This window comes from Perca fluviatilis, chromosome 23, assembly GCF_010015445.1.
Source record: "Perca fluviatilis chromosome 23, GENO_Pfluv_1.0, whole genome shotgun sequence".
NCBI lineage: Eukaryota > Metazoa > Chordata > Actinopteri > Perciformes > Percidae > Perca > Perca fluviatilis.
Genome location: NC_053134.1, coordinates 17,084,629 through 17,144,567, shown reverse-complemented (window position 1 = coordinate 17,144,567; position 59,939 = coordinate 17,084,629). Strand labels below are relative to the sequence as shown.

At 40.5% G+C, this 59,939-nt stretch overlaps 3 protein-coding genes and 1 long non-coding RNA gene across 4 annotated transcripts; 3 read left to right on the top strand and 1 right to left on the bottom strand.

Annotated features, from left to right (window-relative positions):
• The first annotated feature begins 9,437 nt into the window (after window positions 1–9,437).
• pparaa (peroxisome proliferator-activated receptor alpha a) lies at window positions 9,438–27,815 on the top strand. The gene is made up of 8 exons (XM_039791719.1): window positions 9,438–9,602; window positions 16,472–16,703; window positions 20,248–20,402; window positions 23,557–23,695; window positions 25,082–25,281; window positions 25,375–25,641; window positions 25,860–26,103; window positions 26,189–27,815. The coding sequence occupies exons 2-8, from the start codon at window positions 16,520–16,522 to the stop codon at window positions 26,431–26,433; spliced, it is 1,434 nt and encodes a 477-aa protein (XP_039647653.1). The 5' UTR covers window positions 9,438–9,602; window positions 16,472–16,519; the 3' UTR covers window positions 26,434–27,815.
• LOC120553376 lies at window positions 23,984–25,469 on the bottom strand. The gene is made up of 2 exons (XR_005638158.1): window positions 25,341–25,469; window positions 23,984–24,444 (listed from the first exon to the last, which is right to left on the bottom strand). It is a non-coding gene; the product is annotated as an uncharacterized LOC120553376 (long non-coding RNA).
• A 299-nt stretch (window positions 27,816–28,114) lies between the features above and the next one.
• cdpf1 (cysteine rich DPF motif domain containing 1) lies at window positions 28,115–30,560 on the top strand. Its single transcript, XM_039791082.1, has 3 exons — window positions 28,115–28,460; window positions 28,711–28,822; window positions 29,225–30,560. The coding sequence occupies exons 1-3, from the start codon at window positions 28,348–28,350 to the stop codon at window positions 29,351–29,353; spliced, it is 354 nt and encodes a 117-aa protein (XP_039647016.1). The 5' UTR covers window positions 28,115–28,347; the 3' UTR covers window positions 29,354–30,560.
• A 1,564-nt stretch (window positions 30,561–32,124) lies between these two features.
• On the top strand, window positions 32,125–35,031 carry LOC120553682 (cyclin-dependent kinase inhibitor 1B-like). The gene is made up of 3 exons (XM_039792344.1): window positions 32,125–32,835; window positions 33,242–33,400; window positions 33,802–35,031. The coding sequence occupies exons 1-2, from the start codon at window positions 32,286–32,288 to the stop codon at window positions 33,385–33,387; spliced, it is 696 nt and encodes a 231-aa protein (XP_039648278.1). The 5' UTR covers window positions 32,125–32,285; the 3' UTR covers window positions 33,388–33,400; window positions 33,802–35,031.
• The last annotated feature ends 24,908 nt before the right edge of the window (window positions 35,032–59,939 follow it).

The following is a 59,939-nucleotide window of genomic DNA, read 5'->3' as shown; positions in this document are numbered from 1 at the left end:
GACAGCCACTCTCGTACTACAGGACCTGGCGCGCCTGGCGCGAGCTCCGCCATCACTGTAAAGCCAGCAGGAAACCCTGACTTCGCTTGCCGCATTCAGTGCATTCCGAACCCTTCTTCTGAGACCTTCGGCCCGGGAAATTATGAGCTAGTACGTCAGCATTTGGAGAAGGAGCACTTCACTGCTGAACCCCATCGGCTCACAAGGTGCAGCAGTAAAAACTGCAGCAGAATCCAATGAATATTTTTCCTGCTCTTTTTTTCTATTTCTTTCCTTTCTACTTTATTCCTCTAGCTAACACACATACTTAGAAATTAAAAGGTAATATTTGCGAGTTGTGCTGCTCTTCACAATCAAACGCCCTGGAGGGAAAAGGGGAGAGACACGCTTTAATACGCTATTCATAACTTGGAACCTGTCAGTCGTTTAATTAACTGTTGAAAAACATTGAAAATGTTTTAAAGTTCCTTCTGACATGGACATGTTTCAAAGTGTCCTCTGCATTCTTACAATCTCTGATCTGTCAGGTCTATTTATGTCATACAGGAAAGACATACAGTTTATTTTCTCAAAATATTGGCAGTCTTAAAAAGAATATTCCCCTCCTGAGAAGACACAAAAACACAAACCTGGTTTGACAAAATATATATTTTTACACAAAACTGGCAGTAAGTCACAGTTTATTGCGAGATTTTAAACAACTATTTTTTTTAAACGATTTACTGTGCTTAAAAGGGCCTCACTTTTAAATTGAAAATAATAAACCACTGAGGACCACTGCATTGTATTTTAAATGAAAAAAAGTGATGTAGCAATTGCAGATTTTGCCTCAATATTTAATCAGCGAGACAGATTTATAAAGGAATTTATATTGGTTGTTATAGAATGTTAGAGAACAGCAAAACTGAAGGGAATGTGAAAGCTAACATAAAGACCATCACACTACATCTTGAATAAGACACACAGGACGCGTTTATGTACAATTGCGCGCACACACACACACACACACACACACACACACACAGACACACACACACACACACAGACAGGCAGGCAAACCCCCAGACACATTTGATGCTATGTACCCCACAATGAACCCTGGCTCCTAAGATGAATGGGGTTCCCACGCCTCTCCCAAGGAGTGCAGGGCACAGTCTCCTCCTCTGAGCATTCACACACACACACACACACACACACTGCACACACTACAGATGGCCACACAGTCTCACTCAAACACACATAGGTGCATTTGAGTATAATACAGAGGCACACACACTTGCAGTGAAAAGGACACATTTTAAAAGGCACACAGACAAATATAGATTATTATTCAGAGCACTCACAGCCACGATGAGCATGTCCATTTTTAAGATGGATTGAGACACAGCTATCTTTATTGCTAGCGCTTCAGTAATTTGGCATAGAAAGCAGCTTTTAATTTGTTAAGCAGCAAACAGGAAGGTAAGTGAGGAATGAGACTTTTTTTTTTTTCTTTAGGGTTTTGCTTTGGTTAAATTTCAGTTACACCTCCTGTGTGTGTGTGTGTGTGTGTGTGTGTGTCTGTGTGTGTGTGTGTCTGTGTGTGTGTGTGTGTGTGTGTCAGTCATCGGGTTTTGCTTTGCAGGGAGAACTTAAATGAAGCAGAAACAAAAGTTTGTGGGAAAATCTAACATTTCAATATCTAAGGGTTCAGCAACACAAAGTCCTTGAATGCGTGTGTGTGTGTGTGTGTGTGTGTGTGTTGTTAAATTAAATAAGGGATCTATTTTAATATTTATTTTTATATCATTGTATAATACACTACGCTGTTAGATTAGTTGTTTTTTTTCATGGAAAAATAGGTGCGTAATATATACAATATATATTTATTTTTATAAAATGACATTCGCTTTAACATTGCATTGTGTGTGTGTTTGTGAGTGAGATGCATAGTATAGTTAAATTATTTATAACTATAAAAAATATTTTATTTGTAGCTTAATTGGATGCTTGTTTATTCCTTCCATTATTGCCTCTTTTATTTTTTTTTATATTAAGCACTTTTGAAAATTTCAGCATTTTATTTTTAGAAACTACAATTGGATTACAAAAAAAGGAATGGCTAATTACAGCAAGTCTAAATACATGCTTTATTTGTAATAAACAGCATGCAGTAATATAATTCCCACTGGTAATTTTCTGGAGCGTATGCTTCTCTGAGAGATTAAACTTAAGCTTCTTCAACACTGGCCAGTATATGGTAATAAAGTTTTCCAGTCTAAATTCAGCAGCAGTATTCTGAGCCATGATCACTCTAACATATGTCACATCAGCCTTAATGATACAGTCAAGTAGCTGCTTGGCAGGTTTATGACCTGAGGGCTACATGGACACCTTGTTGTGTGTGTGTGTGTGTGTGTGTGTGTGTGTGTGTGTGTGTGTGTGTGTGTGTGTGTGTGTGTGTGTGTGTGTGTGTTGTGAATATATCTGCACAGTATTTTGCATGTGTGTGTGTGTGTGTGTTAATTTGGATGTGTGTAAGTATAACTATATTTACGTCTGTTTTTCTCTTTCAATTGCAGGCTCATTATCTGGGAATTACTTTATTTTCCTGGTCAGACCTCAATGTCAAGGTTAGTTTCAATGTTTTTTTCACTTTCTATATTTTTAAATACATTATAGTATATATATATATATATATATATATATATATATATATATATATATATATATATATAGATTTACTTCACACTCAATGGTGCGTATATAACTGTGTGTGTGTGTGTGTGTGTGTGTGTGTGTGTCAGTCGTAAGGTTTTGCTTTGCAGGGAGAATTTAGAAAATCTCAATATCTAAGGGTTCAGCAACACTAAGCACAAAGTCCTTGAATGTGTGTGTGTGTGTGTGTGTGTGTGTGTGTGTGTGTGTGTGTGTGTGTGTGTGTGTGTGTGTGTGTGTGTGTGTGTGTGCCACCACACTACTGAATTTTCAAAGTCCAAATCATTTCGTTCAGGTCTGGAGCTGGGATCATGCATCCTGCAGGCACTCAACACAATTAACAGTTTGTTGTTAGTTTATTGAACGCAATCCGACTCACATTGTTCCCAGCACACAACAGCGACTGTGGCAGCGATTGACGCGTCCCATCAAAACCTGCTCCGTTGCGTTGTGTGTGTCATGTCATTTGGATCAGTAAGTCTCTGGTGCAGTTCAAAGATAATCTCCTCAAAGGAAATTAGTCGGGGAAAAATAGGAAAGAAAAGCCGTCAGCCTAAAGGTCAAATGAAGATTAGAGAGAAACAGTACACGAGGGCACACCGGCTGGCACCCGGAACTGCACAAAGGCCTCATTGTCACGGGAGCCCTCGGCTCTGCACACACTCCTCTTGGGTACTTGGGGAGACATGACACCTGTTGGTGGTTCTGGTCAACTGCAGGCAGAGGACAGGACCCCTCCACAGGGAGAGAGCAGCTCAAATGTATTTATTGTTTTACTTTTTTCGTTTTGAGAACAGTAAAATAAGATGTTCTTCCAAACGCACATAAATGTGCTGATTAATTTGTCCCGTGACATGGCAGAATGCGCCATTAAAAAACAAAAAAAAACAATTTCTTTTGATTTATATTTGTTGATTTGACAGTTTTATGCCAATCCTCCAGGCAAACAGGGTTCACTCACTTCAAAGAGCTGAGTGCTTAATCTCAAATGATTTGAAGGATCATTCTTGACAGTTTAACACAGTTTTACAGTTTATGCCGCCATGTATACAAGGTCAAAGGTTTGTTAATATTTTAATAGATGTTTGTGGGTTGTTGTGTTTGGGTTTTTTTTTTTTTTACCCCTATTTTTTTTTTTTTGTTTTTTTTTGTGTTTTTTTTTTTTTTTAAAATCCACCGCAAAATATACAGAAATTAAATTTAATTTAACACTGTTAGTGTGTAAGTGCACAGGAGCTATAAAAAAAAACCCACTTAGAAATGACAAGAAACATAATTTCTGGCTTATCTCTAGTAGTTTCTAGCCATACAGACACCCCAGTACAATGTAGGAGTACGGAATAGACCTTTTTCACAGAACACATTTTGACTTGTTGCAGTTGGAAAAGCCACAGGTGTAAATAATAATATTAATGATGGCTGACTTCTATTTAGCTGCTTTGATTTCATCATTCGAAATTAGTAACACCTGTGCATTTCCTACGATGACGAGTCAAAATGTCGACTGGGAGAAAAGCCTTTTTAGTTTGTAGTGCTCACAGCAGTGAAACCTGTAACATATGTTACTCTTAATAATCCACATAACAAGCTGTCGATTTTTTTTTTTTGGGACTATTTCTTTGGGAGAAAGACGTTCCAGTTAAAGCAGTTCACAGTGAGGTCAGTGGATTATTCAGAGAAACAGTGACACAAAAAAAAAGATATGTGTTGCTGTCAAATTTTTTTAACATGTTATTTTTCAAATGCTTTGTGCACCAAAAATTAAATACAGTTCACCTCCATTGTGTTAGGATAGAGGTAGAAATCCCAAATATTTCAAAATCTGCACAAATAACCCAGAGGTGGACGAGAAAATATGTTTTCTGTAATTTGCATGAATCAACGTGCTTGCCCGATGTAAACCTGAGACCTTGCACTGCACTGCACACGTTAGCAGTGCAAGTGGAGCAGGTGATGCCGGTCTGTTGTATACTTTACAGGCTTTGACATTTTGTAGCTTGTGTAGAGATGTGTGTGGCATTTATGGGATAACCGACCTGCAATAAAACAGCCACAAACTGGTGCGTGCATGTGAGGAGGTAAGGGAGTGACTCACTTTTATAAGTTCGACCCCACCTTGCTTCCTCACGTCTCCCCCGTCGCTCTCCAGCTCGAGGGGAAACCGCAGCAGAGCCGCGGCCTCACTCAGGAAACTCCCTGAAATAAGCACAACGGGTCTGTTTGACCTTTCAGCCAAACACAGACAGACGTACGGATTTATGCTCATGTGATTTCCTGTGACATACACAGATGACGCGTGGTAGATTTATCTGACCAGTTTCACGTAAGTTAGTGGTGTAGTTTATTCACTGTCTGCACTCCTCAGGAGAGGCGTGGGAACCCCATTCATCTGAGGAGCCAGGGTTCATTGTGGGGTACATAGCATCAAATATGTCTGGGGGTTTGCCTGTGTGTGTGTGTGTGTGTGTGTGTGTGTGTGTGTGTGTGTGTGTGTGTGTGTGTGTGTGTGTGTGTGTGTGTGTGTGTGTGTGTGCGTGTGCACGTGTGTGTGTCAAACAGGTACAGATACGGCTTTCCATGTTTGTTGTGTATTACGTGTGTGACTGTGCAGGTTCACATGCACAGCGGAGCGCTGTTGTTAAGTGATTGTCATGTGTAAGACAGCAGCAGCAGCTCACTCTCTCCTCTCATTTGTCTCCATCAGGCCGAGGAAACCTGAGAGGCGGCGAGCCGACAAACCGCGCAGACCTGAAGCTGCAGAGAGGAGCTGACCTGTCAAGCATAAGTGACATTCAGGAAGTATGCTGAAAGCATTCTTTTGATTCACAACAATTAAGGCACAAAGAAATGATGTCAGGTTTAGACACACGGTTAGTTGCACATAGAAAGCAATAATACTAAATACAAAAAAAAAATATATTTTGTATATAGATTATCCAATGAAAAAAAGTCTTCAATGGTTTTTAAAACAACTGAACATTTAAAAAGAAGTTTTACATTAAAATGTACTTCAGCACTTTAATTCATTCTAATCTTCATGCCAGCAGGGACACATCACATTCTCACAAAATCATTGTGATAGAGATTTGTGTTGATAAAGCCTTAGTGTTAAGCTAAAAAGAAAGACAATGGTTTTATTAAAAAAATCAAATGTATTATTATTTTATTTCTTCAGTTACTTTGAAAGTTATTACAACTCTCCTGAGTCCCATGTGTGTTTAAAATGAATAACGTATCTACTTACAAAATATATCATACAATAATACAGTTATAATGCATAAGCATGTAGGTTTATTCTTGACAAGATGATCTCAACTCAAAGACCCACGTATTAGCTTTCTCTGAGCTCTCAACTGCAGCAGATATTTCATATTTCAGCCCTCAAAACAGAGTAGGTATTTTTTTCATTACATTAACTTGTGTTCGAAGGGCCTTTTGTCGTTGTGAGTTTGTGTTTCCACAGGTCGACCATCAACCGTGTGACATGAGAGACACCTGCAGAGACAAACTGTCCTTTGGGGTGAGGTAGTAGGTTGTATAGTTTTAGGGTCATTCCCAAGCTGTCAGATGACTATACAACTTACTGTCTTTCCTGAAGCGACTGTGATGGCGGCATCATCATTATCATCATCGGCGTTGTCACAAAGGAAAATACAACTTCACCACTGCAAATTATTTTATATATATATATATATATATGTAATGTTAGAGAAGGAACATTAGAGAGAGATGCTGTTAAATTAGAGAGCAATGTTGGAGATGTTAGATAATATAAGTGGGATATAGGTATAAAATAGGTACTGCAACTTGTTGTGTGGAAGATTTTCCTCATATCTTGTAGTGTACAGTCAGTGTGTATCTGTTTTGATTACCTGACATTCATTAGAGTGTTTTTCTGAAATAAAGATATCTGAAATTTTTGTAGGTTTTTTTGGTTATTAAAATGCAAGTTTAGGAGTCTGTTACTTCAAGTATGCTTATTATAATTGCAAATGCTTTAACAAAATGCCTCCGTTAGCTGATATTTGAGTAATGGTTTTACTCTTATCTAACTGTATCATTTTAACTCTAATGTTATCATCACTTACCTTGCTGTATTGACGTAATAGCAACACAGTAGTTGTGTCTTCATTTACACAGTGACCAGACGTGTACACAACTTCAGATCCAGATGTTCTTCCTGCCCACCTAGGTGATAAGTGATCAATGGTGTTCGTACAGGGTGAGGTAGTAGGTTGTGTGGTTTCAGGGTTGTGATTTTACCCCATCAGGAGCTAACTATACAACCTACTGCCTTCCCTGGAGGGCAGCAATACGTCATAGGAGCACACACGTCTTTGTCACCTGACTGACAGACTCCCATTCACTGAGCACAACAAAGAGCTGTCATTTGATTTCAAATGGGTGAGTGGCGCCAAATCACATTATGCATTTCATAGCAACATTCCTTACTTTAACTGTGAAGTGTAACTCGTGCTGTGTAGATAACATGGAATGTGCAGTTGGCTTTAGAAACGTTGTGACTAGAAAAGACTTTGTACTTTGTAAACTTTGTACTGTTTCATTAATAAATAAAGACTGGAGACGAAGAATATAAGAACAAATGACTGCTGTCTGATCCTTTCAGTGTCTACTGAGGTGCACTAGTAAATACCTAGTTGATGGACTTGTTTCTTGAAATATTACCTTATTCTATATTGTGTGCATATTTTGAAATATTAATCTTAAACTCCTCTGTACCTTAGGCTTCAACATGTAGACATGTACTGTCTATCTATTTAGAAGAATGTTCAAAAGTTTGTCTTTGTCTTTATTGTTTGTACTTTAAAACAATTATTTGTTTATTTTTCATGGAATATGATGATTTACTGGATCAAAGAGAAAATAAATATCCCAGAAATGATTTGAATCAACTAAATTCAAAGCATACAGTCCATTTTATTTTAGCTAAACACTGTCTAACAAATGTTCAGCATTCTGTTAAACACTTCAGAGTAGTCATAGGTTGTGAGTTTTCATGTTGCATCCCAGAAGTTGATATCTGGTTCACACAGCGTATTTCACTTAATTGAGCTTTTGGAGTGTGGAGACTTCTCTAATTCAGAGAACATTAGGATGTGTGTGTTTCCCTCACAGATCAGGTGCAGATCTACCCGCAAGAAATCATAAGTTATCACCCACCCACTTGTCTGTGTGAAAACACACTGAGCATCCTCAGAAGACTTTGGTTGTCTGGCTTAACTGTGGAAGTCAACAGGAGAAGATTATGGTTAAATACCCCCAGACAGTCTCTCAGCTCAGGGTGGACACATTCAAACATTTCAGAGGACCCACACACAGTAGATGGCGCTAGATATCCCACGTTGTGCTTAACTTGGGATGTTGGCAGTCCACACTTAATTTTAAAAAAGGCTAAAAACTATTGAGCAGAGAAAAATCAATCTGTACTAACTACTAACCTATACACAAAGGGGATGATACCTGCAATGCTCATTCAAAACGTGTCATATAATATACATTCATTGAGGTTACATGCTCATTTTGTAAAGAAAGCTACAGGCAAATGCCGTTATGATCCCATATTGATTTTGGTAAACTATACAAATAATAAATGTATATATAAAGAAGAGACACAAATGTGCCAGGGAAAGGTTTTTAAGATGTTGATTTTGCAAAACCTAGCTGAAAAGGAAAGTTAGGAAATGCACCTAATACTTAGTCTACTAATAGGATAACATGACTCATAGGCTATTGTATTGTGCAGAGCATGTCCATATTAATGTGCACATAATATTATCTTGTTGAATGCTGATGAAATAGGGAGTTACAGACAAAGTCCTGGACTACACCGTAACCTGACCAACTGACACTCTTCATTGCTGCACAATACAGTAACCTACTTTTCAATTTGACACTTATATTTAACCCATATGTGTTACAATTTACCTCTAGAACATTTACCATTAATGAAAACATCAGGAAGAAAAGAATTATGAATAATAGTTATTTCTATATTAATTATGATTATTTAACATATAGTAGATTATTATTATTATATACAATCAAAAATACTGTGCACCATATTTAATGAGCTCTGGTTTGTGAGTTAAATCTTAATCTGTAACAGAGATTAAATCAGTTAACTAATGTATTGTAGGGAAGTAAAAGTGCAATATTTAACCCCTGAAATGTTGGCATAAAATTGATTCACTCAAATAAAGTACAAGTACCTCAAATTTAAGTGCAGTAGCCTACTTGAGAGAATGTACTGCACCACTGCATATACAGTATTGTATAGTATATAGCCTACATATGTATATGTTTAATATTCAACAGGCAGCCCAACATGTTGTAATACTCTATAACCATTGATGGTGACGTGTATTGACACTGAGTGATTCGCAGTGGCTCCATTATACATGATTTAGGAGACATTGATTTTACTGCTGCTTCGAGATAGAGCCAATCAAGCCAGGGACTTGTGTTATATTGACATTTCTGTCTTTTATCGACTAGTTTAATGATGAGATCACGGACGCGAAAGCGCGTTCCACACCGTCCCCGGTTCCACACCACACCGACCCGTGACGTCCCGAGCCGAGCCACCGGGAAGTGATTGCATCCTGCCAAAAAAAATAAATAAAGCGAGGACGGTCCGTTTTCAAATCCACGCGTGCCCATTGGTTGAAACCATAGGTGTGTCAGGGGGGGTGTGCGCGTCGTGGCGCCGTCAGTCGCTACGTTATTTCCTGCAGAGGATGAGCGGAGGTTTGACAGCACGCAGGGAGACGACGCATCAAGTGGTTTTTAGCAGAGCCGAAGCGGGATCTGAACGTCCCGCGACCCGACCGAGGCGTCCATCCCGGCAGCAGCATCTGGAAATGCTTCGGATAGCAGCCGCTGAGGTAATCCATAAACTTCATTTAAAAACTGCTATGTAATTGTCATTCAGCCTAATTGCCTGTCGGAGATTTAACAAACTTTATTCTTCAGTAGGCTTTGCTACAGTTTGATGAGACCTGAGCAGAAAGAAGTGGTTGCATAAGTGGATTGGGCTTTCTTGTAAGACAACTGTCATATAATAGCTGCCGGCGTCCTGCTCCGGCATCCAGGGAAGAATGCCTGTAATTGTTCTGAGAGTCTTATTGTATGTTGCGAGTGAGCCCCATTTACACTTCCTGAAAGTACCGCACCTGCTTTTCTAATAAACCTCACACACACCCACATGGTGTAGAGAAATGCTTCATTCTAATGAAAGGAAAATATCCGAATGTTGGCCAAAAAAACTTCCCCTTTCAGCCCACCATAGATTTCCATTTCCCTGTCTGTCTGTGCAGCAAAGTGAGAAGTAAACCTGACCTTCTGTGAGTGCAGAACCTGTTTGGATCAAGATGTGGAAGTTTGTTTTGGGATTTCCTCTGTACCTGATTTTTGGTCAGTGTGGCACATGGATGACCTTGTTGCAGAGACATTAACGGTCTTAGTAACAGCTGATCCTGATTCAGGGGTACTGACCGAGGGTTTAAGGGGATATATGTTATGTTTTGATTGTGGGTCTGTTGTATCCTCCCTGTCAACTGTTGACATGCTTTAGTTGAGTGCTGAGAGCTGACTGCTCTCAGTACAGTTACTGTTTCCTCTTCTCCTGTGACCTAAAGATAGAGCTCTGCTGTCTGGGATTATAGTTCCTCTGGGAATTAAGACACAATGTCCTCTGAGGTGATTGGGGAAACATGGGCTGGGCCCGAGACATCTATGAAAGGGGGGGAAAAAAGTCAACAACTCAGTTAAGAGTTAGTTGTGGACCTGGTTGCAGCAAGACTATATTATATGAATGAAAAAGGCTCATGTTACAGACCGTTAGAAAGCTGTCACCGTCAACGTATTCACTTGATGCATCTTTTCAATAACTAAAGGGGAACAGAGGCAACAGAACTTACGTCAGCGCTAGTTTTGTCATTCAATTAAGGCCACAACTGATGATTATTTCCATTTGTTATTGTCTGTAATGTGAGGATTATTCTCTGGATTAATCCATTGATTGTTTGGTGTATAAAACATCAGAAAACAGTGGGAAAATGCCCAACAGTCTGACCAACAGTTCACAACACCCACATATTCAATTTACTGCAAGTAAACCAGCAAATTATCTTATTTGAGGCCCTGGAACAATGAAATGTTTGGCATTTTTACTTAAAAAAGTTACTTAAACGAGCATCAAAATAGTCGCTGATTAATTTTCTTTCAAAAAAACTAACTGATTAATGGACTAATCGTTACAGCTCCACATTCAGTCATGCCAGATTGCAGTTCTGGAAACACAAATTCACACAGAATTCACGCAAATAAAAATTGTCAAAATTTAGATCTGGGAATGGTGTGTTGGGATTAGATGCTACATTATTTTGGATCCAACCCAAATATTTTAAATAAATTATTCTATATGAGGTTCATAACAGCTATTTTATGCAGTTTTTATTACAGTGCACAATATACTGTAGGTAGGAGCCCTACATCTTTTTACACTCACTCACAGATTTCCCCTTTTACACAGCTTTGGCAAGCTGTCTGGACCCTTCCCCTGATGTGCTGCAACCCAAAGACTACACAAATAAACAAGAACAAGCACGCTCTGATCAGTCATGTCCTCACTGTGTGTTCTGTATGCAGAGATAAAGAGAACCTATTACCTAATTGTTGCGTTCAAACACGAGTCCAACCATTAGTTTCTGTAAAGTCCGAGTTCTCAACAGTGAAATTTAAAAGTTGCACAATATCGTATTAGCTGATGTTTTGTCCTTGCTGGGCTTACAGATGTATGCAGCTGTGTAAACTGAGATTTTACGTTGATCTCACATGAGCTCTGCAATGGGCCCAACTAGGGTACTAGGGATGGGGGAACAAGTCGATACAGCATAGTATCGCAATATTTTCTGTGGCAATACTGTGTCGATACACAGACGCCAAGTATTGATCTTTTATTTTATATGTGTTGGCCAGTTTGAAGTGAGATAAACAAACAGAGAAATGTATCTTTTGAGATAAAACAGATGTTGACAAAGTTTCCTTTTGGGGACATCATTTGAAATTGGGAAAAATTTGAAGTTGGAAAAAAGTTAATGAATTGCAAAATATCGCAGAATATTGTAATATGTTTAAAATCGCAATAATGTCGTATCGTGACATAAGTATCATGATGATATCGTATCGTAAGGCCTCTGGTGATTCCAACCCCTACTGGGTACCGTTCAAAGATTTTCGATACTAATCAGGAGAGACTTTGTTGCAGATATGCAAAGATTTATTGTACATATGCATAATATGAAATGTACAGAGGCTTTGGAGATTAGACTCCATCGTTATAAAATATTTTTTTAAAGGGGTAGAGAAGCCAAGACATAATCCTTTTTTTTCTTTTCAGCCCCTTTACATCTACGTGATGCACACCGTAGTCAAGCCTCTCAAAATACAACAAGACCCACGTGAGCCCCGTCTCTGTGCGTAATGTAGAGTTTTTCCTGAGAAAATCAGAGAAAATCAAATATCACGATATTTTTGACCAAATTCCTCGACATCAATACCGCAACGATATTGTAGTTTTGACTATTGGTGCTTTCACAAAATATTTACCCAATGAGATTTTTGATAAATAATCATCCGTAATATGGATATAATGACTAAGTGGGTAAAGGCAAATAATAGAACAATTACAACAGTCTGGTGAGTTCAGAAAATGACATCACTTTATTGTAATGCAGCCTTTAAAACCAGGAAAAGACACCACTTATGCCATATTACAATATCCAAAATCTAAGACGATATCTAGTCTCATATCACGATATCGATAGAATATCGATATATTGCCCAGCTCTAAGACAGCCAATCACCAGCATTGTTAGATCTTGGTAGAAGCATGCTTATTGGCTCACTGACATCCCTTTGGGGACAAATAAAGTTCTACTTGACTTGACACTGATGAGATTCATTTCTTAGGTATTGAAATTTGGTATTGAACGACAAGGCATTTTTCGATACTCGGTACTATGGAGGCAATTCAGTCTGGGAAGTTCGGTACCCAGCCCTAGGCCTAACAGCTAAATCTCTCCAAACTAGATAGAATCATGTCATCAGAACAGGATTCCTGCCTAGATGGTTTAACTGTGTTAATATTAGAACACAGATCAAATGTTATTGTAATAATGTAAGAAATTCCATCTTTTTTAAAAGCAGATCCCTGTTTCTCTGCCTTCATCCTACATGTTGTGTCACATCGTTACTAATACATGGAGGTTTTACAGGCGGAATGCTTTGTAAAGTTGTAATCTGTAGCCTGTAATCTATGGAACAACAACAGTAACATCTGGCATGATGAATTACTGGAAGTTTGCGGGAGCATTACAGAACATGAGCATTGTTGCTGTGATGTTGTGGGATGGCTCAAACAGATGTCCTTTACCCTGCTGGGAGCAGCTGGGAGCTCCACCAAACTCCCTCCCACACATACTTTAAAAGATCCACTCTGAGATCACTGGCAGGCAGCGGAATAGATAGACTGTTTTTTATTTTTAGTAATGGAACAGAGAGAAAGTGACTTAAAGCTGTGATGCACAGTATGTACTCGCTGAGTCTCGCTGAGACTTCGGATTTTTTTTTTTCTTTCTCCTTCAGTTAATTTATTAAAAGCATTTGACATAGACATTGACATGTTTTAATTATGTAAAGACATGGTCAAGGAGTTCAGATAGAGCCTGAATCAGGGCCATATTAAAGTGATGGTTCGGAGTAATTTCACCCTAGGGTCCTTTGCACCATGACCTCGAGCCAAACACCCCCCCCAGAAGCTTTTTTCACCTGGGTCTAACATTGGGAGAGTTAGCGTAGAGTAGCGTTATCAGCTGAATAGCTTAGCGCAGAGGCTAATGGACCCACGTTTGTATCTCGTAAAATGACCCCACTAATATTACTAATACTAATACTACTATTCTAGGGTCCTTTGCACCATGACCTCGAGCCAAACACCCCCCAAGAAGCTTTTTTCACCTGGGTCTAACGCTGGGAGTGTTAGTGTAGAGTAGCGTTATCAGCTGAATAGCTTAGCGCAGGGGCTAATGGACCCACGTTTGTATCTCATAAATGACCCCACTAATATGCCCAAAAGGATACCAAACGTCGCACTCATAAAAACGATGGATTGGAAAGTTTGTAAGTACACCAGAAGTTTATGTAAATAACACTTGCCTGCTGGCTTCTGCTCTCTGCTGTTGTTGCTGCTGTAAGACGAGTGCTTAGGGCCGTCTACAAATTACAACACCGAAAAGAGATGCAACAAAAATATTTTTTTTATTTAACTTTTTTTTTTAAGTAAGTGCTGTAGTATAACTAGCAGGAGACAATTAATAAATGAGGTCATTTTGGAGACATTACCTTATTTAATCATTAAATTAATAAATATTTTTGTTGTATCTCCTTTCGTTGTAGTAATTTGTAGACGGCCCTAAGCACTCATCTAACTGCAGGTAGCAGCAGCAGCAGCAGCAGCAACAACAACAGAGAGCAGAAGAGAGCAGGTAAGTGTTCATAAACTTCTGGTGTACTTACAAACTTTCCATTCCATCGTTTTATGAGTACATAACCTATTTGTACTAGTGTAGAAGTTTGGTATCATTTCGGGCATTATTAGTGGGGTCATTTTACGAGATACAAACGTGGGTCCATTAGCCTCTGCGCTAAGCTATTCAGCTGATAACGCTACTCTACGCTAACTCTCCCAATGTTAGACCCAGGTGAAAAAAGCTTCTGGGGGGGTGTTTGGCTCGAGGTCATGGTGCAAAGGACCCTAGGGTGAAATTACTCCGAACCATCACTTTTAGTTCAATGTGTTATATGTCACTATTTGTGGTAGCCTACTGTACTTAAAGGTCCCATGACATGGTGCTCTTTGGATGCTTTTATATAGACCTTTAATGGTCCCCTAATACTGTATCTGAAGTCTCTTTCCCGAAATTCAGCCTTGGTGCAGAATTACAGCCACTAGAGTCAGTCCCACAATGAGATTTCCTTAGGATGTGCCATTTCTGTGTCTGTAGCTATTGAGGAGGAGGGGGGGGGGGCAAGGTGGAGGGTGGGGTGTGGCCTTGACCAACTGCCATGCTTTGCTTGTTTGAAAGCCATGATGTCTTTCTCTCTCTCATGGGTTGGCCCAATTCTCTGGGCGGGCAAAGCAGAGAAAGAGGAGGTAACCTTGCTCCTTATGACCTCATAAGGAGCAAGATTCCAAATCGGCCCATCTGAGCTTTCATTTTCTCAAAGGCAGAGCAGGATACCCAGGGCTCGGTTTACACCTGTCGCCATTTCTAGCCACTGGGGGACCATGGGCAGGCTGGGGAAACTCATTAATGTTGAAAAACCTCATAAAGTGAATTTTTCATGCCATGGGACCTTTAAATGGCTAGTATGTACTTTATTTTCTTTATTCATTGAAGCCTCTATGTTTACAGGCTTGTGGTGATGCACAATGTGCTATAGGTGCCAAAACAAATCTATGTTTGGTACTGCCAATTTGTTTTGTTTTGTCATGGTTCATGTGTGCAATAAACATTACACTTCGTGAGAAAAATAAATCGTGGCAGAGAATCGTGATATCAATTCTAAGCTAAAAAATTGTGATTCATATTTTTCCCCGAATCGTGCAGGCCTATCGCCGTCACCATTGGCCAATAAATCAGAGGCAGAGCGTTATAACAAGCTGCAGAGTGTGTACTTTGGCTGGACAGGTTGGGAATTTAATCGGTGATTAAAGCACCACTGTTGACTCTCTGGGCATGGTTCACTTAATAAACAAGCACTTTCACGTCATAAACTTACATCTGGCATTAGTTATATCCGTCACGACTGTGTAACAAGATCTGGCTTTGTTGTTGTTGACATTTGAGGTTTGTTCACGTTTTATCTGAAACATGGTCGACCTACAACCAAAAAGATCAATCTTGGGATGCACCCACTCCTGGTGCTCTTGAAGAAAAAAAGGGTTTCAGATCTTTAAATGAGTGCAAAAGAGCAAACTTCAGGCATTCACACATTGAGAAGCAGGAGTATGTGGAGGTTTGATAAAAAGTATTTATTGGTTACATGGCTTGTTCACGAAAGAGTTTAAAAAAAACAATAACGATGATAAAGGCCGCATTTAACACTACTAGACACCAGCAGGGCTTTTTGTGTGTTTTTTTCCAAAAGTAAAATAAATTGACAAACTATTTAAAAAAAAAAAAAAAAAAAAAAAGAACAAGACATTAAATGAAATCCCTGAAAAAATATAGATAGTAGATAACATTGGTGCAAAAATCATAAATATGAAATCCAAAATCCAATATTGCCATAAAGCAGTATTCTCATTGATGTGAAACATTGCCCAAAATGGTCTACAGTCAGTGATATTCATGGGATTAATGGTAAGGCTAAATCAGATGACAAACTTAACCTGTCTGGCAGTATAAATCATCATATCCCCCCCCCTAATCCGTACTAAAATGTGAGGCTGGTATTTTCAGATTTATCCACACTGGAGACTGATTTTAAAAAGCTTAGTTTTCACATGTTTTGGCACAGGTTTTTGTAGTACTAAACTAACAAAAAAAGAAAAGAAAAAAAAAATCTACCCAATCTAAAAACTAACCAGAGCTTTTCCAGAGCTGGGCGTTTTGAAACTCTCAACCAATCCAAACTGTCTCAGGATTTCGAGTCTCATTATCACCCGTTGTCTCCCCTCTTATCCCAGTCTGGTGAGTAAGGGGTTGTTCCTCCCAGGTTCAGCTTGATCTCCACCATGGCAGGGGATCTCTTTAGCCCCCCGTCCCCACTTGGGGATTCCCTGCTGGACAGTCCGCTGTGTGGAGACCTGATGGCTGATCTTCACGACATCTCCCAGTCTATAGAAGATGACACGTTGGGATTTGATTTCCCGGTGTACCAGAGCACTGGCTCGGGGTCTGAGAGCTCCATCGCACTGGGTGAGTAGTGGAGTTATAATTATAATTATAATGTTTATTCCCCAGTGGGGAAATTACAATTTACACTCTGTTTGTAGAAATCACTACACACAGGCCTGACATACACACAGACATGCTCAGGACCTATTCATGCACAAATGGAGAGATGTCAGAGTGAGTGGGCTGCCATTGCTGGACCAGCGCCCTGAGCGGTTGGGGGGTACGGTGCTCAAGAGCACCTGGCAGTGCCCAGGAGGTGAACTGGCATCTCTCCAGCTACCAATCCACACTCTGTACTTTGGTCCGTACTGGGACTTGGTTCCCAACCCAAGTCCCTACGGACTGAGGTACTGCCACCCCCCGTGGTTGGAAGAAATGATCACTGGGTACATGAACAGTCATGTTGAAAAGGTACAACACACTGACCTTTTGGCTCCACTGTTCCACATGTACACTCACTAAAAAGGCCTGTGTAAAACACTGTGTGTCTGATAACAGAAGATTAGATACAATTCTCTGTCTCCTCCATGATGTGTCTATCTCAAAATTCCTGAGCAGCACTTGAAAATAAATTACCCATGCCTCCTGTAATGGAGACACATGAACTGAAATTATTTAAGTCTGCAGGAGTGTATGATGTGAACTTGAAGTTTCTGTCAATGAAAAACAGATGAATTCATTCAGATTTTTTTCACATGCTGTTGCAACAACTAGTAACGTTAGAAAACTACAACACCACACCGGATCTAGCTTGACCGGAAACAAAACAACAGGCACACCACACACACTTGTTTGGGCTTGCGAGCCGGCCAAAGAGTAGTAGGCTAACGTTACGTTTTGAGTGGATGGCGAGCGCGAGACGCCGAAATGGATGCCAATAAGATTCTGAATGGTAAGTTTACTTTTAAAAAGTTGGTGCCAAATGGTTCCATTGACAAGACCAAAGTGATCTGTGTGTTTTGTCGTTGTGAACTGAGCTATCATCGCAGCACGTCCAGTCTGAAATACCACTTGATTGAAGCACACGGCTGATGCCAATTCTCCGCCCCTTCGCCCCAGGCGACAAAAGCACAAAGCAAGCTGATCCACTTTTCCATGTTAAGAGCATTAAAATGAGAAAAAATAATGGGACAAAAAGAAATCAAGGGACATTTAGAATAGATAAAAATTTGTGATTAATTGCGAGTTAACTATGACATTAATGCGATTAATCACGATTAAATATTGTAATCATTTGACAGCACTTGTATACAGTACAGGCCAAAAGTTTGGACACACCTTCTCATTCAATGTGTTTTCTTTATTTTCATGACTATTTACATTGTAGATTCTCACTGAAGGCATCAAAACTATGAATGAACACATATGGAATTATGTACTTAACAAAAAAGTGTGAAATAACTGAAAACATGTCTTATATTTTAGATTCTTCAAAGTAGCCACCCTTTGCTTTTTTGATAGCGCTGCAAACCCTTGGTGTTCTCTCAATGAGCTTCATGAGGTAGTCACCTGAAATGGTTTTCACTTCACAGGTGGCCTTGTCAGGGTTAATTAGTGGAATTTTTCCCCTTATTAATGGGGTTGGGACCATCAGTTGTGTTGTGCAGAAGTCAGGTTGATACAGCCGACAGCCCTATTGGACAACTGTTAGAATTCATATTATGGCAAGAACCAATCAGCTAAGTAAAGCGAAACGAGTGGCCATCATTACTTTAACAAATGAAGGTCAGTCAGTCTGGAAAATTGCGAAGACTTTGAATGTGTCCCCAAGTGCAGTCGCAAAAACCATCAAGCGCTACAACGAAACTGGCTCACATGAGGACCGCCCCAGGAAAGGAAGACCAAGAGTCACCTCTGCTGCTGAGGATAAGTTCATCCGAGTCACCAGCCTTAGAAATCGCAAGTTAACAGCAGCTCAGATTAGAGACCAGATGAATGCCACACAGAGTTCTAGCAGCAGACACATCTGTAGAACAACTGGTAAAAGGAGACTGCGCAAATCAGGTCTTCATGGTCAAGTAGCCGCTAGGAAACCACTGCTAAGGAGAGGCAACAAGCAGGAGAGATTTGTTTGGGCCAAGAAACACAAGGAATGGACATTAGACCAGTGAGAATCTGTGCTTTGGTCTGATGAGTCCAAATTTGAGATCTTTGAACGGTTTTCAAAGAAAAGGTAACGGATGGATTCTACATGCCTGGTGGCCCCACCCTGAAAGCTGGAGGAGGAGGTGTGATGTTGTGGGGTGCTTTGCTGGTGACACTGTTGGGGATTTATTCAAAATCGAAGGCATACTGAACCAGCATGGCTACCACAGCATCCTGCAGCGACATGCCATCCCATCCGGTTTGCGTTTAGTTGGACCATCATTTATTTTTCAACAGGACAATGACCCCAAACACACCTCCAGGCTGTGTAAGGGCTATTTGACCAAGAAGGAGAGTGATGGAGTGCTGCGGCAGATGACCTGGCCTCCACAGTCACTGGACCTGAACCCAATCGAGATGGTTTGGGGTGAGCTGGACTGCAGAGTGTAGGCAAAAGGGCCAACAAGTGCTGAGCATCTCTGGGAACTCCTTCAAGACTGTTGGAAAACCATTTCAGGTGACTACCTCTTGAAGCTCATCAAGAGAATTGATTAGACTTTATTGTCCACCTTAGTGGAAATTTGTCTTCGACTTCTCCGACAGATATACATCAATGACACCAATATAAAATTACATTAAAATACACACCGTTAACAGTACAACACTAATACCATCAACATGCAACAACAGAATGGAAAACAGTGCAGACGATTAAGATAAGGTAAGTTTCGATCTACAATTAACACATTTAAAATTTTTAAATTAAGTTCATGTATGGCATGGGGAATAAAAGAGCTCTTATAAATGTCCCGACTCGCCCTTGGAACCCTGAATCTACGGCCAGATGGAAGCAACTCAAACTCTAAGTTTAGTGGGTTTAGGGTGTCTGCTGATATCTGTCTGGCCTTCCTGAGTACTGAATTATCAAATACATCCCCAAGCTGCCTTTGTGACTTGCCGATCACCTTCCCTGCAGTATTAACAATTTTGGAAAGCTTGTTTTTATCTTTCACATTCAGGTTACCATACCAGGCAGTTATATTAAACTGTAAAATACTTTCTACTAGGCCCCTATATGCCATCTCAAGAATGTATTGACTGACCCCGAAACTCCTCAATTTTCTAATTAAAAACAACCGTTGGTTAGCTCTCTTAAAAATACTCTCTGAGTTAACATTAAAACTTAAAGTGCAATCAATGATTGTACCCAAATACTTGAAATTTGAAAAGAGTGTGCAAAGCAGTAATCAGAGCAAAGGGTGGCTACTTTGAAGAAACTAGAATATAAGACATGTTTGTATATAGCAATTGTTACAGGTCATTATAGATAATTTTCCTAATACTAGTCTGTGTCTGTCATCTGACCAGCAAGCTTGGGTAAAACATGATGTCTGAATTTCGTTTTTTTCAAACAGTGGGTAGCCCAGTGAAATACTTTAACTCAATGTTGTCTCTTTTCTGCTTTGTTGTGTTGCTGCAGACACCTTGACCCCGGCCTCCAGCCCGTCGTCGGGGGTGTGTGGAGCAGCGCCGGGCCCAGAGGAGAGTTTCAGCCCCCTCAACCTGGAGTGCCGGGTGTGCTCAGACAAGGCCTCAGGCTTCCACTACGGGGTGCATGCCTGTGAGGGCTGCAAGGTGAGAGATGTGGGACTAAACGCAGGCGTAGTGCAGTTAAGAGTACATGTTGTATGTACTGACATACTGCTACATATCAAAGTAAGAAAGGACCAACAAAGATATTTAAACATAAAGACAGATACAATCCCAATCATCAAGATTGATGCCGTGTGCTGCAAAGGCAAAGTGTGTGTGTGTGTGTGTGTGTTGTGTGTGTGTGTGTTGTGTGTGTGTGTGTGTGTGTGTGTGTGTGTGTGTGTGTGTGTGTGTGTGTGTGTGTGTGGGGTGACGTGTACACATACATGCACCAATGCACGCACACCCAAACACACACAAAGCTCGGCATGCAGAGGCGCCTGACCTGGAGGCCAGTGGAAAGTTTCTGAGACACGTAGGCCGGGTCATGTGAGGTGGGGGACATGATGGCCTTCGTTGACTTACTCCTCACCTCTCCCCTGCTTGGCACCGAGCCCAACTGAGTGACGTTAATACACACACCCATACATATATACACACACACACACACACACACATACATGGAGCTGCAGCTGGCATTAATGCTAAACGTCACCTTCTTACGGAGTCATCTTTGGAATTTGATGATAAGAGTAATTTGGTTTGCATTTTGAAAAGGTCAAATAATCATTAAGGTAAATCAGTCAGGCCTGTATTATCTCTACGGGAGAGATTTTAGAGAGCACAATAATATTAGAAGACAGTGACAATGAGACAATGAGAACAGTTTGTAACTGAGACCACTGAGTGTATTAAAAGCATTAAGGATCATCACTGTATTGTTTGTCAAGTCACGTGAGCTTGTAGTCTCATACCTCTCTAAGACGACGTGTTGTTGCTGCATATCTTTTTTTTCTGTAATTAGTATTTTATTGAGTTTCTGTACAACATTGTTAAATTCTAGTCAACAGTTCAACTGACCTCTGTACATATATTCCCTGTTAATGATTTATATATATATATATATCTATATATATTAAACCAAAACAAATCACAATGGAAATCAGATAATGAAATGAAATAAAAAATAAATAAATAGAAAAACACTCATGGATCAAATGTATAGTCTTACAGTAATAGGCACCATGATCTCATCTTAATCTAGATCTGTCCACAGTAGCAATGCATTGTACGCAAGTAGTCTCTCCATTTCGCCACATATTTCTCAGTCCTATCCTTAGAGTTGAAAGAAATGTTCTCGTATGAAGCAACTTTTGCCAACTCCGTGGTCCATTCCTGGAAAGAGGTCTCCCCTGGCTTCCTCCAGTTTGTTGTTGCTGCTTATCTGAGGCTTTGTTTGGTATTAATGCATGACTTTTTTTTTTTTTTTTTTAAGATTATTTTTTGGGGGGCTTTTTCCCTTTTATTATGTAGTGACAGTCGAGAGACAGGAAATGGGGAGAGAGATGGGGGATGACACGCAGAAAAGGGTAGCAGGTCGGATTCGAACCCTGCACTTCTGCAGGACTCAGCCAACATGGGGCATACGCTCTTACTGGGTGAGCTAGAGGGCACCCCAATGCGTGACTTTTTTAACTTTTGACCTTGCCTGCTTTAAAGTTTTCTCCCATCAGCAACAGCTCCACCTCGAAATTGTGTTTGTCTCATGCAACAACAACTACACAAGGATCAAGAAATCCAGAGCGTTGTGGCACAGGTCTCTGGTTTATGACCCACATGTCTAAGGCTAATCATGTCAGCACTCTTGTCAGATGGCTGCTATTCTAAAGTAGGGACATGATGACTATGAAACTGTTGGACGCTGGACATGTGAGAGGTGTATTTTGACAGCACTCTGTTCTTTAATTCTCTGACTGATGATATTGCGCCATCATGGAAAGATGTGACTTGTGATATGTAGCAGTCACAGTTTACGGTTTGCATGCTCGACAGGCTCTGCATATCCCTTTCAACGCCTCGCTTTTAAAGAGAGGAGCGCTCAATAGTGGGAATGTGAATGGAATGTGCTGTGATGCTATGGCGCGAGGGATTAAGTCTGCGGTGATGATGGTATGTCATTTGTATGGGACGTTTAGAGCAGCAATGGTAAGGTTAATCACAACACCTCTACCTGCCCAATAGGTGGATGTTAGTTTGAATAAGTGTGCCACAAAGATGCTGATGATCAACTTTTCTTTTGGTTTCATTCAAAGACATTTGCTCTTAAGGAAGCATTGCACAATACATCTCTTTGCTTAAGTCTTTAGTCTTGTTACTCACCGCTAAATATCACCGCAAAGCACTGGTTGTGTCTGTACTCAGACATGCAAAGACATGCTTGCTGTTAACACACACATCTGTTTTTTCTTCTTTGTGCAGCTCTGTTGTTTTGTAATGTATTTTTGATGACTCTCATATGCCTGGAACTTCACATTTCTCCCCTCTGTGTTTTCATGAAGATTGCCCCCAGTTCTGCTCACAAAACTAGATCTCATTTTTTGGTTAAAAAATACCACAAAAAGTGATGCGTGACACATAATAACCCTTAATAACAATGTATCTTCGACATAAAGGCAGACAAGACCTTTTGTAAGATGATGGCTGACATATTGCGTGACCACATGGCTCTAGATATATCACCAGAAAATCCATATTCCGCTTTCGACCGTGAGGGATAAGGAATGTCCTGACTGAAATTTCAGTCATGCACATAGTTGTGTGTGAGTGTGCGTCAAAGGATCATATGTTTCGGCACATGTGTGACATCTGTTAGCATGCGTTGGCTCACTGCTCTGTATCTCAGTGTGTGTCGGAGGACTGCAGGATGTCTTCTTTAGAAAGAGCACCTTGAAGCACATCTCTCTTTAAATATAGATGTAGTTCCACTGTACAGTCTAATCCAAAATGTAATATAACACTGGTCCTACCAGGGCTTAAAATGAACAATGCATGTACAGTATTATAAGGTACTTCGCCAGATTCAAAGGTCTGGACCAAGGCAAATAGGTACTGCAGATATAGGTGTCTGACATATAGTGTGAACACAGCCTTGGCACTCATGCTTCTTAAAATAAGAGTTCAAGAAAGTTAACTGATTTTCATATGGGCTGAAGTACCCGGAAAGTATTTTTGTGGGCTTTTTGTGTACTCCAATCAGATCATATGATCTTCAAATCAAAATGATTGCTCTAGCAATGTGCCATTCTGTCTCAACCAGGGTTTCTTCAGAAGGACCATCCGGCTGAAGCTGGAGTATGATAAGTGTGAACGCAACTGCAAAATCCAAAAGAAGAACCGCAACAAGTGCCAGTACTGCCGATTTCACAAGTGCCTCTCTGTGGGCATGTCCCACAACGGTAAGGCCTGAAACCTCCAACATAGTTTAAAGCTTAAAGCTGCAACTTTTGCTAAATAACAGCCACTAGTGACAACTACAGGATAGTTGTCCAGCAGAGGACGGTGGTAAATGTAGTGTAACAGTAGTACAGGCAGAGAAGAGTCATAAAGACAGTAAACAGACTCGCTAAGATCAGTTACACAGCATTAGCACAGGTTAACGTTAGCTAGCATTAGCCACAATAAGCTAATGGTCATACCAGACCAGTAAAGCTGTAGCAGAAAAACTGCAGACTGTACCACAGTAATCTGAGCAAGAGTGCGTTTTATTGCTTTATAGCATGAATTCAACTTTTAATACATTTGTATGAGAGTCAAACGTGTGTTGCATCATCTTTCAAAACAGTCCAGCTAGCTCAATTACTGAAATCCTAGCATCCAATACAATACTGTAATAGCAATGACAGAACTTGAAAGTAAGCATCATGAATGCAGTTACATAAAACTCTGCTCACCACGTCCTCAGTCAACACCATGGTATGTGTTCTCAACAACAGCAGTTAATGTCCTAATGTGTTTTGGCTCCAAATCAACATGCTTTACACTGACTGGGTTTTTATAGAACAATGTCCTGCCGGAGCCTGCTTGACATTGAGAAAACACAGGCCCATATAGCTCCACATCTGGCCCGTCATCTGCACTGACTGCTGAGGGGGTCATTGGGTTTGTTACGATGGCCTCCCACTGCAGACAGAACCGTGTCAGTAACCTGAGAGGAGGACGACATGTCCTCAGAAGAGAGGAAAGAGAACATAACACACCAGATCTGTTGTGGGCGAATACTTGTGTGTGTCTGCACACACACGTTTTCTGTAGGAGCAGGATTTCCGCAGGGGATTTAAAGTCCAAAAAAGTCAAGTCAAGTAAAACTTTTAGGCCTCATAAAGTCTTAAATTTGCAAAAAGATTGTGTTGTAGGTCTTAAATAATTTTAAACAGGTCTTAAATGTTCCTACGTCCATGTAACGCTACCTCTAATGTTCATTGAACGTTTTTTTTTTTATTCTGTGGTGTTGTAGTTCTTTCTTTCGCTCATCCAAATATAATTTGCTGTATATGTACAGATTATTATTACTCTGTCGCTGTTATTCAATTTAAATAATTTTATTTACTTTGCAAGTACTTTTCTGACTCTGCATTTCGTTGTATTTTTATGTTGTGATATAGGTCTTAAATTTCATTCATAAAGGTCTTAAAAAGTCTTAAATTTTACTTGTTGAAACCTGCAGAAACCATGTGGAGGATATGTCTGATGTCTCTGTATGTAGTTTTTTATTGTAAAATAACACACCAACCGTTTGAATACGCGTCTAGTGGTTGCTCATGATAATTTTTTCTATGCACCAGCTATTCGGTTTGGTCGGATGCCTCAGGCGGAGAAGCTAAAGCTAAAGGCAGAAAGCAAGATGGTGGAGAAAGAGGTGGCAAGCCCCATGCTGGCCGACCACAAGATTCTGGTCAGACAGATCCACGAAGCCTACATGAAAAACTTCAACATGAACAAGGCGAAAGCTCGGCTCATACTCACCGGAAAGACCAGCAAGCCGGTAAAGAAAAACATTATATTCTTTATTCTGTATCTACAGAATAAAAAAAATATCCTCACCTACCAGCATCCTCTCCTCTGTCTTTCTCCGCAGCCTTTCATCATTCACGACATGGAGACGTTCCAGCTGGCAGAAAGGACGTTTGCGGCCCATATGGTAAACAATGACTGTCCGGAGCCCGAGAGTGGCCTTCAAGAAGGGGCGGTGGTTCCGGCTGCGGGGTGTAGGGAGCTCCAGCAGAGGGAGGCTGAAGCCAGGCTCTTCCACTGCTGCCAGAGCACCTCGGTGGAGACTGTCACCGAGCTGACGGAGTTCGCCAAGGCGGTGCCGGGTTTCCAGAGCCTGAATCTGAATGATCAAGTGGGTTTAGGGGTGCTGTATCTGTCATTTGTCTTCCTGTCAGTCCATGTGAAAAGTGGGGAAGAAAGATTTGGCCTAACTTGAATAAAAGAGGCTGTGTTTCTGTTGGGATTCTATGTTAGAAAAAAAAGAAGAAAAAAAATAGTTACAGGCACAAAAACACTGATGTTTAGAGGTACATCTGAGTAATGCTGTGGCCTTCTTACCTGCCCGTTTAGGTGACTCTCTTGAAGTACGGTGTTTACGAAGCCCTCTTCACGCTCCTGGCCTCCTGCATGAACAAAGACGGCCTCCTGGTGGCCCGCGGTGGAGGCTTCATCACCCGAGAGTTCCTCAAGAGCCTCCGGCGGCCATTTAGCGACATGATGGAGCCCAAATTCCAGTTTGCCGCACGCTTCAACTCCCTGGAGCTGGACGACAGTGACCTGGCCCTTTTTGTGGCAGCCATCATCTGCTGCGGAGGTAACTGACCATTCTATTTAATTACATTCAAAAGTGAACAAAGAGAGAAAATTCGCAAGAAACTGAATCCTCCCCCTCCCTCCAGATCGCCCTGGCCTGGTGGAGGTGCCTCTAGTGGAGCGGCTGCAGGAAAGCATCGTTCAGGCACTACGGCTCCACCTGCTGGCCAATCACCCGGACGACACCTTCCTCTTTCCCAGACTGCTACAGAAACTGGCCGACCTCCGAGAGCTGGTCACCGAGCACGCGCAGTTGGTTCAGGAAATCGAGACATCAGAGGACACGTCGCTGCACCCGCTCCTGCAAGAGATATACAGGGACATGTACTGAGAAGATGGCACACGATCAGGGACAGGGACATGTATTAGAATATGTATGTATGCCACTCTAAACTGGGTGTCCATACATATTTACTTAAACTATCAAGCATATCACTGTACTGTAATTTGCTTAATGTGCAGCTTCTATGGGTGCACACTGCTGTGATCTGCAGTGTTTGCATTAAGACTCTTAAGTCTTTTTACTGGAACAAAACCTAATGAAATTATTTGGGGGGGGAGGCAGCTATTGTAGGTGGCATGCCTGCTTCCATGAAAGGGGACACAGAGGGGAACAAAGTGTTTGATCTTACACCGTAGATGTGTCGAGATATATTTTTTTAAATGCATTGATTTTTAACTTGGAGCACCCAAATGCTATGGAGTGGGTTCTGGATGCCAGCTTTTACTCTACACACTGAACAAAAGGTGAATAGGGAGAAGGCTATGCAAATGTGCCTAGCATTTAAAATGGGTGCACACATCTAAAAGCTACCAGGATGTGACTGCTGCAGTTACTCAATATTAATTTTTTCCTGTGAACAAGTTGAATTGTGGTAAAAGAAGCATAGAAGTTATAACATTTTTAATCTTTGAGGCAACTGAAATGTTTGTTGTGCAATATAGGCACTACAACTAAATACCGGGCATATTCCTAATATTTTGGATATTTAGTGCATATGATATGTTAATTTAAGTCACTTGGATTTAGTTAATATAATTGTCATGTCCTTTCAGTGTCTACTAGCTGTGCCACATCTCCATTTTGAGCTTAGTGGTTGAAGAAACTTAGTATTCACCAAGTGCCATAACGTTTCAGTGCCTCAGCTCATATTTTAACCGCACCTTATACATTCACCTCATAAAAAATCTAGTTAGACTTTTTTTCCAAGTAGAAACAAGTTTAACTTTTTAGTGTTGGATCAGGGAATGTTCTCACATCATAAATCATGAACAATAGTGCATTTTTAACAGGCAATGACCTAAAAAAAATACCTTACTTCTTCTGTAAGCAGCCATCATTGTAATTTCATGTGTAATATATTAATTTTATTACTTTACCCTACTGATAAATACCAACACAACATGATAGCTGCCCAACCTATTTTTTCAGAATTTGTTTTGTACAAATCCTGTTGTTAAGATACATTATTGGCCAGTTAATATTTTGATCACAAACTCTGATGATAAGATGGTTTATGTTTTATTTTGTAAATATAACAGAAGAATGTGCTGACCACAGTGAAAGGGATGTATGTATCTGCATGCAGAAAAACAGGCATCAAAAAGAGGAGGTGATTGCCTCATTTGCTGTCTGTATTATTGAAACTGTTTATATTTTATCATGTACAGTAGTGTACAATTAAAAAAAATGCATTTGCTGTTTCAATAAAAGGATTTATGTATTGTGGAAGTTTAAAATAAACTAATATATTGAACTTTTATTTGTAATACCCTGACTTATTTACCTGCCTAATGATATCCGTTCTGATTTAGACCCCACTGTTGAAATGAATAAGCTAATAGCTTTTCGCTGCATAGGCCTATATTTTGAGTTGTCATTCAGGAAAAGCACAGGTGGAACTAATAATGTTAATGATAGCTTTGTTCCATGTAACATTAATTGTCCCAGCAAGCCATTACAGTAATTAATTACACCTGTGCTTACACGTTGAAGTAGCCTACCTGCTGTAAACGTTACCGAAGGATTAGTTTTCACTATGAAAATAAGCCATGTTTATAATTGTGGCTGCTTCACTTAACTACTTTCTATACAAATATATTTCCACATGCATTAGTTTGAAACGTCCTAATACTTCTGCATCCCCAGTCCAATAGGTGGCGCTAAAACTTCATGAAACAACATTGATGATTGGACTCGATATGAAAACCAGGAAGTAACTATTGTGCTCCTCTGCTTTGAAAGATGGAGAAAACTATGAGCGAGACCCGTCAAAAAACATTTACGTGCCAGTTGTGTGGTTTAAGCAGTCCCTTTACTTACGTCGGCCAGAAACCACCAAACACCAGAGCCATTGTGTAAGTGAACATTAAGCAAAGTGTTTCGGTTAGAGCTATGGAGCTAGCTATGCTAAAGCTCATGTTGTTAGCTGCTACGTTACGTGGCTGCATGTAAGGTTAATGCCGTCTCAACGTTAGACACAGCGGCATTAACAGTGGTGTGCACGTTACGTTTATAGCAAATAACGTTACTGTCTTTAAAAAAAAACACCTCTTTCTTATGTCCAGTTATATATCAATTTATGTGTGCATTTCTGTCGTCCACCAGGTTGCTTGAGGAGTGTTTTGTGACTCAGGACCCCTTTAGTCCGGACAAGGAAAAGTTCCTTGTTTTAGGCTCTACCTGCAGCGTGTGCAGCATGTGTGTCTGCGTTGGATCGGTAAGACGTCTTTAAATTGAACTGATTATGTAATTCAGGTTATCGAATCCATTAATGCCAGATGCACGGATATAAAGTAACTTAGCAGCGTGCTCATTAACTTGTCCATTGAAAACCAAGCTGTGCTCCTGTGACAGTTTCCCACTTGACAGGACTTGACCCTGTTGGTCACTGGCGATAAAACAAACATCTGTGGTTTGTATGTTTTCCTCAGATGACTTTGCCATCATGTGGCCTCTATATATGTGCTGAGTGGACTTTATGACTCTGATGTCCTTGGAATCAATGAGCCAGTTTCACAAACCGATAGTCTTTCCATCTTGGAATAATTGTGACAAAACGTATCCAGTACTTATGTAAAAATAGTGCATTGATGCTGAGCTCTGCTTTCTCTCCACGCAGGACTGCAGCCTTTTCTACACCAAGAGGTTTTGCATGCAGTGTGTGAGCAAGCACTTGGACCAGTTCCCCCGTCAAATCCAGGCTGAGCTGGCCAAGAAGAAGCAGAGCTCCAAGGCTGCCGTCTCGTGACATCTGACAAGAGGTCCATAGTATTCTCATCAATAGAAGAGAAATGTTTGATTGGTGATATAAAGCGTCCTAAATGTGCCAAGGTGCTTTACCGGCACTCTTTTATCCAAGTCCTACTGAACCAAACTCTATATGAAAAACTGGAACATCCTAGAAATGCCTTTTATTTAAGTGCAAAATGAACTCCACACATCAGTAAAGTACTAGGTTATGCTTAGTAAGGTTAGACTGTTGTATTAGCTTTCAGGGTGTTATTTGTTTTTGTTTCCAGAGAGTTTACTAGAAGCAAGCAACGGGTGTGACTAGTGTTGCTGGACCCTTGATGGATTGTGGTTACTGGCTACAGTGGTTTGCAGCAATTAAAAATGGCTCCCAATTAAAATTCTGAAGTCATGTACTGTATGTGCATAGTTGCCCTGCAGTTGCTCTGAATTTTAGGTTAAAAAAAACAAACTTATCTTATCACTTATTTTTTTAAGATTATTTTTGGGGCATTTTAGGCATTTATTTTGACAGGACAGCTGAAGACATGAAAGAGAAGAGAGAGGGGAGAATGACATGCAGCAAAGGCCCGCAGGTCTGAGTCGAACCCGGGCCTGCTGCGTTGAGGAGTAAACCTCTATATATGGGCGCCTGTTCTGCCAACTGAGCTATACGGGCACCCCACTTATTTCTAATTCTTAAACCATGATGGTCAATTTTTGCCCATTGCTTGTTCAGCCCAATTCAGCAACTATTCTGGGCTTTTTACCAACTGTTTTAACATTATCATTATTATTATTATTATTATTATTATTATTATTATTATTATTAGTATGTACGACTCAAAAGAAGATGTGGAGGTAATAGCGTTTCCCAAGACCAGTTGCTGGGCTGATTAAAAACCAGATTCATTTCTCCACTGCTCTTGCAATGTTAAGAAATTAATAAGTTACCTATAATGTATTCTTGCACTTGATAAATGATGCCTGTTGTACAGTGTTTTAATGACACCCCCCCTTTTTTTTTTTTTTATAAGAAAACATGACTTTTCAGTAACATATGTTAATGTTTACATTTATGACTAATTATCTCTAACTATAGACACGTTATTGTTGACATGACCATCACTGTTAGCCAGCTTATCTCTGCGTCTATGGTCAGAGGGGGCACTGTTGACTTCTGTGGAGTCACAAAGTTTTTCTGTTATCTTAAACTATTAAAAAACAACAACAAACAAACAAAAAAATGTACAGTGACCTTTCTTTGTTATTTTGTGACTGTTTAACTTGTTTAAACTAACTTTTGTTTTAGTGACAGAATCTGCAGCAGTTGCATCATCCCACTCTGTTACACTTCGCAGTGTTACAGTTACTCCCATTTTCTAAATACACATTTTTCTGTATCTGACCCAAACAAAATGTTCTCTTGCCCCCTTTCTCACTTGCTCGTAATCATTTTGATCAAAACAGTTTTCGTCTAGGGGATCACTCTGTACAACATCGTGCACAGTTTGCAGCAGCATAAACACATTATGGATTAAGTGTGATTCCCGGCGATAACATCGATATAACAGATGGCCTCGCTGTATTCATCACGAGATGTTGGAAGTTTCGAGGGCTAATTGAAACAGCATGGCCTTTAAGGCAGGCAGGCCCATTGTTTTTTTGTTTTTTTTTACTGGCAAATGCTGAAGAGGAATGCGGTGCGACATTCGCTTGGGTTTAAGTTGGGACATAGTGAACTGGGCACAAGGAATGCTTACTATTGCAGATGCATTACTTTAATTACTCCAGGATTCCTATGGAGCCCTGGGATGTACAGAAAATAAATTCAATAACTTGGGTCTTGGCATGAACATCAATTACAATTGTAAGTCCCCCCCCCCCCTCCCCCGTTTGTATTTCTGTTTGTATTTCAAGGTCTTTTTTTTTATATATGTATTTTAAAGCTGCACCACTTGCTGTTTCCTTGGTATTTAAATTCAAAGCACACAAGAGCAATTACAACCAGTGAAGCACACAAACCACCTCTGTGGCACCAGTGGCAAAGTCTGACAGCGATAAGCACCGTGCCAACAATGACGGAAGGCTTTCTGCTCAAGAGCTGATGTCATCGGGTGCCGGTAGGCAGATTTGTGGCTTTTTTGTTGTTTTCCTGCATAAAACCTCATTTTAGTGTCTCATTGTCCTTCAATAGCCTTGAAGCTGTAACTTGAATGAATTTACTCTGATTGAATCAAGGGTGCCTAAATAATTTATGTGACACCAAATCAGATCAAGCAATGAGATCTGTCAGCAGTCAAACGATCATTTGATGATTGATTCCTGTGATAGTATTACCAGCCTGGAGCAAGACCTCAGCCTAGTACTCTCGCAGTGAGGTACGCCTGCTGTGAGATCAGTGTAAATCTAGATACATTTGTTTTCTTATCACACTTTTCGTTCAGGACATCTACAGAGATACTGCACACAGAGATACAAATGGCAGTTAATGAGCTCAAATGATATCTTTGACCTGTAGGTGTTCAGTTAATGTCTAACCTGATCCCTGCTGGGAAAAATCAAGCACTAATGGAAAGATAAAGCTAAATAATACACTCCATTATGACCACAGCCTCTTTTGCTCTTTACGTATTTAACCAATCAAACCGATTAATTGGACCAGTTAATCCATTCCAGCTCTGTGTTGTTGTTGCCCCTGTTCGACTTTAAGAGAGCTCAATGGGCGGTCCTACTGCGCAGACCAATGAATCGCCTTCTCTGTTTAAATAGTCCTTGATGTCAACTTTTCTTCTTCACTCATTGCTCCCTCTAACGCCATGTTGGCTGTTATGAGTTGACTTGTTGTTTTCATCAGTCTTACTACGGACTTGACAGGAGTGGCTCTTTTAAACTCCCCCCCTGCGCCCTTGGAGACGCTTTTATTCCATTTTTGCGCGTACGCGTTTTGGATGATACGCGCGGAGTATGCACGCATCATCCCTGTGACTTTGCATTTTAAAGGAATACTACTTGGAAATAGAAGTTTAAAAGGGTTTGGTTGTTGTTTGTTTTGTTTCCCCCCACCACCCCCCCACCCTTGTCATATGTGCAACAAAATGTCAGATGTTCGCCTTTCTAATGCGAGCCCGACATTGGAGAGGGTGGATGCGCGGCAGCCAGACAACGTCAGACCTTCGGTCCGCAGAAACCTTTTCGGCAGACCTGACCCAGCGGAGATACAAAGGAATGTGACGGCTTCGATACAGGAAGATGTGCGGAGTTTCACGGAGACGTACAATTTCGATCCCATCAACGAGACACCGCTCGCTCCGCGCAATTACGACTGGCAGGAGGACCGCAACGCGCCGGAGTTTTATGTCCGACCGCCTCACGGGAGCCAGCGGCCCCAGCAGCGAGATCAGGACTTCCCCGGCGAAAACAACCGGCAGGATGCCGAGACGAGGTGTGAGCGCCAGTCGGATCAACCACACAGAGATGGTTCGAGAAAAAGACGTTCAGGTGATTTACCTTGACTTATTAAGGCTGCCACGCATTTTTTGTTTCGCTGTGCCGCAATGCAGAGGCGCCAAGCAACAGTTGTGTCCGGGGATCAACCTTGGCCACGATCGGTTGATTCCCACCCCCCAAACAAAAGTGTGCTGGAAAAATCTTTCTTTACAGATGTTAACGTGATTTAATAGCGTATTAATGAGTGTGGCAATGTAATGCGCTTGTTTATGGGATTAAACTCGCTTATTAATTAGATTTCACTTTGCAAATTTTTTTTTCTAACTCGGGCTATTCTCGGTAGTAAAATAAATCTCAAGGCTGCCGAGGATGTCTGGTGCCTTTTTATATTTTTAAGTGGACGTGCAGCTCTACACACCAACACCCTGACAACTTTTTTTTTTTTTTTGTCTGCCAGGTCCCTGCTCCAGCGAGTGTCAGAGTAAAAGGTCGCATACCGACGAAGATGAGGATGAAGACCAGTCGGACGGTGCAGGAAGTCAGGCGGTAAAAGCAGCGGAGGAGAGACCCAGCAGGTCCGAGAAGAGCGCGGAGGTGCAGTGAAAAGCAGTGCCAGGTTAGAAATCATCATCTCACTATTTCATTGTTATTTGAATCGGTAATAACATAAAGGGTTTCAATGTGTAAAATAACTAACAATCGACTTTTATAGGCCTACTGGGCGCCAATAGAGTTGTGTGTAGGCTAATTGTGTATCATCAGCATCAGTAACAGCTCTAAACACACATTTCTGTCATGCACACAGCAACACGTCATCAGCCCTTCAAACTTGAGTATTGTTTTTTCCTTTTATCTTCGACAACTCTTCGTGTGTGTGTGTGTGTGTGTGTGTGTGTGTGTGTGTGTGTGTGTGTGTGTGTGTGTGTGTGTGTGTGTGTGTGTGAGGGATATCAAGCATGAGCAACTGCTTTTTCAATTGCACCATTCAACAGCCTGTTTCCTCTTCGTGTCCCACAGAGCGGGAGACCTGTTGCTGGTGGAATACTGTAGCCTTTCTCATCACCTGACAGATGGGAGAGAAAATATAAAAAACGCAGCCTTTTCCTAAAGAAGGGAGGAGGAGAGGCTGCACAAGCACTGATTATGTACACTATCAAGTTTTGGCACTCATTTTAATTAAATTGCCTCAGAAGCAGCAGACAATGTAGCATTGTGCAAATGGATTTTGCCCTTTTTTTTTATCTACTACCTATGTTTCAGATGTAGCACATAAAAAAAAAGCATATTATGCTTTTCATACCTTTCGTTAAATGTTTTTGAATAAGTGTGTGACTTTGACTCGGGAAGTTGCAGTGCAATTTCCAACAGAGAAATATTATTTTGTTAAAGTGGTCATATTGTGTCATTATTCAGGTAATTGATGTAAGTTTTAAAAAATGCAGATATCAAAAGTCAGGGTTGTGTGGAAACAAAATGTCTTCACTTTTTCTATGGCTTTATTTGTCCCAGTGTTATAAATCTTGTTTTTGAAGGCCCAGATGGCCACACTGTAAGATGAGGGTCCATCTAACTGGGAACCGCCATGACAGATAAAGTTTACATGCAAATATATTCTCCCTCTTTCACCCATTTTTTTTCTTAGAATGTAATTATTATTACATTTTTTTTGTATTGTATTTTTTGTTTTGTTTTTGCCAAAGTTTGAACCTTTTTGTTCTGGGGGTGAGGGGAGGGGTGGGAGCTAAACTGCTGAGCAATATCCAACCAAATTGTAACAGTATTTGCTAATAATCCTAAGAATTAGCTTTTATTTTTTAAATTAGGTTTATATTTTAGTGACTTTTAGGTCACATAATCCGCCCCTTGTAATAATCGGTGTAGTCCAGGTTAACATAAATAAAATATGTTACTGCACTGGGCTACTTATGCAAATATGTGAATCAAAGATTTGTCTTTGTGGTGTTGAATTCATGTGGAACATGTAATTGCACTATTGTTGATTTCTCTTCTTTTTTTTTTTTGAGGGCAGAAAAACAAAGTGACACTGCCTCGTTTGGTGTAAAACTTTGTAGTGTACCTTTTTTTTTTTTTTTTAAAAACACTGAAAAAATTATACTAACTTATTTATGTTGAGCTTTTTGTTGTGGGTGTATGTATAGCTTCCCAAAGCGACAATTTTTGTAAATATATATTTTAATTTTTAAGATAAATAAACTGTTGCAAAACTGAGCCTAATAATCGATTTCATATCCTGTGTGTTTTGTATTTTTTTTCTCTTCTTCAATCTGCAGTTTGATTAAAAAGTAACACTGGTGTAATAAATGCATGTGCTTAATATATTTAATTCCAAAGCACACAACCACTCCACCCTTAACAAACACTTTAGCTTTTAATTGATGAGCCCATGTAAACTGTCAGACTGATCTTAGTGATACAGTCTTCCACAAAGACCTGATGGAGATACAACTGAGGTTTAATGAGTTCTTCAGTCTGAGGAATGACCCAGCACACCGCAGCGATAGGATCAGTATCTATACCATAACTTATCAACAGTATAACCATTTATAAATAACAAGGTTTTACTGACCTTTTATAATATGTACAATTTGTGAAAATATTAAGAAATTATTTCTGTAGGACCCTAACTACCAAAGCATTTCTATAACCGTCCCATACTTTGCAAATATAATCTCTATTTGCTATGGAGTTGCAGCTGGACTAGTAGTATTTGGTATAATTAAATGATATAATTTGTGTTATTGGACTATAATCCAGCACACCATGCAGGCTACATTTTGAGTGCAGACACAGCACTAGAGAGCAGGCTGTGATTGTGAGTGCAGGCTGTGACTGTGCTGGATCGTCTCAGCCTAGCTCTGCCTCCAAAGTTGAAAACAACAAGGGTACGTCCTCAGGAAAAAAGGGGAAAAAAAGTTTTTAGTTATTGGCTTTCCCTGGCTCCAATCACAGCAGAGAGAAGAAAAGCAGACCACTTAGGAGCCAGCCAGTCAGAGAGTTGTGGGAGGGATCCCGGGACAGTACAGGCTGTTCTTTTCATAAAACACACACCACCCAATTAGTTTCATTGGCTGCCTCTTTCCTGTTGATACCAGCATGTAGGAGTCAAATACAGAGTGAGTGAGTGAGAGAGAAAGCTATTTCTATAATATCTCATACTGGCTGTGTGTGCGTCTGCAGTAATTACTAGTGAGCTCATGGCCTTTTTCTAAACTTTGAGAGAGGATTGCAACACTTTTAACACATTGGCGTTCTCTTTTTTGACAACATACATTTGTTACTTTTGAACACAAGAAATGTCAAATGAAAGCATAACATTATGCTGTCATTTGACATTTCTTGTGTTCAAAAGAAAGGTTCCATATTATGCTAATTTTCAGGTTCCTACTTATATTTTTGTTTTCTACTAGAACATGTTTACATGCTTTAATTTATTTAAAAAAATGCATTATTTTTCTCATACCGTCTGTCTAAATATACCTGTATTCATCCTCTGTCTGAAACGATCCATTTTAGTGCCTGTCGCTTTAAGGCCCACTCCCAAAAAGTCCAGTCTGCGCTGATTATTTACTGTAGTGTTGTCTTTTGCATCTGGCTCTCAGAGTCTCTGCATCGTCATTGCAGCCGGGGAATGACGGCACTGTAGCGGCACTTCCTACCTATACACATATATATAAATATATAAATATATATATATATATATATATATATATTTATATATATTTATGTATTTCTGAATACAGCCTGTATGCATTGTCGATTGAGCGCTTTGATTGAAGTATTTATAAAACACCTCTACCAGCGTTATAATCAGAAGGACATGGAAATCTCACTTTTTACAATATGGAACCTTTAAAATTGTTTAAATGTCAGCATTGACATAATGATGTCTTGAAAAGTAGTGCAAATATGTGTTGTGTATGTGTGTCACAAAGAAAATCCATCATTTTGTATCTTATCACTTCCACTTTAATCCTGTTCGTTTGTGTGTCTGTCTGAACTGGGTCCTGTGTCTTTGTTTTGTGTACTGCTTAAAGGTGCTCTAAGCAATGTTGGGTGACATTACTTCTTGTTGACGTTCAAAGTATTGTCAACAAAATCAGGCTAGCTCGCCCCTCCCTCCTCCCCATCCCGTCCCCTCCCTTCCGTGCTTCCGCGCACTAACCCCCAACCCTCAACACCAATCCCTCTTGTCGGTTATTGGCTGGAACGCTGGAACTCTGTTTGTTATGTTTGGTGGTGCATGTTAGCCAGTTTGTTTTTGTTGCTGTTTGTGGAGCCTGAGGCCTGTACTACAAAGCAGGATTTGGTGTTAACGAGCTAACTTAAGGTTCAACCCAGGATTTTCTGTACCACGACGGTGGATTAGTTCTTAACGGGTTCAATCGCCGTGGTAACTTATGCTGGACGCCTAACCTGGTCGGGAGCAGGTTAAGTTGGAGATCAGAGATCAACCGGTGTAAAAGCACTGCCTACTGACAAATCAATACTCGGTTGATAACGGCGTCCCTGTTCTTAGAAGATCAGGCGGAGCTCTGTGCGCGGAAAGAGAGAGAGAGAGAGAGAGAGAGAGGGGGAGAGAGAGAGAGGGGGAGAAAGGGGTGCGCTCATAAAAGTTAAAACATTTAGAGACCGACAACCCCGTTAACATTCCCTGATGGGTATTTTTATGAAATATATATATTTTAATGGGAGGGAATTACATATCGGCTATTTGTCGGCTTCTTGAGCCGTGTGTCGCCAATGTGCACATCGGTTTGAATTATGTTTTTATATTTTTATTTGCTCTCACGATCGCTTCCACTGCCAGGGTTGCAACTGAAATAAAAGGCTAAAGCAACAACAGTTTATGGAAAGCACAAGTGTAATTATGGTCAGATCTTGGTCCTGACTGATGGGGAAGTGCTATAAGAGTTGTGATTTACGCATCTACAGCATCAGCTATTTTTTTGCCAGCTTTCCTTCCTGTTTTAGGAAGCAGTGACTGTATTGCGTTTTCCCTGTAAATCTGTGTTCTTCATATTTATGTAGAATTGTAATTTGTTCTTCTTATATAAAACATGCGGCCCTAGTAGATGTTTGCGTTTGGTCGTGCTGTGCAAACACCGCCTCTTTATGTGAACGCGCGCGCCACTGGATTGGGAAACCCTGGGTTGATTGAACTAGTTGTTAACCACCGTCGTGACACAGCTTATGCGGGACCGCGGTTCTTAGGTTTGGTGAAGCCAAATAAATAAATCCAGGCCATGTTGATCTTGCTTCGTAGTACAAGCCTCAGGTCTACAGAGATCACGTTTTTTTTTTACAGTGTGTTCAGGGGGCAGGCAGCTAGCAGTAAGTGAGGAGATGTTTTATTTATGTGACAAAAATGTTTGTGGTGTGACATCGCTTAGAGCAACTTTAATAGATTTCAATCAAATTTAGTTGAAACAAATCATCATTCGTTTTTTTGTGCTGATTTGGACACAATAGCGGCACCATGTGGCATTTTATAAAGCACTTGACATTTGCTTCATAACTAGGGTTGGGTACCGAAACCCGGTTCCAAAAAGTTCGGTTCCGACTGTGGAACCGAAATTTGTGTCAACTGAAATATTTTCCCTCTGTTGCTCCGAAACGAACGTAAAAATATCACCCTTTCTCTGTATTCTACTGTTAGCTAGCTACCGTAAATATAGGCTACTTTTAAAATGCCATATTTTCCCTTTGAGCTCACCAAAACGGACGTAAAAGCATATTAACCATTCACTTTTCAGTTTTCAAGAATCGGTTTGGGAATCGGAATCGTTTTAAAAGTACCGGTTTGGCATCGGAATCGTAAAAATCCAAACGGTACCCAGCCCTAGTCATAACTGATCTGGGAAAAGACGAAGCACAATTCTTTTTTCAAGGAAACCTTGATTCAAGAAAAATGTATCAGTGTAGACCATGCCCATTCCAACCCAACATAGTTATGGCTTTTTACAATTTTTCACCACTAATTCATCATTCTCCAAATGCATTGAATAACATATGAATGAGCAGAGCATTTTTCTTATGTCTCGTTTCATCTGCAATTAAAGGCATAGCCTGTTCGGCATTAACATAATTCCCGAATTAAAAATGCAACTACAATCAAATTTAGATAATTTGTGCCCACATCAATTAGGCCATTAGAGGTGTTAGGTAGGCAGGACTTGTTACCTTTGGATGGACCCAGGTTGCCCCGTGCGTTTATGCTAAGCTAAGCTAAAATTTCCATTCTGTCACCCCAGTCAAGATACATACAACATAGCATGTAGAGTACATTCAATGAACAAATTATGACCCTCATTTGTCTAGTGAAATAAGCCTTTCACGTTAGGAAAAGTCCTTTATGCGTTTAACTGACTCGTAACATTTAGCTTACATTTGTTGTGTGGTGGTGATAGCGCAGTGGATATGACACATGTCTATGGTGTGGGAGGTCTGGGTTCAACTCCCAATGTGTCCTTGAGCCAGACACTTAACCCCTACTTGCTCCAGAGGCATGCAACCTCTGATATATAGCAATTGTAAGTTGCTTTGGATATAAGTGTCAACTAAATGACATGTAATGTAAGTGAGGGTAAGTTCTGATCATTGAAATGCCAATTTCCTCTACAGTATAATGAAAACAATACATGAAGCAAAAAGCAGTATTACAAAGTCAAAATCAGTGTCCAGAAAGATGCAACTTACATAGAGGGGTAATATTACTAAAAACTTTTTTTTTTTGGTTTGGTAGCACCAACGTATGTTTGTGATAAATGATCTTTTCGAAAACATAATGTGACCATGAGGTCCAGCTTCTCAGATTAGAATCAGGCTGTTTGGGCCTGATCCTGATTTGGGCCCAGGACTTTCAGGTGGTTACAATCACACTGTGCTGATTGGTGTCCACGTGAAGGCAAACATCAACAGTCCAAGCAGAATCAGAGCTCAGAAGATATTTTTGAGGTAACTGGGAGTGTTAAAAAGATTAAAGAACAAAGTCTGTGGGGAAAACAAATTAGAACTTCTCACTATGTGAAATGTCTGTATTAATCCTTAATTCAGGATTTAAGATACTATTTAAAAAGGCTACTGGTTCGCCAACACAGGTGTTTTCATTTAGTTGACCTGAATAGATCTTTTCTCAGGACTCCGTGGGCACGTACACACATGATTGACGTCTCCCTGATTAGTTGTTGGGCATTTGGCAAGAACTCAAATCACCTGTGCAGAGTTTTTAAAAGGGGGCATCACTTGCTTTGTTAGGTACTGTCAGCTCATTGCGAACCTGTTGCAGTTCCCTTTAGTGCCAGCTTTGGGGAGTTCTGCCATGATACATGAATATTAAGATGAAACGTTGTGGGAGGATATAAAGGTTTAACAAACAGTAGTAGAACGCAGCTCTTGATTTAGAGAGGGAGAAATGTTTCAGAGAGCAAGGTTTTTCACCTTTGACCTCACGGTGGTGCAGGAAGAGAGGCAGCAGATCTTGTAGTATGCCATGATGCAGACATGACATGAGTACTTTCAGAGAGCTGAGCCAGGCATGATCTCAAAAACACTCCTGATAAAGTGTGTGGGTGTTACCCTAGACTGACCTTGTTCATCATTATGCTCTAGCTTGGTGTGAAAAAGATACATGTACACAAAGCCGCAGGGACATGTTGACTTTAACTACTTCTACTTTTTGAGAAGTATGAAGAGTTTAATCAGTCCCTGTACACACTGGTTCACTGTGAGCCGTCCTAAGTTTGGTTCCAAGTCAGGAAAACACTTCCATATATCCAGCGTTAAATAAGCAGGCCTCTAAATGTTGCTGCAGATAACGAGAGGAGAAATGGGTCATAAAAGCCTGACATCTTGGAGCTGACGCTATGAATAGATGTTCAGCAGAGGGCCTACAAAAAAATGAGCTCATATTTGGCAAACTGTTGGAGGGAAAAGGAGTGGGTTTTTTTTCACGAATGTCTTGTTTTTATTCTGGAAATACAACTTCCCCATCTGTTTGGTGTTGTTAATAATTTGTCTGATTTTTTTTTTTTTTTTATTTTATTTAAATTTTTACAAGTGCAGGGCTGCTTTATTTTTCCGCTTCACTCTGCCTCATGGTCATGTGCTCTTGGCAGCAGTGAGAGAGGGAGAGATGAAGTGAGGATAGTTTGGAGGGAAGAAAGAAAAAGAAGGAAAGAGGCAGTGAAGGATTAAGTTAAAGGGAGGAAAAAGAAGTCTGCCTTTTTGGCTGTCTAGGCTCTTGTAGCCTGGCCAAATCACGTCCAGTGCAGGATGTAAACAAACTAATCTGCCAATGTGAAGTTTTTACACTTTTCGGTTTTGCTTGGGACTGTGTGACTCATGCGGCCAGGCTGTGTGGCCTCAGATGCTGGCTAGTCTGCTGCTACAGCACTGGAGTGTTTAATTTGCCTTGCAGCAGGGGTCACCAACACGGTGCAGGCCTTCTATCTTCTCTACCAACGCATACAAATGCCCTTTGATAAAGTGAAGAGAAGCAGAAAACTGATGTCTTTATAGAAATTAAGTTTTCTGTGCAGACTGACAGTGTTTAGCATTTAATAGCAAAATTAAATTTGTCATCCTGAAGCTTTTAGTTCTGGTTGATTTGGCGACACCTGTGGTTAGAGGAGGTAACCGCAAGTGTGGTTTGATAAGACTGCTAGTCTCGCTTTGCTAGACCATTCACACGCTGCGGAGCGTAGGAGGATCGGGCTAGTCCACACAGCATTCCGGGATGGGAGAAAAACGTGCTCTGGTTTATTGGGCATTACTTTAAACCAATCACAATCGTCATGGACGGCGCTAAGGTCCACATGGAGCCCCTGCAGAAGAGTCGTGCGAGAGAAAACTCAGATTGGACAAATAGTCTAGCTAGCTGTCTCAATTTGCCATGCAGAGATCTGGGGAGCAGTTAACCGTAGTCCTCATAAATCCACCGGAGTTTAAAATGCTACAAAAAAGAAAGCGGAAGGAAACGGAAATCGGCGAAAATACATGCATCCGGCGGAATTTCCTGTAGCACCGGAGCAATCCCGGATGTGGAACGTCGTGGATATAGACTATACGACTGCAAACTCTGAGCAACTACTTTAAAAATACAATAAATGGTGTATCTGTTGATCTGTTGAATGATGAATCCACTGTATTAATGTCATGAAAACAAACTTAATGTATTCTTGAGTTTTAAGACCCCCACACACACACAAACAAACAAACAAACAAACACAAACAAACAAACGCGCACACACTCACACACATTAACACACCATTGCAGCCCCACTTCCATCCCTTTTGCGAGTCACATGCCTTTGATTTATTTCATCTGGCCCTGAGGGTTCGATGACGTGTGTCTGTGAGGAGGGAGGAACAACAACTCGGTTGAAATACGGCAACAATCAGCTGCTGAGGTGACTCTTGCTCTAACTAATAACCCGGGGGCGGTCTTTTCCCCCCGTGTATACATCAGGCAGCTGGGAGATGGCACGCGAGCCTCAGACAGCCAGACAGCCACAACGTTACTCCCAAGTGTGTGTTTGAATTTATTGTGTGTGTGCTGAGGCAGTAATAGGATTTTTAAAAAGAATTGCCCTCACCTATAGCATTGCGAAATCCATTCTGGAATGCAATAAGGGAGAATTTTCCTCTAATCATTACCTAGATTATCTAATTGTACATGTGTGTTTGCATATAGATTAGTGTATGTGAGCATGTATTTGTCTAAGTAAAAAGTGTGATTCACAGACCTCCACACTTCTTTGGCTTAGGTAAGATATAACTGTAGGCCTATTTGACAGGCTATTGTTGACAGGCAGAGTGTTTGCAACTTGCAAAAAAGTAAACAGCTTTGAAATGAAATCTGACCGTGGATGATATCTGAACAGTTGACCCCTAACTGAGGGTTGTTTGGCGGTGAGTAATGTTTGACCTGAGGACAGATGTGTGGCTACAGGAAGTATCAGCACTCACAGGTCAGGGTGAGGGCAGAGCAAACTCATCTAATGTGTGTGATTGTTGCTGTGATTGGGTGAGCTCAGGTCACAACCCACTGCGGGGCCAAATGTTAAAGACTGAATCTCTTGCGGGGTGATTGTTTTCTTCTAAAAGAGGGTCAGGGAGGCTCGCATGTTTTTTTGAGTCAAAAATATCAGGACATATGAACAGTATGCTTCTCTTTTCACAAAAGTTGTCATATTTTATTCAGTTCATCATTTCATAGTCAAGTCATCTCAGCAGCTTTAAAAAGCAACATCTTTTTGACTATAGGCTTTTTGTGTTTTGTGTGTTGTTTTTTTGGGGTTTTTATTTTGGTGTCCCTTCAAATGCCTTTCATATTACTACCAACCATTGTCCAAGTCCAAAGCCTTTAGTTTCACATCAGCATAATGTGGAAATCAAATTACTGCAACTTAGAACTCACTTGAGACAGAAAATCCATCACAATGTGCATTCCTTTTTTATTTTACTTTCTAGACAATGTTATATTAAATTGCAGTTGTTAAAAGTTAGCTAGTTTGAAGCCTCTCCTTGTTGGTGTGTTCAACAACTTTCCAACCTCCAAGACTTGACAGTCGACTGCTGAAAACATCTTAAGGTTCTGACACACCAACCCGACGGCCGAACGTTGGCAGAAAAGGCAGTAGGACTGACTCCTCCCCAAGGTCAAAAAAGTGCCTCGGAACACACCCAAGCGACGCTGACTTGAGCGTATGTTCTGTGCGTAATACGTCTCCATAACAGCAGGCGGCGCTCATCTGTATTGTCACCCAAAAAATGAAAACCGGCAGCTGATTGGACGAACGTGTCACATTTCAAAACCGACCATAATGGCGGCTCGTTCGGAATACGATCTCGTATTTTATGAAAATAGTTCACCAAAACGTGTTTCTGAAAACATTTTAAGGCCATGCAGTTGCTGAATCTGTCTTCATTTCAGATCGACAAAGGTCCATTTAAAAGATTTTCGTAAGATTTTAAGAGGCGTTCGTCATGCTCATCCCGTTTGTCATTTCCGGTAATTGGTCATTGAGTCCAACTGCCCGCTGGCCGATTCAGCAAGTCAAATCCGCCCAAATGAATGCCGACGGTTCCTCCGACTGACGACGGCACGCAACACACCGAACAGACTCGAGTCACTGACCTCGCCAGACTGTCCGACGGCCGATAATCGGGTTGGTGTGTCAGCGCCTTAAGTCATAATTGATGTTGTCATAAAACCAAACCCAGAGGAGAAACAATGAACAAGAATGTAAAAATAATAATTTGAATTTAGTAATTTCTCACAAAATCTCTGAACCCAGTGCATATTGGTCTGATAATGATTTATTTCGGGGGGTTTCCGGTTTAGCCAAGACTTTCTCTTCCGTTCGCCAGGTCCGATTAGCAACTTAAGACGCAAGAATGGAGTTGGAATTGAGAAATGACCTCTCTATAAGCAGATCTGCATATGAATGCAGATAAATAAAATGCTGCCATCAGACGATAGACAATGGGTCTTGAGTCTGCATTTTGACCATTTGCGTTGCGGCTCTTTTGCTCCACACGGACTCCAAACGTGTCTACAAACGAAAACCAGAACACTTCCGATTCCAAAATCTTGTCCTGTTGCCTACATAATCTGCACTCCCATGCAGAGATCTGTTTAGATTATTTCTCACATAACAGCAATGCTAGCTGCTATGCTAGCATCGGGTGAGGCTGCACCTGGGTACAGTGGTGCTTTTATATTAGATTTAGATTACATTACTGTGCTATATGGTAATCGTATGTAGTATGCTTTGGAAAGTGTTCTACAGAAATGAAAAAGTAGACTGCACTTCCTTACTGTAGTCGATAGGATAAAACTATCAACTTCAAAGTTTGAGCATCTTGTCCGTGGTCCTTTTCAGTGATCATAGGCCATTTCAGCTATGAGTTCAGCCTCACATGAAGAACTTCCTCTGACTGCATACAAATTCAGACTTCTTTGTTAGGCTTAGCAGAACATTACCATAACCATGGCCTTGCATGTAACCTTTACCCCTTTCATTTTCCTGGAACACACTGCTGATGATGGGATGAAACTGGGCCGTCCTGCTGTGCCTAATGTATAGCACAGTGTATTAAGAGAGACGTTTAGCATGTGACCGTCATCAAAGCATCTGCCGAGGTGGTATAAGGTGGTATGGCAGAGACTGGATATTAGAGCGTCTGTGCTGAATGTCAAGGCTCATGTGACTTACTACTCTATCTGTAAAGTGTCTCGAGATAACTCTTGTTATGATTTGATACTATAAATAAAATTGAATTGAATTGAACTTAGAAGGTGTGAATGAGTAAAAAAAGTAGAGCGAGATGCTGTGGCTCACCAGGGGCAGGACCCCCACCATGTACACTTTCGCCTCCATGTTTCTTTCCGTTGGTTTTTATACATGCAAACACATTGAGGTTAACACTCAAGGGCAGGGTAGGTGAAAGGCTGTAGTTTCAGGGTCGGGTTGTTCTGAATCTGAACAGGGAAGACCAACTTGCCCTCCAGTTGACACCAGTGTGTGTGTGTGTGTGTGTGTGTGTGTGTGTGTGTGTGTTTTTGACTGTGGATATAAATGTATGACCCTAGCTGACCAACAAATCTACTGAAACCCAGTGGGAGAAGGCCATAAATTCTTAGAAGCAGCTGGAACTTTCTAGCTATGGAACGTAGCCCATTTTTTTCTTTATTGTAACACTCTTAACCTTCATCATATCATTTCAAGGCTAACAGCCATGCTAGCAGCTCTGTAAGGCTGTACTTAGTCACAGCACTTAATGTCAGCATGCTCACAATGACTATGCTAACATGCTGATGTTTAGCATGTACAGTATTGCTAAATGTATGTATCTCAGTTAAACGTGTTCTCATGCTAAAAATTGTTAATTAGCACCAAAAGCAAAGTACAGCCGAGGCAGATATTTGGTCGTAAACCAAAATATTGGACAAATTGAAACTTTGATCTGATGATGGTGCTAGATGAAGAGTCAGGGATCACCAACATTGTGATGAATTAATCCTGAGGACATGAATGTTTGTGCACAATTTCGTGGCAATCCATCCAATAGTTGTTGAGGCAATTTTATTTAAAACCACAAATGTGAACCTCATGGGGAAGCTAGCCAATTTTGTGCCAAGCCATCCAATAGTTGTTGAGATATTTTACTGAATAAGGGCAAACTTTGACCATAATCTTTGACCACATATCCACAGTAGTTAAACTACGCTGTAAATGTGATGGTAAGGTGGATTTATCTCTAAAAAACAGACCATATCTCCAAAAAGAATGTTGATGCTAAGCTACTTTACCCCCTTTTTGGCCTCTTTTGTTTTTGGAAGTCTTTGTCACTCCCTTGAACAGTAAAACCGACCCAAGACTACTCTCCAACTTTAAGTTTGGAGGAGTAGTTAAACATGCACAAACACAACCCACACTCAGGCCTGGGAGCTGCCCAGTGCAACCACAACCACAGTTGGGAGTCCAGTTCAGCAAGAGGGAAGCGCATCCCGTTCACTTCCACTGCCCACATTTATCCTAGCAGTCTCAGTTTACAAAGAGAGATGATTTACAGATGTTAAAAAAAATCACATCTGCAGCTTCAGCTCCATGCTGCTATTGATTTGTGTCAGCATTTTGCTAAGGGAGAAGATGAGCATTAGTCCTTGAGCATTAGTTGAAAATAGGTATTCTAGTCCATTCTCTCGATAATAATACAAATATGAATAATTAAACTCAGCAGGTGAGATCTGAAGTTAATGAATTAACTTAGGATCGGAGCAGGGCCACGCCTCAACCACACCTCTAATCACCTGACAAGCCTTTATATTCCTCGCCAACCCACTCAGTGCTGTTTGTCCCCGACTTCTCAACTCACCCACCCTTTCACTTCGATACCTCAACCTTCCCCCTACCTCATTCCTTCATCCCCTCTTCCACCACCCCTTCCTACTCAACCCGGTGCATATCGTTCTCATTTCTCATTCTAGACACCGGGGAGTCCAAAATCTGCTCGGGTGAAAACACCTAAGACGGAACCCCACACTGAGTCTCACTCCAACCGGGCTCCAGTAGGCTACATCCTCCCGGACCAACCAAGCAGACAACATCCCCTTTTCAATCTCACCCCCATTTATCCCATGTTCACATTCAACATAATCAAGAATTTATTAAATTTTTAAACAACATAATGTGGTTTTTTTTTTTTTTTTTTTTCTGATGCCTTTCATCTGATAAGGGAGTCTGGCTGTTGCAGGAATTAAACTTGCAACATTTGAGTTATAGCACAATCTTGGCAACCCTTGTTCCTCACTGTGTGCCATGAGAAGCATTACTGCATGTTGAGAGATGGACAGACATAACGTTTTCTGAGGGTGTGAGAGAAATACATAGAGAAAGAATGAAGACAGACGTCAGAATTTCTGTGGTATCAGGGTCACTGATGGCCCACACATTTACCAGGCCCATGCACTTTCTCTCTCACACACACACACACACACACACACACACACACACACACACACACACACACACATGGCCAAAAGCTATTACTTCCCACACACTTTCACTCTTAAAGCAACTCTTTTATCTGGTTTGTAGTTAGAGACTAATATTTTGAACCATGCAACACATGCAAAGGGTTCCATCTGACGAATTTTGGCATACATCAGATCAAACGAGAGCAAAACCTGCACCCACGCACTGGTGAAGCGCGTGTGTGTGTGTGTGTGTGTGTGTGTGTGTGTGTGTGTGTGTGTGTGTGTGTGTGTGTGTGTGTGTGTGGCGCGTGCGCACGTGTGCGAGAGAGGCGAGTTTGAACAGAAAACATGTCTGTCTCCTGCTAAACCACAAGTCAAATGTCACATCAAGTACATCACTGTTGAAAGGAAAACCACTGAACCAAGAACTTTTTCTCACAAATAAACAAATATTTTACTCATTTCAAATCTTTTAATACAGTTAAAGAGCTAACAATGTAATTGAGACTCTACATTTTGCTGGTTCCTTTAAGGAAAAAAAGCTTAAAAAACAGATGTTTTCAGTAAGAATTGTATGCTATTATATCACTATCGCAGGGGAAGCAAATCAGCATGGTCAGCACCAGCCGCCTATCTCCCCTCTGGACATTAACCATCTGTCAACACAGTGAAATCAACAAGACATACCTGTGTGCATTTGAGCCTGATCCAAAAGCATGGCCCTCCTTTTTTATGATTGATGATAACGCATTTAGGCTGTGATAAGCTGTAATGTGGCTGTATTGGTCGATCATTAACTGTAATTAAGCTCTAGCTATCACACGTAAGCAAATGTACTTTGGGTTTGCGTCAAGTGCACTGGCACAAAGGGCAGTCTGCTGTGCACAATCAACTGACAGATGGACGAAAAATCTAACTCCATGCTATTTTTGGCAAGTTTAAAGTTCAGGTATAAATAGCAGCAAACTATTCAAGCAAGTTCACCTTTTCATTTATCCTAAATCAAATAAACTCTATATAACAAATTTAGGCTCCGTTTCGAGTGAAACTCCCCATATCTTCATTTCCTTAATGTCCTTGTACTATTTACACATTCTGCATCACAGTATCACATCTGTGCAATGTTGACTCATCATGCAATTTATTAGGCCTTTTTTTCCTTCTACTTTCAGCTACCAAGGTTTAAGCAGCGCCCATATTAGCACCCATACAGCGTGTGCATATTATTAACAATGACAATTCTTAGTCTAACTAAATTCTATAAATGATCTACATGCATTAATTTTACTTGCATCTACAGTATAAGAAAGGAGTGCTACTTTCAATAATTGTTTTTGTTCAATTTTAAGTTTTAGGGTCAATTTTCCGTCTTGAACAAACATTAAAGGAGAAGTGTTTCAGCTGTTTGGCTTGCATTGTTTGTTGAACAACTGTGATAGTCATTCAAGTAGTTGCATTTGAAGCTATCTTTTGCATAAATGGCTTTGGATCATAGCCTAAGTGATGTGTGCAAACTAGCATATGTATTTTTGTAATCGTAACCTGAGCTGTGTTTATACTGGTCAAGATGAAAGCAACACTGATGATCTTTTAAGTTATATTTACACTTCTTACTGTTCAGAAGAACTGCTCTCTCTTATCTCTTATCTCTTAGCTATCACTCACCTAATGTGTGGTGGGCCCAATAATTATAGACAACGTTTCCTTGTTTAAAGGATAAGGCTGGCAATATACTTTATTTTTGTATTGTCAACATATTCCACCAAAAGACCAAAACCAACAATTTGATAGTCAGTAATCCTTACTCCAAGACTTACCCAGCCTGTCTGTGGTTCTCACCTCCAAGCCCATTCACACCTACAGAAGACCTAAATCTTTAAAACGGGTTCCAAATATTTACTATCATTTAAAAAAAAAGATTCCCTTAAAGCTTTAGTGCGTAACTACTTTATATTAATGAATGTCCGCTACATTCAAGCCATTGCCAAATGAGTTGATACAAAGCTAATTAAGACTATCAGCTCCACAAAACTCTTTGTGTTTCTCAGCATGGCTATGCTTAGAAATGTGTGTCGTCCGGCGACTCCATCATGTTTTTTTAATCCTCCATGTCCTCCTTGGCTACTAGCAAACTAGTAAACTAAAAAATAGTACATTTGTTGGGGACTATTTTCAGCTACAGTTTTGATGAGTTTGTGAATATTTCCATGTGAGACTGGCTCAAAATAAACTAGAGTGCCCATGTTCATCATCATTAAAAAACATGTCAGATCCCAGTGCAACAGTGTGGCTCATTGATATGTTTTTATTTTTTATTTTGATAGATGTATAAAAACATAATTTCCATCGTAGTGAAGTCTTGGGAAGTAAACCTCTTGATATCAGGGGAGTTGTCGTCCTAGCTAGTTAACTGTTGGCTAGAGGAACCCAAAGGGTAGATTGTGTTAACCAGTTATAGTTGATTATCTGTTTGGGTTATTTCACATGCTAGATTTCTGTGTTCTGTGTTTAGGGGTTAGGGTTAGGGGTTTCGCATCAAGATGGCTAGAAACATCGGAGAGATTCCGCCATGGACCAACATGTTTGAGCCTCACGCCGGGTTCAGACAGAAGAATGGCGGGGCAGCCGTCTCAAGGAGACCGTGAGCTTTTATTTGTTTAAGTTGTTTGATAGCTTGTTAGATGACAGTGTGTTTTCTCTCTCTGTACTGACAGTCCGCTCTGCGTTGGAGGTTTCACGTTTGACGTTGCTGGCTTTCTGGCTTAATAGACAGCGATGGTTGGTGGTCTACGGATTACGGATATTCAAGTTTGCCTGCGGTACGTTTGAATCTCAGATTTCAGGGAATTGCACAAACAACTCCCTCTTCAGGAGAGGAATGTGAAAACATCTATCTAGTAACAACCTTGCACAGATACAAGTCAGTATAGTCAAGTTCAGACATTTTAGGGAACATAATCCTCAGAAAAAAACCTTTTTGAGTGGAGGGGACTTTAAAGTTTTACTGCTATTCAACCAACTAACCGCACAAAATACACCAGGACCAATGACTGATCTATGTATCTATCTACCAAAAAGATTGGTACACAAACTCACAGGCCACAGCAACAATATAACTAGTGGCTAATTTCCCAACCTGTCTCTCACCCAGGCCATTTCTGCAACTGAGTGAATTCTGAGCTTCCTTTATGGCTCCAAAGAGGCCTATAAAATCAGCCATAATTGTTATGTAGATGAGCGATGAGGTTATGTCCTCGGGTGTATAAATATATCTTTATATGAGAGCATGGTAGGTAATGAGCAGTCATTATGATATGGGGCTGTCTTAGATTGCACACTGAGTCACATCCCAAGGGCGCACACACACACACACACACACACACACACACACACACACACACACACACACACACACACACACACACACACACCAACAGTGCTGGCAGTTTTCTCTCTGGCCCACAAATGGATAGAAGGAGGAAAGGGAAGGAAAGTAAGAAGGAGAGCTAACAGAGAGCAAATGGCTGAAACCACCGATTTTTACTGGCCAGAGAAAGGGAGATAAATGGAGAGGAGTTAGAGACAGAGAGAAAAGGCAGTAAAAGAAATAGAGAAATCCTACCACACAACTGCAGGAATGTCTGGGCTTTCACACACAACTTGTGCCATTACTACAGAAAGAGAGGGATGACTGGTGTGTTTGGCAGCAGCAGCCTCTAAATCAAACACATGAGCTACAGTGAACCACTGCAAGGAAACCATGAATTTGATTTTGCTGTTATCAGTTTCAGCTCTCTTATGTTAATGTGCTCCACTACTGGAGTTTCTGTGCCTGGTGCAGTTATCTTACATTTACACACTTCTCTAGAGTCTGATAAAACCATAAGGCCCCCATCATCATTTTTTACCACCACAGCACACACACAGATTTACACAGCAGCCACGCCCCTCCTCACGAAAAACCTATAGCAAGCTGACACCACACAACACTTTGAACTCTAAACCACATTTGTACTTGCACCAAATGTCCTTAGAAGAACAAATAATCATAGTTGTTCACATGTTTATGTGTGATTAACTGAACCATCTGTTTCCTGCATTTTGCCATCACACCAAAGGTCAGTGCGTAATTATTGGATAACAATCTTCTCCTAGCACATGCTCAGAGACACACACACACACATTCCTGCTAACTGTAGAGTAATGCATGCAAGCCATAAAACACAAAGGTGACACAGGACATCTTCCTGACTAGAAACATCTAATCAGTTGCAAGTAAGGCCTGGAATAGTAAATAATGAACTGGCATTTACCCCATGAGACTGGCCATATCTACATTAGGCTACATGTATTAAATGACATTCCCTCGATTTGACATTTCTTTCAGGAATAATTTGGAAGGTGTATTTAAAATGTAGTCCAAGATTTTAATGAAACAAGCCACAAAATGAGTGAACACTCCAGAATGCAGGAGCACAAATGCCTTCAGGTAACTGATGGTCAGTCATTAAAATTCTCATTAGACTCCCTTTTACTCATGTTATTAGCCCTGAGGGAGGCCATTTTCTCATCTAGGCAAATCCATAAAGGGAGGGAGTGGTTTTATCACTGCTCTCTCTAATGTCCAGTGTTGTTAAAAAACCTATCCACCTCTGGGCGGATTACTAGTCCACTTCAAAGGTATTGGAATAGCGCGAGGTCAGCGGTCAAACTGTTTTTCTTCCTCCCATCAGGAGTGCAGTCAGTGGGCTGTAGCGAAGGTAGCTGGAGAGAGAGATAAGTGGAGATCTAATCAGGGCTGTGCATGCTTTGTTAAACGGGAAACTCAATCCAGACTGTCACATGTGAACATTGCAGAGATGTTATGCCACGTGAGCAAAAGTGTCAGATTAAAGAGTAATCTGTATAGTAGCAATGATCACATCTCTGTAGAAAAAAAGAGTTTGTGTGATAATCTTTCTATGTGTATGTGACGTATGTATGTATGTATGTATGTATGTATGTATGTATGTATGTAAATTATTAAAAAGTGACTAGATTAGTTGTTGGGTTCCTGTTAGAAGGGGAAAAGATGTGATATTTTCAACAATATGATAATTTCACTATTCCACTGATCAACCAGTGGCGGTAACATGCCAACATATGCAGCAATGTGCCAGTAAAGAGACAAAAAACACTGCTAGCAAACAAACATGGCTGTGGAATACTTATAAAAAGGGGTTTTGCAAATGTCTTATGAGGAAGGAAATGCATTGAACACGTGTGTAAATACTTTTGTTTGTTTACAAGAAAACTCCACAGGGCATCTTTCCCTTAAAATGAAAGCAGCAATAACGGATTTCTTTGGCTACGCTTGGGCAGCGGAACATGCTCTAAACAGGACATAGTATCACTTCACAAAGTTGTTGTGACAAAGGTGTTAGCAAACAGCTGGCTAACCCATTGAGCAGACACGGAACAACATTAGCATTTCATTTGAAGTCCAATGTTCACTCTCCTTTAGACTGTTTTGGTCTCCATTATCTCCTGAGGGAAATATTTGGCTTTATAGCTGCTATATGCTCCACTAAGTTCACCAGCTAGTCACGAATTTTGTATGTCTGCTGTTTGATACTAAGTAGGTAGTGTACAGCGGGTTTTTGGAACTTTTTGACTGAAAACAGCTGCCTCCTGCGGCCCGAAAACAACACTATGAGAGCCGTGAGAATGAATCAAAACAGTGACGTTGCAGGCTGGAAAATCCATAGAGGTCCAAAGAGCAGCAGAACCGCATGAATGGTTTTCCCTCATTGGGTTCATCACTACAAGCAACCACTTTCAAATTATACATAGTCGTATGAGCTATTGTTATTGTGAAAACATTGATTATAGCTGCTTTATGTAAAATAAATCCGATAACTTTCAGTATCCAAGTTTTACAAGCCATGTAGAGGTTGTAAATCCATAAATTTCACATTGGCGTTACTATTAAATCCACGTGTCCACTGTTTGTTATGTAAAATACATAGTTTTTATTCAGGACTTCTGTATTTTGGGGACTTAATTAAGCTAAGCTAAATGCAGAAAACAGGGACAAGAACACAAACAAGGCCTCTGTCCTAAACTGACAAGAATATTCATCCGGGGTCAAACAAGGAAAAATGAACAACAACAGATGGAACCTGCCGTGCACTAAATGAACAAACAGTGAATAAACATGAATTTTCTTTATTTTCCACCTATTTTTAACTTACAACTCAAACAGTGGGACTGGACTGTTTATCAGCCTGTGATGAGATTCATGCCGAAATGACCATGTTATTCATCAATTGAATAAATAGTCACTGAAACTAATTTACCACATGTTGATGATTGCTTGACAAAATGAGCATTGGATGGTCAGAAAATCTAGAGATGACCAATGAGCTTCAGGTAATGTTTCAACCCCAAAACTGACACCCTCACATTTTTGAAAGTGAACCCCTCATACACTCCAACCACCGTGCCATAAGTCATCTGCTGGAAGGAAATTGTGGAGAGTATTGGGGCCCAAATTCATTCCTTGTCAAAACAGGACATACTACAGCGGCCATTAAATTGGAAGGAATGTCGGGAGCTGGTCTCGTAATTTCTCCCTATGTCTCTCTTGGCCTCCCCTTCTCTCGTTTGCTTTTGGAAAGGCAATATGAAAGACAGGCGCTGGTTCGCTTGCTCACAGCACTGAACCCTGAGGGCAAAAGCGTGCGTGCGTGCGTGCGTGTGTGTGTGTGTGTGTGTGTGTAAGAATTAATGTTGGGAGATGAAGGGCATTTGGAGGGAACAGGCAGCATATTTCACAGGCGAGACAGATCAAAGAGTGACAACATGGTTGTTCTCTCTCTATATATTTATATCTACCTTTCCAAATCTGTTTTTTAGGGCAACTAATAAAGTCCACTAATCTAAATGGGGCCTCCTTAAAGAGATTAAGTGGAGCCTAATGTGGAGAGAGAGCCACAAAGTAAGCTGGGACTGGCTTAGAAAATATCCAGCTTCGAGAGTAAAGTGGGGATTTTTCTTTGTCATTACTTCTTCTCTCACCTCTGGTCTTTGCTGTTTGACAGCTGCTCAGACATGAGGACAAGATTTTCTTCGCTCTAGGTCTCCCAAAGGTGCACGATAAAAGTAATTTAAGGTGATCACACAGGCACATGACAAAAGGCACTCGCTGATATGAGAGTTGAAACAAGTGAGAGATGAGATGCACACTTCATCCTGAAATTAAAATGCAATGGATACACAAAGTTTCAAGTTTCATGCCATTCTTTGGATGGGCATTGTACAGTGGATTTTACACACGGGAGATATGCTAGGTATTTGATTGTGATTCTCTGTATCTAAACAGTGTAAGCTATTAAATTACAAAGTGACAGAAAGTATAAAAATGACCACAAACTGGCTTTAAAATTAACAGTAGTCAACATTTTCTTGGTTAAAAGCTTGACAAGATGTGAAAGCTGATAATGTAGCACACATTGTCATCTTGCCACCGCAGCTTTGCTGCAACAGTTGGGTTTTTGTTTGGGTTTCTGTATAATGATGTGTGATTTTACTACAACAAGGGTAGGGCTGTGCTTAACTTCACCACACACACACACACACACACACACACACACACACACACACACACACACACACACTCGCAAACATGCTGTGCCAGTCTAGTCATTAAAATGTGGAACTCACTATTGCAGATCCTGTTTTGTCCTCCTCTTCCCTCTGTGTACCAACTGGCGACCTATTTCACAATTACTACATTATTTTTATTAACTTCTGTGGAATCAACACAAAGACATAGGTCATCGGTTCAAATAGTTTTTTTCCAAAACTCCTGCTTGCTGCATCAAAGTATTCTAATCCAACCATTGAAATATATTGGATCAGTGTACATTTTGTTATAATGGGGTTAGAATGAGAGAAAAAATGCACACAAACACATTAAAGGAACATATTTTACTACTAGTACTAACAATGAAACTGGTCCAACCAGCAACTCAACTGGAACTATTTCACTTCAAAACTGCTGGGCGGAGACACAGGTGCACAGGGTGCACGTTTGGCACGTTGCCCGCTCTGCTCTGCAGACAGGAGACATTTCAAAACAGATAGATGTACTTTTCCAACCTGTAAAAGTCTGTCTGGGATTGTAAACCACTACTACTGGTTTTTCCTTGCATGCCTCGAGAAGATGTATGTTATAGAGAAGTTGTAGCAGAGAGGCAGTAATGAAAAGCAGTTCTTCAGAGTTTAATAATAGCCTGACATGATGCAAATAAAAATAAATGAATAAAAGCATGAGACAGAGTAAAGTGCATGTATTGGTACTGTGAATGGGTGTGCCATTGCTTCTTAGCATATGCTATTTGCTCATTTGAATGTGTATAAAGCTTGTGACAAAGCTGTGACCATGAGGTATACGCTACATAAAAATATATATTTACCTGCGCTTGCATGCAGACTAGCGGTGTAAAGTTTAGAGTAATAACCATAAATCAAGACATGCAGGTGGTAATCAAATCTGCATTACAGTCAAACATTTGGGGTGTGTTCAGCCCTCAGTAGCAATGTTCCTCTGTCAGCAGAGATATCCTGTACACAGATGACCTTATTACTTATTTATATATTTTATGATCTGCTTCAAAAATGCCAGCCTGCTCCCAGCTGGTATTTAGAGAGTTAAAGATCGAGGAACAAAATAGATAACTGTTTTACAATAACCCTTTAACTGGGTGGAAGTATGACTTCCCTGTAGTGTTCATTTAAATGTGGGTTAACTTCCTTTTAAATGACATCTTCTCTTTTTAGTGTTTTTTTAGGCACATTTTCTGAAACAGTCAAAATTCTCAAAATACTTAAGAGTAATCACTACATAATTTTATACTGTGCAGCACAACACTTGTAGAATAGCGCCATACTATTCACTGACCCTCCGCCCACTTTTATGGCATGGACTCATCCATTCTCACTTTGTGATTAAAACATAAAAAAATCATAACCGTCAAGCCTCCTCGTCTGCTTTTGCCCTGAATGTGTGCAGAGTAAATAAATGGCTCAAACGGAAACATCAGTTGTCCTTTATACATTCTCGCCGATGTCCCATGGTGATGCTCAAACTCCTGTGACCCAATCCAAGACATAGATTCTACAACACTTCATGTGCAATAAATCACGTCAAATGTTTAACTTGTGTTTTTAAAAATTCAGGAAGTAAACCAACTGGTGGGATCACTTTAAACAAAATGAGATTTCGCTTTATGCAAAACAATTAAAAGTGTACAGAATTGTGTCAGTGACATTACAACGAAATTGTTTCCTTATTTCAAGCTGTACCAGTCAATATTTTTTTTATCAACAATGTGAAAGTAGTCGCTCGTAGTAAAGAGCCCACAGAAAATTATCATACTCTGCAGTTCCCCTTCTGCTATGGGCAATCTTTTTGAGTCTTTCCGCTCACTGTTTTGATTCACTCTCACTGCCCTCATCAGTGTAGTTTCCAGCCTGTTTTCAGTGGGCAAAAAAAAAATAAACCCATTGTAGGGAGGACAGACATACAAAATTAGAAACTAGCTGGTAAACATGGTGGAGCATTTAGCAGCTAAAGAGACTGATATTTCCCTTAGGAGTTGGTGGTTACCTAGTCTCGCATTGCCAGACCTTCCTTCACGGAACTGTAGAGGAGGTTCTGACTAGTCCACACAGCATTCCACGATGGGAGAAAAACGTGATCTGGTTTATTGGCATTTCTTTAAACCAATCACAATCGTCTTGGGCTGCGCTAAGTACCGTACGGAGCAACGGTGCCGCTGCAAAATAGCCTCAGGAAGGGACTTGTCTTGGTGGAACATGTGAACGTTCAAAGGTTGTTTTAGTCGTGCAACAGAAAACTCAGATTGGACAGATAGTCTAGCTAGCTGTCTGGATTTATCCTGCAGAGATCTGAGGGGCAAGTAACCATAGTCCTCATAAATTGACCAGAGTTTAAAATGCCAACACAGAGGAAGCCCAAGGCAACAGATATCTGGCCTAAATGAGTGAAATCTGGCGGAATTCGTCAAGGATATAGGTGGCCAGTAACATGACTACAAATGAATGACAATGTTGCTTTGTGTCGTCTGGATGTGTAAACAGGAAGCTGTTTGCTAACATTTTTGCCACAACAACTTAATGAGGCGATGATATGTTAATATAGTGTTTACGGCTTGTTACGCTGTCCCCAAGTGGCCAGAAAATGTATTGCTGCTTTAATTTCTCATTAAGACTTGCATAAGACCTGATAGCGGAGTCAAATTTTCTCCACAGTTGATGGAATGATATCCATCTAAACGTGTGTCATACAAATGCCAGTTTCAAAAAAAGCTGTTTACTTCACATATAAAACACAGCATAGGAGTCAGCTCGACTATTTCTGGCTTACGATAAAAAAACTTCACCTCCCCCGTGTGCATAGCACGCCACTGCGATACACAAGCCAAGATAAGATTATTCCCTCACACTCTCTGTCTGTCCTCCCTTGCTCCTCTGCACTTACTCTGCCTTCCTCCCCCATTCACTCTGTATACCTCACCCAACTGCCTCCATCTACTGTAACTCCCCCGTACGCACACATTCACCATCCCTCCCTTCCTGAAGATGAACTGCAGAGTACTCCACTACTCCACGCCTGGTCATTAGGAACATGATACCTCATCGTACTTGTCTTTATCTCTTTCTTTCTGTTCTTACTCTCTCGTCACACCTCCTTTATCTCTCTCAGCCTGGTTCATACAGGGTTAATGCATCATCATGAACCCCATGGCTCAATTTAAGGAACACATGAACATGGACATCCTGTGCAGAATAAAGGTGTGTTAGTGAATTTTAACATCACAATCATTTTGCCAAAGTAGCTGAGATTATGACTGGAAGCACACTTGCTAAATGATGTCAAATAATTATAGAAGTTTCACATCTTTTTTCACTATGGCTAATACTGTACAATAAACACAACAAAAAGTAATGTGTGCAACTTTACCAGATAACAAAGCTACTGCCTTGTAAATTAGATGTGTATTTGCATTTTTGTGCTGTAACATCCACAACATTTAAGAGAGCATGTGATGAAATCTGCAAAGATTCTGCATGCGCTGTATACATGTCCAAAGAATACTTCTAAAACCCAAATAATACCGGAATATCCCACATGTCTCGGAAAATGCTATATTCGGAAAAAGGCCTTAATCGGAATACTTAACCGGAATATGCCATTTACATGACCTGTATCAAATTCGGAATATTGTCATATTCGGAATAATAGTGGAATATTGGTGTGCATGTAAACGTACTGAATGTCAGCAATCACTTAAGTAGTTGATAGCGTATAATCTTTTTATAAGTAAATAATGATCAGCAAAGATTTTGATAAATTTATGAATGAGGCAAAATTAATGTTTCTTATTGTTTAAACCAGTAGTTAATTTTGTTTTAACAGCTGGTGTGGTAAAATGAGTGGAGAGACTTTAGATTGACAGAACAACTTGGAAATTGTTTCGGTCACTTCTACAACCATCTTTATTCAGAGGAACCAAATGAGCTAATTTCCACATTATGTATGTCTGTTGAAAGCCAATATCCATCTGACTTAATGCTAAACTGCAATTAGATTACTTGGAGGTAAAGGGATGGTGGATTTATTTCTATTGATTTTGACTGCTTTCCAGAATTTGGCCGGTCTGAGAGGGAACAAGTGAGTAAGTGCAAGTCGTATCCTGACTTGGCAGCTTTGACTGCAGTTGTACATTTGTTCCTTAAATGCCTAAATGCTAACCAGTGGGTTGGATCCCCTGTGTGGTCACCACCCCGGGGGCGGCCGTCCTTCCTTGGCGCAAGTCGGGGGCCAGGTCAATTATCTTTCACTTCCCACTTTTTTTTGTTTTTTTTTTTTCTATGTTTCCATATTTTGTCTCCTTTTCCTCCGGTTTTATGTTCCTTCCTTTCCCTTGTCCTTTCTCCCTTCTTAGCTTCTTTACTTTCTCCTTATTTTTTTTTTTTTTTTTTTGTTTTTTTTTTTTCTACTTTGCTTTTGTCTTGTTTCTGTACTTTTGTTTTTTTTTTTTCACTATTTCTTTTCCTTTCTATCATCCTGTTTTATTATATATACTATAGGCTGTGTGCCTGTCATTTTATCTCTTTCACTCGTTTCCTGTCTCTTTTTTTCTTTCACTTTTATGTTTGTACTGTCATTATTGTCTTTTCTGTGTCCTTTCATTCCTTGTTGCTTTTTTTTGTTTTGTTTTGTTGGCTTCCCTGTTTCTTCTTCTGCTTTCTAGCTCCTTTATTCTTTATTCCGTTTCAAGGTGTGCGTTATGTCTGGGGGTTTGTCTTTTTGGTTTTTGGGGGGGGCTTTTTTGTTTTTGTGTTGTGCTGTGGGTGTGTCCTTTGTTGTTGCTCTTGGGCAGCCTGGCCCTTGTTTGCATTGGACAAGGTCAGGGGGTGTGCTTGGTGTTTGGTTTGTGGCCTGTTCTCCTCCTGGTCTATTCCCTTGCTTCCTGTGTGTCCTTGTTTCTCAGTCTTTTCTCTCACAGGGCTGTTCTGTTTGGTTTCTCCCTGTGTCACTCATTTTATTCGTTCTTTTCAGGGCTCCTCTTTCTCCGCCTCG

Excerpts from the sequence above, each read along its gene's own strand:
- pparaa (XM_039791719.1), top strand. The coding sequence starts at position 16,520 with ATGGCAGGGGATCTCTTTAGCCCCCCGTCCCCACTTGGGGATTCCCTG. Across the intron at positions 25,282-25,374 it reads CCGGAAAGACCAGCAAGCCG|CCTTTCATCATTCACGACAT; the intron begins GTAAAGAAAAAC and ends CTTTCTCCGCAG. Across the intron at positions 25,642-25,859 it reads GCCTGAATCTGAATGATCAA|GTGACTCTCTTGAAGTACGG; the intron begins GTGGGTTTAGGG and ends CTGCCCGTTTAG.
- LOC120553682 (XM_039792344.1), top strand. The coding sequence starts at position 32,286 with ATGATACGCGCGGAGTATGCACGCATCATCCCTGTGACTTTGCATTTT. Across the intron at positions 32,836-33,241 it reads TTCGAGAAAAAGACGTTCAG|GTCCCTGCTCCAGCGAGTGT; the intron begins GTGATTTACCTT and ends TTTGTCTGCCAG.
- cdpf1 (XM_039791082.1), top strand. The coding sequence starts at position 28,348 with ATGGAGAAAACTATGAGCGAGACCCGTCAAAAAACATTTACGTGCCAG. Across the intron at positions 28,461-28,710 it reads CCAAACACCAGAGCCATTGT|GTTGCTTGAGGAGTGTTTTG; the intron begins GTAAGTGAACAT and ends GTCGTCCACCAG. Across the intron at positions 28,823-29,224 it reads TGTGTGTCTGCGTTGGATCG|GACTGCAGCCTTTTCTACAC; the intron begins GTAAGACGTCTT and ends CTCTCCACGCAG.